The sequence below is a fragment of the Thalassophryne amazonica genome, chromosome 1 (genome assembly GCF_902500255.1).
Source record: "Thalassophryne amazonica chromosome 1, fThaAma1.1, whole genome shotgun sequence".
Lineage (NCBI taxonomy): Eukaryota > Metazoa > Chordata > Actinopteri > Batrachoidiformes > Batrachoididae > Thalassophryne > Thalassophryne amazonica.
Genome location: NC_047103.1, coordinates 126,211,604 through 126,283,692, shown reverse-complemented (window position 1 = coordinate 126,283,692; position 72,089 = coordinate 126,211,604). Strand labels below are relative to the sequence as shown.

At 42.3% G+C, this 72,089-nt stretch overlaps 1 protein-coding gene and 1 long non-coding RNA gene across 2 annotated transcripts; one reads left to right on the top strand and one right to left on the bottom strand.

The window, feature by feature from the left end:
- Positions 1–15,709: 15,709 nt before the first annotated feature.
- On the bottom strand, positions 15,710–20,394 carry LOC117520355. The gene is made up of 3 exons (XR_004563624.1): positions 20,383–20,394; positions 19,949–19,951; positions 15,710–15,786 (listed from the first exon to the last, which is right to left on the bottom strand). It is a non-coding gene; the product is annotated as an uncharacterized LOC117520355 (long non-coding RNA).
- Positions 20,395–26,233: 5,839 nt separating this feature from the next.
- Positions 26,234–38,993, top strand: LOC117513876 (RNA polymerase II elongation factor ELL2-like). Its single transcript, XM_034174149.1, has 11 exons — positions 26,234–26,371; positions 27,362–27,409; positions 28,429–28,555; positions 29,073–29,228; positions 30,979–31,229; positions 32,366–32,490; positions 35,089–35,240; positions 36,739–36,802; positions 37,734–37,905; positions 38,742–38,786; positions 38,880–38,993. Exons 1-11 carry the CDS (start codon positions 26,234–26,236, stop codon positions 38,991–38,993), a joined length of 1,392 nt encoding a protein of 463 aa, XP_034030040.1.
- Positions 38,994–72,089: the final 33,096 nt, after the last annotated feature.

The window sequence follows — 72,089 nt, the reverse complement described above, 5'->3', positions numbered from 1 at the left end:
AGCATGAGAACTGATCAGGGAAAAGACTAAATAATAAACTGAAAGCAAAATCCGATATTAAAGTACAAATAACAGAAATGAGAACAGCAAAAATAAACAGATGACCACTAAATGAATAACAATGAAAACACAGCCTGGCAGAACTAGAATGGAACTGAACTATGGCAGAAGTATCAAAGAAACAAAGTGACAATAAAAAACAGAACAGAGAATAAACATGATGAAAATAAACAACTAATAACTCAGAGCTGGGGCAGATGGTGTGTAAAAGAAAGGGGAAAAATTTAAACTATAACCCCGATCAGGGCAGAGCATGACACAGATGAGGTCAGCTGTGTGCGCACTGACGCAGTGACTCGCACCCAAGACAAGTGTTTATGCAGAATACCAGCATGCAAAAGAGCAAGTTTGCAGACAATAGTGGATGAACACAAAGTTAAAAGTTGGATCACCGGTGTCAAAATGAAGATGAGCATTTATGCAGAACGCAAGCATGCAAAACAGCGATTTTGCAAACAATAACGGACGAATACAAAGTTAAAAGTTGTATCACGGTGTCAAAATGACTGTAAAGCCACGGAAGAAATAAGGCCAGTGAGAAGAAGCGCAGTGGCTTATTGTGGCGTCTTTTTTGGGGGGGGGTCACAGAGAGCTGGGTGTACATGCAGAACTGCTGCATTTAACGACTCTGGAACATAGCTGAACAACAGCCTTGTGCAGGTATGCGCACAGTTGCCAGACTGTACAGGAGTGGGGGTTTTCTTGGACTGCATTTAAAAAAATGTGACAACATCTTGAATGGCTGCTGTGAATTGAAAACCCACACTTTTCAAGGGACCAAAAGTGGGAGGGCTGGAGGTTTGGACCAAACCCATACCTAAACGTGCACCAATGTCACGTTACATGGCGCTACATGGATCATATGTGGCAGCATGAGCCATTTGAGACCGGACGGGGCTCAACCTGGCACATGCGAGGTACTTAGAGGCACATCGAGGCTTCTTCATAGCGGATATGTGATAGATTTATATGTGGATTATTATTTGAATAATCACTTAAATTTCTGGCAAATCCATACGTGGCTCATTATTTGGTGGGACCAAGGCTTAATGCACTCAGAATGCAGTCAGAGGTTTTGGAATGCACCTCGACTGTGTCGGAATGTAGGGGGAATTTTCACTCTGACGGCATTCCGCCTCTAGAGTAACTGGGTTCAAAGAACTGTTCCATGTTCTGAATATCTGAATGGTGTTCTCATTATGATTTTCTGTTTCACAAATGGGTGAATTTTCAAACATGTAAAGCCCCTCACACACACACACACACACACACACACACACAAAAAAAAAACAACAACAACAAAAACAAAAAGACAGGAGGCAGAGCTGGAGGTGGCAGAGCTGAAGATGTTAAGATTCTCTTTGGGAGTGACAAGAATGGACAAGATTAGGAATGAACATATCAGAGGGACAGCTCAGGTGGGACGGTTTGGAGACAAAGTCAGAGAGGCGAGATTGAGATGGTTTGGACATGTGCAGAGGAGGGACCCAGGGTATATAGGGAGAAGGATGCTGAGGATGGAGCCACCAGGCAGGAGGAGAAGAGGGAGACCAAAGAGGAGGTTCATGGATGTGCTGAGAGAGGACATGCAGGTGGTTGGTGTGACAGAGGAAGATACAGAAGACAGGGTGAGATGGAAACGATTGATCTGCTGTGGCGACCCCTAATGGGAACAGCCGAAAGACAAAGAAGACTAACTCTAAAACTGAAAGTTCAACCTGATGGTGGCGCTGCAGGAAAGGTCATATCATCACCAAAACCAATAGAGTTCAAACTTTTGTGGTCATTAATATTGTCAGTAAATTTGAGAAGATTTGGATTAGTGCAGCCGATAACTGAAACAATCATGCAAATGGTGATAAAAGCATCAAATTCAGCAGAAATACTTAGACACTCCTCTTTTTTAAAAAAAGAAAATGATTGGCCACTTGACTTTTCAATCGGTGGTCAGGTAGGGGTCAATTGGAGAATTACACAGAGGTCAAAATTAAAAGATGCTCCAATCATATTGAAAAATATTCCACATTATTTACCTGATCACAACGATTCCAAAAAGGTATAGTTTGGACTATCTGTGACTGAATTCTATGGAGTTACGGGATAAAAACAGCAAGAATGGTGACAAAGGTCAGTTTCATTTTGTACAGGGGTCAAAAGTTAAAGTTGCTCCAATTTTGAGAAAAAGTGATGCAAATTATTGGTTGCGCTAATAGGATTAATAAATGGAATAGTTTTTAACAGTGTTGAATGCTTGGTCTCCAACATAAAGGTCAAACAAGGTCTACGTCTATTGGATTCTATAAAATGTGACACGTGTTACCCCGTAACATGATAAGTAAGGATGATACATGGTCCAAACTATTCCTTTTAAAACCGTGTTAACTCAACTAGTAATTTGCATCACTTTTTACCAAAACTGGCGCAACTTTAACTTTTGACCCCTGTACAAACCAACACTGACCTTTGTCACCATTCTTGCTGTTTTTATCCCATAACTCCATAGAATTCAGTCACAGACCATCCAAACCATACCTTTTTTGGAATCTTTATGATCAGGCAAATAATGTGGCATAGGTTTCAATATGATTGGAGCAACTGAACATTCAAGTGGCCAATCGTTTTTTTCAAAAGAGGATAGTCTGAGGACTATTTCTGCTGAATTTTATGCTTTTATCACCATTTGCAGGATTCCGCTCTAAGTATTCTCTTATCTGCTGCACTAGATGAAAACCTTTCAAGATAAATGAATTCTAATTTAAAGATTTGGCCTGATGATGGTGCTATAGAGGACAGGTCAAGATGTCATTATCTAGGGGTTATTTAGGTATTCAACAAATAAACAAAGTCCCTGACTCAAAAACCATGGTCAACAATTTTCTGTAAATCATTTTCTGGAGACAAATATCCCTGAGGTCAGATTGACCCCAAGGGTAAAATGTGTTAGCAACATTTGAGGACAATAGTGTCATGGTCCGGCCCTTTTGGGCCAGCTGTTATGATGCTAGACTTTTCTCCACTTCCCTTCTCTAAGTCTTTTGTGTTTGTAGCCATGTCATGTATCATAATCATGCTTAGGTTATGTTTGGTCTTGTTTCATGTTCATGTCAGGTTACCATACTCATGCTCAGTTAATTACTGGTTTTGCTTCTTTTATCTTCTGTGTATCATTTGCTGGCCATATATATAGTTTTGCTGTATTATTTATTGTTTGCTTTCACTATTGGTGCCTTATGTTGCTTTAGTTGTTATGTGTCAGACGCAGGATGGAGAACCGACCAGCGTTTGAAGGACCCAGTATAAAATAAGCAGAGCATGGTACAAAGGATAACTGAATTTAATTACATAACAGTGATGTGATAAAAGATATAACAAATAAGTGCGCGGTCTGGCGTGGTGGAAAAGCGGTGCGCTCCCAGCAGCATTAACGGTCCAGAGCCAGAACCAGTTTGGACCCAAGGACCCCGCCGACACCCCCCAGGTGGCCGCGACAAACCAAGTCTGTGAAAGAAGAAATCATCATGTGAGTCCACACTCCACACACAGAGAGACCGCTCAAAGGTGTACAAACAGCAAACACTTCCTGGCTTAATTACTAATCAGCTTCCCACCCTGCAGGCATGAAACACCCTGTTCACAAACTCAACTGCAGTGGAAGCTGATTAAACGACTAACATAACAGCTCAATATAATAAGGTGTGAGGGACACCACATTTACTGACTGTATAAATGTTAGACACAAAACCTAACGTACCTCAGGAAGTGTGCTGACGAGCGTGAGACCTCACCCCCTCCTCTTTCACAGACCATGCATCAAACCTGGACGTTCTCTGCATCCACTGATGATGAGATGGTTCTCGAGACGACGATCTCACCCGTCTGGTCACAAGGTCGAGTCTCTGGCAAATACACACTGTGTACTCCAGACTTAAATGCCACCATGCTCCAATCCGTGTAGATGCACCACAGCTGTGAGTCCTGACGAGCTGCACTTGATCAGCCTCAGGTGATCAGGGTGAGGTCCTGAAAACTCAGCCACACAGCCACTCAGTCCTAAACGCGTACCACCTGGAAGGAAAAACAAAAGACAGCACAGAAGACAGAAACAAAAGGCAGCCAGGCCCCCCCAGCCATACAACATTAGTCTTAGTTTAATTCTATTTATCACATTTATTATATTATGCTTTAGTCACAGGGTTTAGTTATTATTTATCTTCAGTGTTGCTTATCTAATTATGTTCCATTTGTTATTTATTGCATTTTCTGTTTATCAGTTATCTTGTTTTATTTATTGCATTATTCTGTAGTCACCGGCTTTGTTATTCTTTGTTATACCAGTAGTTTGTTTGTCATCATTTATTGTATTCACGTTTATGTCTCAGTCAATATCAGTTCTGTCCTAGTTTATTTTACTACTAAGTTTCTTGTTTTTTCCCCTTTCTTGACAAGTCATGTTATTTCTTAGTTTTGCCCCTTTTGTTTTGCTCACGTTAACTGTTTGTCTTGAGCACGTCACGTTTTTCAGTTAGTTTTTCTGTCACTTACTTCTCTTGCTTTGCACCACTTTGTTTTGCCCTCTCACACTCTCTTGCCTTTCTTCCCTCTTCTTTGATTCACAAAACCACACCCCTTTCCAGAACCTTCCACACACCTGCTTCACATCACCTTGATTAGTCTCCTCCATATTTAAACCCTCACAGTCTCACTGCTTACTGCCAGATTGTTGATTTCGTGTCACTTTCCAGCCTAGTTCCTTGTTCCATTTTTGCCTAGCTGTATTTTGACTCTGCCTCCTTTTTGACCTTGTTTATGCCTTGCCTCTGCTAGCCCTAACACTGTGTTTTTGACTTGTGCATGTTTATTGAACCACATCTCAGCCTCTCATTTTTTTTGCTACCTTTGCCTCGCTGCTGGACCACCCGTGTACCAAACCCCTGCCTGTTGCATTCATTAAACCTTTTGAACTCTATCAGTCATGTGAGCTTGCATTTGTGTCCACCCGGTTTGTGCCACGCCTGATAAATAGGAAGGTTAATCTTACACAATAGCCTGTTGTGTGTTCTATCAAATACACCTGCTGCCTAGTTTGCATCACAATATGCTTGTTGGCCCAGTCTCTTATGGTCACATTTCCTATAACACAACTCTTTGTCAGTTGTCTCTTTTCGATATCTCAGTACATGTTTTACAGTAGACCACTGATCTTTATTTGACTCAGCTGAAAGACAAGCAGCAACAAGATGATAGCTTTGGAGTTATTTTCTACACAAGGTGGCTTGGATCACTCATCTATATTCTGCTTGAGCCCTACACTGTTCCCAAGATCGGGGCACTGTTCCTCTTGTTTTGTCACACCACAGCTCATCAATGAAAAAATATGGCAATCAAAATTATTTTATTATTCAAATAGTACATAAAAGGGCGCCACACAGTAAGATGAAGGAGATGATGATCGACTTCAGGAGGAAACCACCACCTCACCCACCGGTGAACATCCAGGGGGAGGACATAAAGACTGTGGACAGTTTCAAATACCTGGGTGTTCACCTCAACAGCAAACTGGACTGGACTCACAACACCGACACCCTGTACAAAAAAGGCCAGAGTTGCCTCCACCTCCTGAGGAGACGGAGATCCTTTGGAGTGAGCAGGCCTCTGCTTAAGACCTTCTACGAATCTGTTGTAGCCTCAGCTCTCCTCTATGCTGTCGTCTGTTGGGCCCTGGGCAGCACAGAGCGGGGGAGAGAAAGAGACTGAACAAGCTGGTCAGGAAGTCCAGCTCTGTCCTGGGCTGTCCTCTGGAGTCTCTGGAGGAGGTGGTTGAGAGGAAGGTGTTAACCAAGTTCAAATCCATCATGAACAACTCCTCTCACCCTCTGCAACGGACTGTAGTGGAGCTGAATAGCTCGTTCAGTGACAGACTGAGGCACCCTCAGTGCAAGAAGGAACGATACCGCAGGTCGTTCCTCCCTGCTGCTGTCCACAATCACGTGCAATATTAATATGTCCACAAATCATGTGCAATAACAATTTGTTTACAAATCCCAGCACTAATGTCACCTTACCACACCTAAACTCCATCTCACATATTGTAAATAAGATCTATCCTATCTACTTTTCAATCCCAATCATGTTTATATATGCATATGTACTTACATATGTACGTACATATATACATATGCATATGTATATGTGTATGTATATATATATATATATATATATATATATATATATATATATATATATATATATATATATATATATATATATGTGTGTGTGTGTGTATATATATATATATATATACATACATTTTCTATTTCTACCTCATTTTCTTATGCCCTCTACTGTTACAAGTATTATTACTATTGGTTATCCTTGCACATGCTGTTTGCTGAACATTTTCCTCCACTGTCACCCATCTTGTGTGTTTTTTTAAGAGCTGACGTAACATGTGAATTTCTCCTCTGTGAGATCAATAAAGTTTATCTTATCTTATCTTACCTTATCTTAGTGGTTAGCACTGTTGCCTCACCGCAAGAAGATGCTGGGATCAGTTCTGCCTGGTCCTTTCTGTGTGGAATTTGCATTTTCTCCTTGTGTTCATGTGGGTTCCCTCCAGGTGCTCCAGTTTCCTTGCACCTTCAAAGACATGCAGGTTAGGTGAACTGGAACCTTTAACTTGGTCATATGTATGTGTTATTGTGTTTGTCTGTCTATATATGGCCCTGTGATAGACTGGTGTCCTGTCCAGGGTATACCCCACCTCTCGCCCTGTGACTGCTTTTATAGGCTCCAGTCCCCCGTGGCCCTTAATAGAAGTAATTGTGTATGGAAAATGTATGAATAGCACATAAAATCCTGTTTCACCAATGAAACGAACGCAAATAGATAATGGTTCTGAATCTACTCATACCACTATGGTGTGTGTGTGTGTGTGTGTGTGTGTGTGTGTGTGTGTGTGTGTGTGTGTGTGTGTGTGTGTGTGTGTGTGTGTGTGTGTGTGTGTGTGTGTGTGTGTGTGTGTGTGTGTGTTTGGTTTTTCATTTATCTTTGATGCCTTTTTAGTAGAATGCAATGGGCCCCAAACCTGGGGTCTAAAGTTGCACCCTAGACTCTATAGTTATCCTAACCAGATCTGGCATTGTATCCGAGGGCTCTCTTCAAGATGGTGATCGTTCCCTTAATTGCAGACAACTGCACCTCATGTGCACTTGGGTGACCGGGGATTGCCTCAAGGTATTTCTTCAGGTTCTTCTTCATCAGGCCTGTTGCCCCCGCCACAACTGGGATGATATCGATGTCTTTCAATGACCATGTTGTTCGTAGGTCATTTTTCAGGTCTTGGTATTTCGAGATCTTTCCCCTTTCTGCTCGATTCGGGCCGTAGTCATTGGGGACTGTCACATCGATGATTTCGGCTGTTTTCTCTTGCTTGTTTCAGATGACAATATCAGGTTTGATTCCGCCTCCTTCGATGTGTCTTCCTGCTGGGATCTCTTTGTCGTAGAAGACAGTTGCTTTTCCGTTGGATGACACTGGTGCTGGCTCGTGCTCCTAGACATGTTCTTTGACTTCCATCTCCAGTTCCTTGCAGACCTTCCAGTGGAGATATTGACAGATCTTGTTGTGTCTGGATGTATAATGACCATCTGCCATGAGGATCTGGCATGCTGAAGTTAGATGGTTTACACTCTCAACAGCTGTATGACAGAATCGGCATTTATCATTCTGTGAGATCCCTGCCATTTTTTTGAAGCCATTTGTTAGAAGTCCCTGATCTTGTGCTCCAATCAGAATTCTTTCTCCATCAAAACCAAGTTTTCCATTTTTTAGCCACTGCATTGATCTAACTTTGTCGATGTATTCCTTTTCGAGTTCTTCTTGGAAACGTCCGGTTCTTTTGTGCTGTTTCCATCTTTCCACTCGATGTTTTCCTTCTCTTTTGATGTATTGGTCTCTGGTCTGTCTTGCAAGTTTTGTTGCAGGCATGAGACTGTTGCTTTTTCTCTCTTGTAGAAGTTCTCCGCCAAAGTTTTTTGCTAGTTTAGTGATTGAGGTCCGTTCGGTTAAGGCCTCGTGGTGTTGTGCGACCTTTTTTACGATTTCTTCTTCAGAGCTCTTTAAGTACTGTCCAATACTTATTATCGATGCTCTGTAGGCCTGGTTGATTTCAGTGAGACCCATACCGCCTTCTCTGCGAGGGAGATATATTCTGTCCATGCACTGATTTCTGTATGTGACTTTGTGGAGGGTGAGCATCTTCCTGGTTTTTGTGTCCAACTTATTAAGCTCACGCTGTGGCCAGTCTACTATGCCAAACCCATAGGTCACCACTGGTATTGCAAATTGGTTTATGGCTGTGATCTTGTTCTTTGGTGTCAACTGTGTTTTGCAGATCTTTTTTAAGCGGTTTAGGCATTCTTGTGTTGTTTTTGTTCTCATTTTCTTGTGCTCAATTGTATTATGTTGTTCGATTCCTAGGTATTTGTATGTGGAGTCTACGGCCAGATCTTCAATGTATCTCCCTTCATCCAATTGTATGTTTTTGGTTTTTGTCTTTTTACCTTTTGTCATTGTGCATTTTGAGCATTTATCCAGTCCAAATTCCATGCCAATGTCTTTTGAGAACTTATGGACAGTTTTTACGAGCTGACTGAGTCCCTTTTTTGTGTTGGCATAGAGTTTCAAATCGTCCATGAACAGCAGATGGTTCACAAGATTTTTTTTTTTTTTTTTTCCTGCTTCTGCTTAAGTTATATCCGGGGTCATGCTCCTTCAGGGTTTTGCTGAGCGGGTCCATGATTAAGCAGAATAAGAGAGGCGAAAGGCTGTCTCCCTGAAATATCCCTCTCTGAACTCATATTTCTGGGATTGTTATTTGTCCCTCTGTGTGACTGAGGGTGATGGTGGTGTTCCACTTGTTCATTTGTGCTCTCAGGAAAGATCTTATTTCCTCATTGATGTTGTAGAGTTCTAAGCACCTCATGATCCAGGAGTGTGGTACACTGTCAAATGCCTTTTTGTAGTCAATCCAAGCCATGCTGAGGTTCCTCTTCCTTTTTTTGCAATCCTCCAGGATAACTTTGTCTGTCAGTAACTGGTCTTTAGCTCCTAATCTTCTTCTGGAACATCAATCAATCAATCAATCAAGTTTTATTTCTATAGCACTTTACAACAGTTTTCACTGAACCAAAGTGCTTTCCAATAGCACCAGCTAGAGATAAAATAAAAAGAAAAGTACGAAAAACACAATAAAACACAATAAGAGCATCCAAAATAGAATAAAAATAGACAAAAAAGTGTCAAGGCAATTATGTGCAAAAAGCTGCCCTGAACAAGTATGTTTTTAACTTAGCTTTAAACAGAGGCAAGCTATTAATGGACCTCAGTTCAGGAGGTAATGCATTCCACAACTTAGGACCTGCTACTGCAAAAGAACGGTCACCCCATTGTTTGGACCTGGACCTGGGAACCTCAAGAAAGTTTTGGTCAGCAGACCGAAGTGCTCTGACAGGGTTGTGTGTTTTTAACAGGTCACATAAATAAGAAGGTGCAATGCCATTTACAGCTTTAAAAACAAACATTAACAGTTTAAAATCAACTCTAAAACGGACTGGAAGCCAGTGCAGGGAGTAAAGTACAGGAGTGATGTGGCTGTGCTTCCTGGTATTGGTCAACAGGCGAGCAGCAGCATTCTGGACCAGTTGGAGTCGGTTTAGAGAGCCTTGAGTGATACCAACATAAAGTGCATTGCAATAGTCAATCCGGGAGCTGATAAAAGCATGCATAACCTTTTCAAGGTCCTTTTGGCTTAGAAAGGGTTTGACTTTTGCCTATCCTTTCTGTTCATTTTCCAGGTAGCCACCAGTGTCAAGATGTTCATAAATGGCATCAGCTATGATTCCTGTCAGCCATTTGTACGTTGTTGTTAGGCAGCAGATGGGTCTGTACTTGTTGGGAAGCTGTGTTTCCTTGGTCTTTGGAATTAGGCTTGTGTTCCCTGTCGTTAGCCAGTCTGGTGTGTCCTCTTCTCCGTTTAATATTTTTGTGAAAGTCACAGCATAATGTTGGTGTAATGCTGTCAGTCTTTTCAGCCAAAAATTTGGGATTTTGTCGATGCCAGGTGCCTTGAAGTTACTGTATTCACTCATTTTCTTTCTGATGTCCTCTTCAGTGATTACAATTGCTGGCATTTGTTGTTTGTCTTTGTTTTTCTGTTTTATTTTTTCAATCCACTCAGTCTCTTGGTGTTGTTTTGGGTCTTCAAAGAGTGGTCTCCAGAATTTTTCAATTTCCTCTCTCTCAGGTGGCTGTTGTACTTCTATTGTGTCGTTTGCCAGCTTTCTGTACACTAGTCTGGGTTTTTTTGCAAATAGTTTATCTGTTTTGCTTGTATTTTCTTGTCTTTGTTCCTAATTTGTGCTGCGAAAGCTTTTACTAAGGCTTGATGTTCAGCCAGCCTTCCACCTAGCTGTTTGTCTTCAACATTGTATTTTCTTTTAATGCGATTTATTTTTTAAGAAGATTCTTTTTGTGGTTTTTGTTTCCCAAAAATGTGTCCATTTGGGAGATCTCTGCTCTTAGGCGGCTGATTTTTTGTTGTCATTTCTTTTTCCATCGTGGCATGGTATTCTTTTTCTTATTTGTGGTTCCGTTTCTCTCCAAATCTTGTGGGGCTAATTTACTTTGTATGTACCATGCCGCTCCATAATTTACAGAGTTTAACTCTGTCAGTGTGGTTCCTTTTGGGACCAGTTTGGTTAGTCCTATGTTAACTTTTTGCAGGATATTTTTGAATTTTATATTCTCCTTTAGTTTAGTCAGCTTTGGGCGCTCTTTCATGTCCATTTTTCTTGTTTCTTCAATCTTATTTGCCAATTCCTCTTCTAGTTCCTGCTGTTCTGGGTCTGTGTGCACCTGTATATTGTTTTGTAGATGAGCTGGTGAACTGCTCATTTTTTTCGGGGAGCAGTGAGTTGCTCGTTTTTTCGGGTGGCAGTGAGTTGCTCATTTTTTCGGGGGGCGGTGAGTTGCTCGTTTTTTCGGGGGGCAGTGAATGGTTAGTTTTTTCGGGGGGCAGTGAATGGTTAGTTTTTTCGGGGGGCAGTGGATGGTTTGTTTTTTTGGGGATGTACTTTTTTTGAGGGCAATAATTTTTTGGTGGTGCAATGGGTTGCGTCAGAGGGCAGATGCCATCTCTGATCATTTGCCCAACCTCCTGTTGCATCGCTTTTATTTCATCCTCCAAGAAATGTTTTTGTGTGATAAAGTTGGATTTTTGGGTGGCGAGAGTCTTACTTGGGATGTCTTTCTGGAGTTGTTTCTCTTTATCCATCAACTGATAATCTTTTATCGCTTCCTTTTGGGATTCTTCCTTTATTTTTTTATTTCCTCTGCTGTCAGATATTTTGCGATTTGTGAGGCGATTGATTGCAGTTTTGCAGTTGTGGTGGCTTCTTTCTTTTGTGGTGGTAAATCTGCTTCTTTTAGGCTAAGAATAGGCCTTCACTGTCTTTTGATACTCTGACACGAGAAGCTTTACCATATAGTGCTGTATTATGCAGTTATCTTCCCGTCAATATTAGAACTGCAAAGACTCAAAGATTTTACAACAAAATCCTATCAGTTTTATATGTCTACCTGAAGTTTTACTATGTCAGTTTTACAATAAAATGTTTAATCTTATATACTGCAACTACCATGCTTTTATACATTATATTAATACTGTAGGTATAATGTGCATATCTTATTGTGAATTGTATGTTTAATTTTAATATGTAATCATCCATTTCATTTACCCTCCTTCATAACAAAATGAGGGCCAGGTTTAAGATTAGTATTAATTAAACTGGTTGTTGTCAGTCTGCATTCTACTCTTAACTGTAAACCCTCAATAAAATAAAGATCATTATTATTATTACCATTATTTTATTATTTTTTTTTTTTACATGCAAGCATACGCCACTGACAGTAGATACACAACCACCAGTAAGTTGCTGATTTTAAAGATTCAACAGTTTAATTCTAGGTTTCAGGGGGTGCTCTTTCTTTTTATGTTCTAGTTTTTATTGTATGGCTGGGGGGGCCTGGCTGCCTTTTTGTTTGTCTTTTGTCCTGTCTTTTGTTTTTCTTCCAGGTGGCTTGCATTTGGGACTGAGTGGCTGTGTAGCTGAGTTTATCAGGACCTCACCCTGATCACCTGAGGCTGATCACCTGCGGCTCATCAGGACTCACAGCTGTGGTGCATCTACATGGATTGGAACATGGTGGCATTTAAGACTGGAGTACACAGTGTGTATTTGCCAGAGACTCGACCTTGTGACCAGACGGGTGAGATCATCGTCTCGGGAGCCATCTCATCATCAGTGGATGCAGAGAACGTCCAGGTTTGATGCATGGTCTGTGAAAGAGGAGGGGGTGAGGTCTCACGCTCGTCAGCACACTTCCTGAGGTACGTTAGATTTTGTGACTAACATTTATACAGTCAGTAAATGTGGTGTCCCTCACACCTTATTATATTGAGCTGTATGTTGGTCGTGTAATCAGCTTCCACTGCAGTGGAGTTTTGTGAACTGGATGTTCCATGCCTGCAGGGTGGGAAGCTGATTAGTAATTAAGCCAGGAAGTGTTTGCTGTTTGTGCACCTTTGAGCGTTCTCTCTGTGTGTTGAGTGTGGACTCACATAATGATTCCTTCTTTCACAGACTCAGTTTGTCGCGGCCACCTGGGGGGTGTCGGCGGGGTCCTTGGGTCCGAATTGGTTCTGGATCCGGACCGTTGGCGCTGCTGGGAGCGCACTGCAAAACCACCACGCCAGACCGCGCACTTTTATATTTTTTCACAGCACTGTTATGTTCATTAAACTCTGTTATCCTTTGTACCATGCTCTTCTTATTTTATACTGGGTCCTTCAAACGCTGGTCGGTTCTCCGGGCTGCGTCCGACACATAACAGTTTTTTTTGGTTTGAAACTTCCTTAATATAAAATGATGCGACAACATTTCAGTTCCCGACTTCACCACCAGGGTCTTGCTGGGCGAATAGTGGAATGAGAGTTATTCGCACGGTGGCTCAGCACCTTCACAGTTCCCGACTTCGCCACCAGGGTCTTGCCGTGCGAATAGCCAAATGAGAGTTATGGACACGGCAGCCATGCGACTAGCCATGGCCTTAAAAAAATGCACAAATTTCAGACATTTAACTTTTCCTGAAAGTACCAGGCCATTTTATTTTTAGTCATGTTGTAAACGAGCAACATATATGCAAATGCAGTTCGGAATCTACATTGACTGGAGCCTGGGAACTTTCAAAACTTATTTTTTTGAACAGTTGTTGAAGTAATGAAGCCCATTAATCACAGCACACGGCACTTTCTTTTTGCTACACACTCAGGAGCAATGCCATCACAAATTCGTAGTCCTGATGAAAAGCTTTGGCATCATCGATCAAGTAGACTTTCAATACATTTATGGTTCTCTTATATATTTCGTCCTGTATTTGCCCATGTACAACCCCTGACAAAAATTATAGAATCACCGGCCTCGGAGGATGTTCATTCAGTTGTTTAATTTTGTAGAAAAAAAGCAGATCACAGACATGACACAAAACTAAAGTCATTTCAAATGGCAACTTTCTGGCTTTAAGAAACACTATAAGAAATCAGGAAAAAAAATTGTGGCAGTCAGTAACGGCTACTTTTTTAGACCAAGCAGAGGGAAAAAAAATATGGACTCACTCAATTCTGAGGAAAAAATTATGGAATCATGAAAAACAAAAGAATGCTCCAACACATCACTAGTATTTTGTTGCACCACCTCTGGCTTTTATAACAGCTTGCAGTCTCTGAGGCATGGACGTAATGAGTGACAAACAGTACTCTTTATCAATCTGGCTCCAACTTTCTCTGATTGCTGTTGCCAGATCAGCTTTGCAGGTTGGAGCTTTGTCATGGACCATTTTCTTCAACGTCCACCAAAGATTTTCAATTGGATTAAGATCCGGACTATTTGCAGGCCATGACATTGACCCTATGTGTCTTTTTGCAAGGAACGTTTTCACAGTTTTTGCTCTATGGCAAGCTGCATTATCATCTTGAAAAATGATTTCATCATCCCCAAACATCCTTTCAATTGATGGGATAAGAAAAGTGTCCAAAATGTCACCGTAAACTTGTGCATTTATTGATGATGTAATGACAGCCATCTCCCCAGTGCCTTTACCTGACATGCAGCCCCATATCATCAATGACTGTGGAAATTTACATGTTCTCTTCAGGCAGTCATCTTTATAAATCTCATTAGAACAGCACCAAACAAAAGTTCCAGCATCATCACCTTGCCCAATGCAGATTCAAGATTCATCACTGAATATGACTTTCATCCAGTCATCCACAGTCCACGATTGCTTTTCCTTAGCCCATTGTAACCTTGTTTTTTTCTGTTTAGATGTTAATGATGGGTTTCGTTTAGCTTTTCTGTATGTAAATCCCATTTCCTTTAGGCGGTTTCTTACAGTTCGGTCACAGACGTTGACTCCAGTTTCCTCCCATTCGTTCCTCATTTGTTTTGTTGTGCATTTTCGATTTTTGAGACATATTGCTTTAAGTTTTCTGTCTTGATGCTTTGATGTCTTCCTTGGTCTACCAGTATGTTTGCCTTTAACAACCTTCCCATGTTGTTTGTATTTGGTCCAGAGTTTAGACACAGCTGACTGTGAACAACCAACATCTTTTGCAACATTGCGTGATGATTTACCCTCTTTTAAGAGTTTGATAATCCTCTCCTTTGTTTCAACTGACATCTTTTGTGTTGGAGCCATGATTCATGTCAGTCCACTTGGTGCAACAGCTCTCCAAGGTGTGATCACTCCTTTTTAGATGCAGACTAATGAGCAGATCTGATTTGATGCAGGTGTTAGTTTTGGGGATGAAAATTTACAGGGTGATTCCATAAGTTATTCCTCAGAATTGAGTGAGTCCATATTTTTTTCCCTCTGCTTGGTCTAAAAAAGTAACCATTACTGACTGCCACAATTTTTTTTCCTAATTTCTTGTAGTGTTTCTTAAAGCCAGAAAGTTGCCATTTGAAATGACTTTAGTTTTGTGTCATGTCTGTGATCTGCTTTTTTTCTACAAAATTAAACAACTGAATGAAGATCCTCTGAGGCCGGTGATTCCATAATTATTGCCAGGGGTTGTAGTTGGCATCATGTTTCTCACCACAGTTGCCACCTTAAACCCTCAAGTGACCAAGCTATTTTAGTGATTTTATGACCCCATTGACTTCATATTGGAGTACTTCTATATAAATTATTGTTTCAGGGTTCTTCATATTTATTTCACTCTTATTTGTCCGTCATCCTTTTCATCCTCACTCTGGGCATCAAGAATCAGTCTCAACACTTGCAGCTGTAGCTGTAAATCTTGCTATTCTACGTCTGTTGGTCATGCTTCCTTGCATAACAGTACAATATAATGATTAGAGTTGACAAATTACAATACCATCTGAAACTATTATGTTGAAAAAAGTAGAAAGTAATCTAAGTAAAAAGTAATCTAACCAAAGTTTGGATACTTGCCACACAGATCGGCCGATCCTTGCAAAATTCTATGAGCAATTGTAGGAAAACATTCATTTTAGGAAACTTTTTTCTAATTAAAATTAGAAAAATGGTGCACAAGAATATATGCCCGGGGTCATAAATTACTGCACTCAGTCGCTTGAGGGTTAACTTGTAAACTGAAGCTGACATGAAGGTTGTGAGTCTGTCCTAGCACACGCAGGGTGAGAGACAGAGTCCACCCTGGACAGGACGCCAGTCTATCACAGGGTGTAAAGTAAAGTAAAATTAAGTAAAGTCAGCTTTACTGTCATGGTGCTCCATACAGGCATGTAGATGAACAAAATGTCATTTCATACATAACCCGAGTGCAAAACACACAGCAGGTAAAACACAAATCAGATATATATATATATATATATATATATATATATATATATATATATATATATATATATATATATATATATATATATATATATATATATATATATATATATATATATATATATAAAATAACAGTATCTAATAGTGCAAAAGACAAGACAAATACTGCAAGACTCACATAACAGAATCCAACAGGTGCAAGACAGGTAGACAGTGTAAAACACAGGATCACCTGTGCAGAAACTATGGAGGAGTACAGCACCTGAATGAAGTACTCAAGTAAATAGTAATAATTAATAGTAATTCTCCTGTTAGAAAGAAAGGACTCAAAAAGTAATTTGCAGGGGGTTGGAGAACTGAAATGGGAGGTTATTGTAGATTTTCTGGAGACCATGGCATATTGATGCTGGATTGTAAGTGTTGTTTAATAACCTCAAGAAAGCATTATATATATATAGAGAGAGAGAGAGAGAGATAATGGACACCACTGAAGAGAGAGTTTTGGATGACGGAAAGACTGTTCATGACTACAATGAACTGATGGAGGCCATTAAACAGTACTTGAAGGACTGCACTTAACCCGCTAGTTTTACCAAAATGACGACCGTAATAGATCCTTATGATTCATTAATATTATGACACAGTCAGATTGCTAAATTAATACATTAAAAAATGACGAGTGTAGTCGATCCTTGTTAATATTTTGACATGATCAGATTGCCACATTAATATATTAAAAAATGAAGAGTGTAATAGATCCTTTTAATTTATTAATATCATGAAAAAACAGATTGCCACATTAATATATTAAAAATGAAGAGTAATAGATCCTTTGAATTTATTAATATCATGAAAAAAACAGATTGCCACATTAATATATAAAAAAATGAAGAGTAATCTAGATCCTTTTAATTTATTAATATCATGACAAAAACAGATTGCCAAATTAATATATTAAAAATGAAGTAATAGATCCTTTTAATTTATTAATATCATGACAAAAAGAGATTGCCACATTAATATATAAAAAAAATGAAGAGTAATAGATCCTTTTAATTTATTAATATCATGACAAAAACAGATTGCCACATTAATATATTAAAAATGAAGAGTAATAGATCCTTTGAATTTATTCATATCATGACAAAAACAGATTGCCACATTAATATATAAAAAAATGAAGAGTAATAGATCCTTTTAATTTATTAATATCATGAAAAAAACAGATTGCCACATTAATATATAAAAAAATGAAGAGTAATCTAGATCCTTTTAATTTATTAATATCATGACAAAAACAGATTGCCAAATTAATATATTAAAAATGAAGTAATAGATCCTTTTAATTTATTAATATCATGACAAAAAGAGATTGCCAAATTAATATATTAAAAATGAAGAGTAATAGATCCTTTTAATTTATTAATATCATGACAAAAAGAGATTGCCAAATTAATATATTAAAAAATAATGAGCATAGTCGATCCTTTTAATTTATTAATATTTTGGTATGATCAGATTGCCCCATTAATATATTGAAAAATGAAGAATGTAATAGATCCTTTTAATTTATTAATATCATAACAAAAACAGATTGCCACATTAATATATTCAAAAAATGATGAAGGGTGTAGTTTACAGTCTGCCAAAGTAAATGGAAAGTAAGTTATTACTCTGTACACATTAACCTTTACATTTACAAGAATTAAGAATTCACAACCGGGCGGGGGACCAATTGTGTAGACTTTAGGGGAAGTGATGGTTTAGTGCTTCAAGCGCTGGACTTGAGACCAGACAAGAGGATCCTTGGTTCAAATCCCAGCCTGACCGGAAATTCACTAAGGTTCCGAGGGCAAGGTCCTCCGTCCTCTGTATAGTGAGTAACTTGTATGGTAGCACCCTCACATTGGGGTGAATGTGAGACTTTATTTGTTATGCGCTTTGAGCGTCTGATGCAGATGGAAACGCGCTATATAAATCCAAAATGACGCATGTGCAGTGAAGGCAGGGGGACTGATCAAAAGGGGTTGGTGTTGACTAATCATTCCCCTCAGAAATGACCCAGTGGATACTTCATTGGCCAGTATTTCCGAAGCAAATCGGCAGCGATATTACCACTTGCCTGTGCCGTTCCTGAATGGTCTTTTTTTTTAACCAGGTGCATGCCACTTTATTCTTTGTGATTCTGCCAAAAAACACCTTCATGTGCAGCTATAAACTGCACAAACCTCCAGTTCAAAGGCTGTGGACGATCATTTCACCTGTGAATATGATTGAAATCGAAAGTAATGACCAATAATTTGAAGAGTTCTGTCCCTTATTACAGCATACAGGCATAGATGATAATAATAATAATAATAATAATATGAGCGAAATGGCACGCAGCGGCGCGAAGGTCACTCATGGTACAGGGCGTCCTAAACAGGAAGTGCCACAATTTTGAAATCCACAGTAATGTTGGGAAAGTGTAGTGACACGGACCCACAACAGGGGGCGCAAATGAACGGACAATAGAGGGAGTTAAATTTGAACACTTTACTGTTGTGAATGTCACAACCACACACAGCAGATTATAGAATAAATACAAGTCAATGGATAAAGGTGTCGTGTGGGCAGGCTCGATGATAGGAGACGTCCGTCTGGAGATGAACCGGAACCACACAATTTCCACCGCCACCGAACCCGAAGAATACTGGAGCCGCCAGGTCCTGAATTCCCCAGGTGGCCACCGTCTCAGCGTGTCGGATCTGGTACTGCTGGCGAAGAGCAAAGACAGTCAAGTGTGGGTGTGTGTACACCCCGTAACAACAACGGTGGGAATTCCACCTCCACCTCTAACACACACTCGTGCAGCGTCTGAGTACCACTTATCTGGTGGGACGTAGAACGAAACAGTCGCGGCCCACGCCGGTCCTCTGGGTAGACAGCTGCAACAAAGTAGCTCTTGAAATCAATTAGTACAATACGCAGGCAGAGAAAGTTACCTCCAAGAAGTACGATATCTCGGCGACGTGGTGGAGGTGTCATCCTGCTTTTATCCGGGGTGAAGTGCAGATGATCGGTGACAGCTGTCATAGTTGATGAGTGACAGCTGTCACCTCGGCTGTTCCTGTAAGGCGGCAGCGCCCCCTCGTGCCTGAAGCCCGCACTTCAGGCAGGGCGCCCTCTGGTGGTGGGCCAGCAGTACCTCCTCTTCTGGCGGCCCACACAACAAGTAAAACAGGAAATGTTCAAATGTCAAACACTTCCTGGATTGACAGATGAGATCCCATGGAATCTCACGGGAACTCAGTGGCAAGCTCACACTCAAACAGGAAATGCCAATTTATCAGTCACAGTGAAACAGGAAATGTTCAAATGTGTTTGTGCCTGATATTAACTGGACTACTGTATGGACTTTATCTCATAAATACTTGATTACAAACAAAGTTCGAGATGTGTGCTTCAAACTTCTCCACAGATGCTACCCTGCAAAAAAGTCTCTTCACAAGGACATGGACTGCAGCTGCTCTTTTTGTTCTCAGGCCAATGATGTACTCTGATGTGCTCTTTGGTTTCTATAATGTATGTAACTCTAAAAAGAAAGAATTTTATCTCATAAATTTCTTAATTATATTTGCTAAATTTCATATTCGTAAATGTAAATTTTCAGGAAAAAAGCGCATGTTCAAAATGTACTTGCTTGAATTACAACATTACAAAGTCTCAATTCAGTCTTCTTCAAATCCCAAAGCTGTGAAGACTCTTGATACTCTAAAATATTTTAAGTGCTGACAGGTTATCTTTGTTATATTTATTTATTTTATGTTTTTCTTTATTCGTTAACCCCTGGCATACCTTTGTACTTTGTGTGTTTATCGTTAATCTTTAAAAAAATGCACTGTGTTGCACAACTTCTCAATCATAAAAAAAAATTACAAATGTAAAGAAAGTGTGAAGTGAAAACGAACTATTTTGTTGAACACAGAAAAAATGTTGACACCTCCATAAGGAACTTGAACTTTTTTTATTTTTCTTGTATATCTCTTTGCCCTTGTGTTTTGTTTGTTTGTTATTGCATTTGTTGAAATAAAGTTTTGTTAAAAAAATGTTCAAATGTCAATTACTTCCTGGCATGGGTGGAGCTAGAGCGGAGGCCGGGGTTTCACTGGACTCTCCTGAAATCTGATTGGACACAAATGATTGACATGTCACAGCACCACACATCTGGTTGAAAGAGCTGCATTTTCAAATCAGTGTCACATTGACTGCTAGGTTCCTCCTGTCCAGTAGTTTGCGCTGTGTACCACAAAAAGTTCTAATCCACCTTAGTAGAAGAAGAATAATGTTTGCTCCAGATTTGAACTGAGCATGTTGTTTGAACTATGGACTTCTAATCACATCAAACTTATACTGGTGAGTAAACGACCGTATTTTATGTCAGAAATGAGGTCCAGGTTGTTAAAAGCAGCATTTGTCCTTTAATTCGGGTTGGCTTATGTACACATCTTTAAACTAACAAACCTTCAAATGGTCATACAAGCATCAAATTCTGCACAAATACAGCTGGAGCTAAATTAATGGAGCAACTTTAACTTTTGACCCCTGTAAAAACTGAAACTGACCTTTGTCACCATTCTTCCTGCTTTTACCTCATAACTCCATAACATTCAGTCACAGATTGTTCAAACTATACCTTTTTTGGAATCTTTATGATCAGACAAATAATGTGTAGTTTTCTATGTGATTGGAGCATCTTTTTTATTTAGACCAGGGGTGAGCAACTTGTTCCAGAAAGGGCCAAGCGGGTGCAGGTTTTCTTTGCAGCCACTGATTCCACCAGGTGATTTCACTGATTAACTGATTCTTTCTTTCTTTCTTTCTTCAATATTTATTTCATTAATTTAAAAGAAAAAGAAAACAGAAAAGCAGAAATAAAGCATCTCAATTACCAGAATGAAAAGGAGCAGAGAGAAGAACAAGTCTTATATTTTCTGTCCCTTTTTACAATACAATCTTTCAATATCCAGCGTCATTATTCAACATTATTTAACAGATTGTATTTCTTTAACTTGTCACATACCACTGACTTATTTCATAATTATGACCATTATTTAATAGATTACATCTCTGACAGGTTACATTTTTAAACTTAAAACATTTTAAACATTATTAACAAATTACCTTTTTGACTTCCTTACAGCCCACTGACGTTTCATACTTACTTAATACATCTAGTTTAATACGTTTTTTAAATAATTTAAGCGACCTTAATTCTTTAATTTCTTTGTTGAGATTGTTCTATAATTTTACACCATTTACTGCAATACTCCGTTCCTTTACTTTGGTTCTAAATCTTGGATTTTCTAAAGACTTCTATTCCTTTCAATTTATAACTACTTACTCTTTTCTCAAACATATTTTGAATGTTTGTTGGTAAAGCATTTTTATTAGCTTGGTACATTGTTTGTAATATTTTCAAATCGACCAAATCACGAAATTTAAGTACCCTATACTTAATGAACAATGGATTAGATGGATCTCTAAAACCACTGTTGCTAATCACCCTTAAAGCCCTTTTCTGCAGAATAAACAAAGGTTGTATATAAGTTGTATATGTTGATCCCCAGATTTCTACACAATAAGTTAAATATGGGACAATCAATGAATTGTACAATGTTAATAATCCATAACTATTTAATGAATATTTTGCTTTATGCAAAACAGCAATGGCTTTCGCTATTTTTCCTTTTATGTAATTTATGTGTGACTTCCACATTCCATCTGCTCAAAGTGATAATCAGTGAAATCACCTGGTGGAATCAGTGGCTGCAAAGAAAACCTGCACCCTCTTGGCCCTTTCTGGAACAAGTTGCCCACCCCTGATTTTGACCCCTACCTGGCTGCCTAATGAAAATTCAAGTGGCCAATCAGTTTTTTTTAAAGAGTTCATGTCTATGGATTATTTGTGCCAGATTTGATGCTTGTATCACCATTTGCAGGATTCCACTCTAAATATTCTGTTATCTGCTGCACTGTACATGAGATGTAAGATGCTGCTCCTCAGTGTTTCTCAATTGCCCTCAAAAGTATTGGAACACTTGGTGTTTGACACATTTTAATTTGTTTAGTCCATTTCAAATAATTTCTTCCTTAACTCAAACTGAAAGCAAATCTCTACAACTTTATATAAATTAATTAAAAATATAAAATCCAGCTTCCTGATGAAGTGGTGTAGAGGAGGATTTTCTTAAAAAGAAGACCTGAAAGTTCAGCTACAATTTGACAGAAAGTACATTTGAGATGAAAGCCTAGATTTGATATTTTGGTGAAAGAAATTTTTGTATTTCTTCATAATTGATGTAAATAAAGTCCAAGACATATTGTTCATGTTTCTATCCCCTGACTTGTCTAAAGAAAACTGGCAATAAAACCGATTATTATTTACAGGTTTTATCAAGTTTTAAAGATTTGCTTTCAGTTTGAGTTTGAGGAAGATAAATTTAGAAATTTTTATTCTTTATATTTTTTGTATTTCTTGCATTTGAAATGGCTTAAACAAATTAAATGTTTGAAATAGCAAGTGTTCCAATACTTTTGGAGGACACAGTATCCTAACCTTATGATGAGTGCAAAATGAGTGTGGTATTATTACTGTTTTGTTTAAGAATGTTTAATTTTCATTGTTGCTGCACTTTGTGTCAAATCATAGTCATATCATGTATTATATTGATATGAAAATTCAGTAAGATATATCTTCTGTTATACATTCCAAATCTAAGGTGGAACTCTACTAGTGTTTACTAAGGTACACCGAAATATCTTTAAAGGAAAAAAAAGAGCTAGTCGAGCCACTTAGGTGCCTGGTCTTGAGAACCAGGCGTGGTAGGTTGAAAAGCTTTTTTATCCCATGGGAACTCTCCCTAGCTACCTAAGCGGCTCAAGAATATGGACAGCATGTATATAAATGACATTTACATGACAATTTATATGACAATATTGAGATATGATAATTTGGCCATAATGTACAGCCCTTCTGTCAACTAGCTGAAAACTATTTTAAACTAGAAGCACTCAGAGTGTGCAAACCTCCGCCAAGGCCATGGGGTCACTGACGCCATAACATCTACATGCTGTGGAATCATTGAACCTAAAAAAGTCTAACAATGATGTTTGCTCACTAGTAAAAAAAGTTTCATCTGCTGTGACTGGATAGCATGTATCCTTAGCGCTTGGCATCACAGTTTATTGCAACTTGCACCTTTCCCAGAAACTACTGACATCTGAGCACTGATATTGATATTGCATGTGCTTATAGACAAAAACAAATAAGAGACAAAATTACTCAACAAAAATATAAACGCAACACTTTTGGTTTTGCTCCCATTTTGTATGAGATGAACTCAAAGATCTAAAACTTTTTCCACATACACAATATCACCATTTCCCTCAAATATTGTTCACAAACCAGTCTAAATCTGTGATAGTGAGCACTTCTCCTTTGCTGAGATAATCCATCCCACCTCACAGGTGTGCCATACCAAGATGCTGATTAGACACCATGATTAGTGCACAGGTGTGCCTTAGACTGCCCACAATAAAAGGCCACTCTGAAAGGTGCAGTTTTGTTTCATGGGGGGGATACCAGTCAGTATCTGGTGTGACCACCATTTGCCTTATGCAGTGCAACACATCTCCTTTGCATCATCCGTGAAGAGAACACCTCTCCAACGTGCCAAACACCAGCGAATGTGAGCATTTGCCCACTCAAGTCGGTTACGACGACGAACTGGAGTCAGGTCGAGACCCCGATGAGGACGACGAGCATGCAGATGAGCTTCCCTGAGACGGTTTCTGACAGTTTGTGCAGAAATTCTTTGGTTATGCAAACCGATTGTTTCAGCAGCTGTCCGAGTGGCTGGTCTCAGACGATCTTGGAGGTGAACATGCTGGATGTGGAGGTCCTGGGCTGGTGTGGTTACACGTGTTCTGCGGTTGTGAGGCTGGTTGGATGTATGGCCAAATTCTCTGAAACGCCTTTGGAGACGGCTTATGGTAGAGAAATGAACATTCAATACACGAGCAACAGCTCTGGTTGACATTCCTGCTGTCAGCATGCCAATTGCACGCTCCCTCTAATCTTGCGACATCTGTGGCATTGTGCTGTGTGATAAAACTGCACCTTTCAGAGTGGCCTTTTATTGTGGGCAGTCTAAGGCACACGTGTGCACTAATCATGGTGTCTAATCAGCATCTTGATATGGCACACCTGTGAGGTGGGATGGATTATCTCAGCAAAGGACAAGTGCTCACTATCACAGATTTAGACTGGTTTGTGAACAATATTTGAGGGAAATGGTGATATTGTGTATGTGGAAAAAGTTTTAGATCTTTGAGTTCATCTCATACAAAATGGGAGCAAAACCAAAAGTGTTGCGTTTATATTTTTGTTGAGTATATTATTCAACTAAACTGCAAATATATGAATTTTTTATCCTTTATGAAACACTTCTCTAAACAAGGCCATAGGGTCACTGACCCTAAATAGTTTCCCTCCTTGGCACAGTGATCTATTTCTTTTTGTCTCATTCTCTAAAATTGTATATAATAATCATTAGATTATTAATATATAAACAAAAATAAATTTAAGAAATATTACAATTTGAAAACAAATGCACCCGAACGTGATGACAGCTGCAACTGCTTAATGCTAACTTTTAACATTGAAAATGCCATAGACATGCTAACGCGTTAGCATCGGGATCCGGATTACCACTAAAATGTAATCACTTGTTTCTCTTGTCATTTCCAACCACTCCACAAAATTTCATCAAAATCCGTTCAAAACTTTTTGAGTTATCCTGCTGACAAACAGACAAACAAACAAACACAACCGAAAACATAACCTCCTTGGCGGAGGTAAATATTAATTTACATCTACATTTAAAAAATGCTTAAAGTCGCAGGGGGTTAAGGCTATAATTGGGGGTGAACTGAAAAGCAAGAAACAAAAATGCTTAAAAAGGTGGGTACTATGGAATCTGAAAGGTTTTAGTCATGCTAATGCTCCCAAGAACCATTTTACTGAAATAAAGTCTGAAGGACCTAAAGGACGTGGTTAGATGGTGAGGAGCTTTTCCAGGCATGTGAGAGGCAAATAAAGAAAAATGCTTAAAAAGGCAAGGGGTCGGGGGGGGGGGGGGGGGCAGCCATCCCAGAAGCTGAAAGGTTTTTGCCATGCTAATGCTCCCCTGAAGCATTTACTCAAAATAAGGTCTGAAGGACTTAAATGACATGGTGAGATGCTGATGAGCTTCGCTCACTCATGTCCACGACATATGCATATTAATAATAATAATAATGATGATAATGATGGTGATGATAAGTAGGATGACTTGGTGTGTCGCCACATGTTGAGTTTTGTGTTGGACAAACTATTTTAAGACATTCATTAGGTCTACTTGTGCATACTTTTGGAGCTTTACGTGTTTGTTGCTTCGAGCTTTGCTAATATTAGGCTGAAGCTCATAGAATATGTGTAATAAATATTGTCATTGCAAGAGGAAACCAACTCTCCTGTTGCTAGTTAAGTGATGTTTTATTCTTTCACTCCAACTATTAAAAATTCCACTATTGCTATATGATCCATCATGACTATTGTTAACCATCCACTTTTGTTCATGATAATGGTGAACAAAATTATGGTAAAGGTTTGCTGATGATTACACAAAACTTGTATAAACTCTGATTAAAGACTCATAACTTTTCGAACTGAGCATTTGTTCCAGTGAGATCTGAGTAACTGAGAATAGAAGAGGAAAGAATGAGTCAAACTACTAAAAGAAACAATGGAAATAAATCAAATAGCTAATCATGGCACACATAGATTAGGAGGGATGAAGGTTACATTAACTGGAGAACAAAAAGAAGGAAATGAGACAATCAGATCGGTTATTACTCTAAATTGTTGATGTTCTAATAAGTCGTCTGTGTTCAGTCCACACAACTTGATTATGTGGACTGATTACAGACTGGAAAATGCCACAAAAACAGTCAGGTAGTGCGCAATCTGCTGAAGATAAATCAGGTTCTTTCTTTCTTTGGCCACTAGGCTGCGTATGTGCGCTGTTTTAGCTCCACCCACACGCACCCCCGCCCCCCTCTGCGCGTGACGTATGAGTACGTAACTGAACAAAGTAATAAAAACAGACGTTAGTGCTCAGAAGCAGAGGCCAGAAGAAACAGTTGGAAAATGGCAGCATTGAGGCAGGAGCACATTTATGGTCTCTCTGGTGCCCAAACCAGCAAAAACACCACCAACCAAACTATGTACCACGTTACACTGACTGACAGCGCGATCCAGACACTAGAAACTTATCAGAACCTGAAGGTAAAAACCACTGTAGCTTTAACTTTCCATTTTATTTCCAACTCCCAACAACTCTGAAGAAAATATCTCTACCTGTTTGTTGTTTTGATGTGAAAATAAAGGGATTTTACTTGCCAGTTACGAGTAAACGGTTTTTAAAAAGGCAAACTTTTTTTTTTTTTTTTATTAATGAATGAAAATGCCCAAAGCTGTAAAAGTCTGTGATTTTGGATTACAGTCATTGAATTGATTTTTTAAAAGCTCATTTTTGTGGAATTTCACCGCTAAAATTGAGTGAAGAAGCTGTCATCTGGAGGAGACGCGTCCTGGACCTGGATTTGATTGATTTATTAATTTAATTTGAACAGTAACTACATAACATACAACTGCTGATGATGAGACTGTCATGTCTGGAAAAGACCACTAGGGGGCAGGCGCTCCCTAGTCAATAAAAGGGCTGGTCTGCCTGCAGCAGGTGCAGACGGTGTGAGAGCCTGGATGGACCTGGACACAACAGAGACGATCTGATTTCTGTTGTGCACCAGTTGGTTCCACAGTTTTCCACCGTGGGATAGTGCTCATGAATATTTTGATTAATATTTAAGTATCACAGACGGGGTTTTGGGTCACACTACGTATGAGTTATTTGTATGGATCCCAAAATACTCTTAAGAATAAATTTTCATAAGTTTGTGGTTTATGGTACAACCCCAAATCAGAAAAGGTTGGGACGTATGGAAAATGTGCAAAATACAAAGTAATGGAACACATAAGTAATGGAACTCTTTGGTATAACACCTGTCAGTGATAAAGCCTGCTGGGACGAGCATTAAGAGCACCGTTTGACAGTTCATGAGAAACTTTACCAACCATGCATCATTTGTTACTGAGAAATCTCCTGAATAAGGCTTAATATTTCCACTCTATGAGCTGCTCAAGTTAAATATGAGCACTGTTTTACTGTGATGTTTGACTTCATAATAACTTTGTTCTTCCTCTCTGTCTTCTTAGACATCACTATCAAATCAGCCGACGATTTGCTTCAAGGAGAACCAGGTGGTAAGTTGTTTATGCATTCTCCCCATAAAAAACATAGAAACTGAACACTGTGATGAGTTCTGATTTGTGGTGGAGCACACTTGTGACAGTTTCTCTACGTTTTTTATTATTAAGCATCCATTGAGCATGTGCACACATTCACTTTTAATTAACAAGTATTAAAACTTCAAGATATAGCAGAGGATATGGCTTCTATGAATGTTATTTTCTATACATTCTTATTCTTCAGTAATGCATTCCTTTTGTTTTTTTTAAAGTGCCAATTTTGTGTACTACCGTGGTTCAACCTGTGCATCACGAAGGTCATTGTCATGCAGGGAAAGGATGAGTGATAGTCACTTCTTTTTTGGTTTTCTGAATCTAGGACACACTATCAACAAATGTACTGAACAGTCCCTTTTCCAGCTCAGTCTCAGCTCTAGACAGGATGAAAGAGACTTTCTGTCCACTTTGTGTTAAAGGACATGTTACCTGTTGATGAATGACTTTCTATGGTGAATCATCTTTGAGGTTTTTGGGTCATTTTTATGAACCTGGTTTCTGACAGAGATACCGGGGAGCTACATACAGTCCCTGACAGAAGAGACTATTGCTCAAGTACAAGCTGTCTGTGACACTATAGTCAGGATTTGCCTTTCAGAAAGGCCCCTCCCATAAATGTCTTCAGGTCATCAACTTTGACCTGGGAGGTTCTGCGGAGCTTCAGTGATTGGTCCAAGGTAGAGATTATTTAGGTCAAGTTCAGTGTGTAGATGAAAAAACAAAGCAACAATTGAGGATTACACACATCTGTTTCAGTAAGTACGTTGCTGAGGTGATTAAATTGGTGAACAGTTTTTAAGCTCTTAAATGACAGACTACATCACATCAGACTACATCTTTGAGAAATTCAGGTCGATGATGATAATGATTTCAGACGGCCTTTTTTCCAGACATATCAGTGTCTTTATCTTTTTTCTTAGGCTCTTGTCATACATACTTCACTTTCCTAAGTGTTTTTCATTCTTTCTCTTGTGTAGTACATGAAGATTCCAGCACCGACCCCGGACAACCCTGATGCCACAAGAATCATCAAGTTCAACTTGTCCAGTGATGGCAGCGAGAACTCACAGTCCAGCTTTGAGTGCATTCAGCAGTACGTCTCAGGATAAGCAGCACTCACAACTGCTTTCACACTCATCTGCAAATGGAATTCTAAGACTGACACCACAAAGCTGTACCAGTCACTCACCCCTCTTTTAGGGCAATAACACACATTAGGTTCTATTCAGACATGACTCCAATAACGCCCAGAGGCTTTGGCCACAAACGTGTGACCAGTAATAACTGAGAACACCGAGGCAGCGTTTGTGGCCATGTGGGGTCAAATGGTCAATGAAAAAGTAACATTAGTGCTGCTGTATTTGGGCCGTAGCTCAGAAGTGTTTTAACCTCCTTAACTGGACACATAGTTATTTGAAGAGATGATTTATAAACACGGGTTGGGAATTTGCATAACCAGCATCTGTGTGTGCATTTGTGCATGTGTCATATGATGCCACGTTTTATCGCAGCACTGCCAGAATCTCGACTACATTTGGCGAATTGACTGAAATGAACCAGAGAATTTGTAAATTTAAACTTTAAAAGTTTTTTTCCCCCCCTTTTCTTGCTTTTCCCCAAAGGGACGACAGGGGCCACCTGGAGAGCAAGGGCCATATTCAGGGCAAGATGACAGCTTGTGCCACACAGCAGTCCTACCAGGAAATGCGGGAACGCTGGTCCCAGATGAAGAAAGCCAGCCAGAAATGCTCAGCGATTCAGATCAAGTGGATGCCAAGTAAGATGTTTATGAATGTGTTTCTCTCCAAGCTGTTATGTGTTCTAATCTCAGTTTACGTGGTCGTTTCCAAGGATGAAGGGATCAAGGACAAATAACAGGGAGTTTTCATGTTGCCAGAAAGTTTCCAAACTATTGTATCCTGCTGATATCCTGCTGGTATAATTGTCATATGGTGTGGAAGTTATCCCATAATTGATCAAAGTGCTGAATTGCAGCTATTCATGCTTTCGGTGTGTCATTTTGATCACATTATTTTGGACAGCGTGTCAGCCTGCCTCTTAGTACCATTTGTGACTTTGGTTTTGTCAGAATCATACACTAACAAGTCTCATGCTGATGAAGTTTTACGTAAAGATGTAATTATAGTGTTTTTTTCCAGGCAGTTTCATTTATTTGCTTATTTATTTTACTGCCTGTCCTTCTTTGAGTCATGACATCAGTGCCACTATCTATTAAATTGACAGCGCTGCACTTAATAAGTGATCTAGCCACGATGAATTTAAATATGTAAATTAGATTTACTGAATGGAAACGTGATGCAGATCATCACTACAGTATAATGCTCAGAGTTCAGCTGCAGATATCGATTGTATGAGCACAACTATTTCCTGCCTGCTTCCAGTTGAATTAAGAGTCTGAAACAGACTTTTAGTTTCTGTGCCCCTCTGTCTGCTGTCAAGCTGTCACTGGTTTCCACTCTCAGTAATGCAGCTTTTAACACCAACACAGCAGCTTGTCACTGTAAATGAGTCTTTGCATGGCAACAGTAGAGAGATTGGCATGACACGAGACACCTTTCCATTCTGGCCGTGTTTACCCATGATTCCCAGCGTGTCTCCATGTCGTAAGGCAGAGAACGTAAACATCGAGTGCCGGTGAGCTGTAAAGTGCCAGTTAGAGCTAAAGTGGGACAATGGTGAATTCATGGGTGGTGTTTGGGTGTAAAAGCAGCATCAATGTAGACAACACGTCACTAATATTTGTTGACATCCTGAGAGGCATTTACACATCCAGGAGAAAGGAGGGAGGAGCTTTCTAGCGTGTCACACAGGCTGTGGTTCGCTCAGGTCAACTCTGACCCGGGCAATCAGCATTACAAAGGGCACTAAACATTCAATCTCTGGTCAGTATTTTTTGTAGATAATTATAAAATGAGTAATATAGGATTCAATAATATACAAACTATTGCAAGGTGTAAAAACAGTGAAATTTGGTTTTGTGTGTTTGAATATCTTTATAGTGTGAAATTTTTCTCAATTGTTGATCTGGTGTTTTGGTTTTGCTGTTTCTGTGACCAACAAGACCAGCTTCTACCTCGTAAGGATCGATGCCATCAGTCCCATTCAGCTTCACATTGTAGTGAGCAAATGTAACTTCATCCAAAGAATCCTCATAGTGAAGGCGATTACATCGTTTTTAAAAGACATTTTGAACAGTCCCGCTTCAGCTTTACAGGTGCCCGACCAACAAAACTGCATTGTGTGATGCATCAAGAGGAGGAGGAAAAAAAAGGAATGGAAAAGGGTCTATTCAGATGTGTGTCGATGTGTCTGTCTTTGCTCTTCAACGTTAGGGTGTGATTTCTAAAACTGGATTTAGGCTTGGATTAGGAGGGACATGTTGGCCAGGCTGTAGATTACATACTTCTTTAACGTTTTGCTCATCTGTGTTCAAAGAATCCTGCCCTTATCTTTCACAAATTTCATGTTGAAATTCACAGTCTGGCCCCCTTTTGTTTTGATTTCAGGTAGATTTGGAAAGGTCCAGAGGAAGAGGAGTCTAATGCCAGGCTCATGCAGCAGCGGCAGCAGCAGCATCAAACCCTCCCGATGCAAGAGGAGCCAGGTTCTCAGCCCTGTTGCACGCTGCCCTTTGAAAGATCGGATTATCCATCGGCTTGCTTTAAGGCCACACAAGAAGCCTGATCTGGTGCTGTGGTTGGAGAGAGAGCGAGCCGATTCAGAGGACATGGCTGAGCTGAGCTCAGTGTTGGAGGAGGTGAGACATCTGGCACATTGCTGTGTAAATACACTGCTGACAAGACACTAAATACTTTCAAATGCAAGCATTAAAGAAAACGCCAAGATACCTTCCACAGGCAGAAACATTAATATGACTGCATACCTCCTCAAACACCAAAACACATCATCCAACACATTATTCCAAGATGTTAACTAGTAGCACTTTGTTATGTTGCCCAAGCATGTGGAAGGTGGCCTTTGGTATCAAGAATGAGCTGAAATGATGACGTACTGCTCCTTTGTTGGTTCTTTGTTAGTTCTTCCAATTTTTCCAAAGGTTTTGTAAAAATTGGTTCCATTATTATGTCAGTCTTGTCATTAAAATAAATTAATATCCAGTTTGTGATGATGTTGATGCACTCTAGAGTCTGATGTCAACCCTGTCACCAGGCTTTGTGAACATCGGGTGACAGGGTTCTGAGCAGTGCAGTTAACAAACAGACAACACAACAGATACCTTTGTTGCCTTCTCAGAAAACAGAATGTCTCAAAACACCAAAGGAGGGAAGAGAAAATGTAAAAAGGAACATTTATCCCACTGGTTAAATAAAAGAACTTCATGTAAAATTCAGCTGTGTTTTGGCTCCGGTGATGTTTGGTCAAGAATTTATAACTACAGTGCTGCTCATCACCACTGCTGTTGCAAATAATACTGGTCTAACTAGCAGATTATCATTGTTGTGCAGCTGAAAGCTCTAATCTCAAAAGTTTATGTCAATTTAGTTTTATTTTTGCTGTATTTTCTGTGATCTTGTTCGCAATGTTTTGGCGTCCCAAAACAGTCTTCAGGTGGAGACTGTGCCGCGGCTGTTAGCTGTAATTAAGGCTGTACGTTAACTACAGGAGAGCAGTGGGGTGTCTCCAGCTGGGATCTGATGTCTGAAAATTTAAAATGGATGGTTTGTATCATTCTGAAGGAAAATAAATTTTGTTAAACAATATAGATCCAGTTCAGTAGAGACACTGAGGGCAGAACGGTTTGTTTTTTAACTTTAATGTGGGTTAATGACTGTATGACGCTTCCAGAACCTCAACCAGACTCTCTCTGAGACGATGCTGTGTTCTCTCTACTGCTGTTGGAATAACTTTGTTTCTTTTTTCTTTGACCTTTAGGTCAGCATTTGGAACCCAGTTGCTGACTACTACTCTCTGAAGCCTGAGCTCTTCACACACGTCCAGACAGACTGGCCTGGATACAAGAGGGAGGAAAAGCAGCTCATTGACAGGCTGCTGAGTAGGTGAGTGTCAAAAAAAAAAAACGTTTCCCATACAAATGCTCTCTGATGCTTAGTTAGTTTTATTGAAATACTCTGCTTTCAGCTTTACAGCAGAACATTTTGGAGTTTTGAATTGTAATTTTTGTGAGAGACTAAGGGATTGATGTGTTTTGACGGTGCTGGCGTTGGCACAGAAAGGCCACCGAGTTAATGTAGAAGTCTGCTGTGATCACGTTGAAAGTGGAGCTTCTACATGACTCCGTCTCTGCACTGATGAATCTGTTACTGGACACTTCAAAGCATCGGAAACTGTTTGCCTCGGCGGCATTAGCACGGACGGTTCAGAGTAGCAGGGCCAAGGTTGGGTGGGATTACTTTGAAATGTAATCCAAAAGTAATCAGATTACAAGTAATCCAAATGTATGTACATACATACATGTATTCTTTCAAAGTAATCCTACCCAACCTTGAGCAGGGCCGAGCTCTTCAGGTTGAGCCTTGCCACCTCATTCGCAGGCTTGGGGAGTTTTTTTTCTTTGAAACGAAAACGTCCCTTCATGGACAGCGACATGAACTCTCCTAACCAGGCAAAATATTGATGAAGTACCCGGATGTTAATGCATTTTCAATGGAGATTCGCGACTGAACACACTCAGAAAAATGCTCACAAAATATGTGTTAAAATGCCATTTTGACCTGGATATCGAGCCACTAAAATTAAATTACATTAAATTATGTCAGGAACGTATTAAACTTACTCTGACACACACACATTCCCAAATATTAGTGTTGAAAGTTACACGGATCTGCGCTGTTCAAGCTGCTGAGCTGAGGCGTCCTGCTGCAGCAGCTGCTGTTCAACGCAGCGCGGCTCCTAAAACCATTGCAACACATTTATTTATATATATTTACACAATTATCCTTTATTGACCGAGTTTCATTCATGAAGTCAGTGGTGTGTGTACACGTCTCTATGTGTGGGTGTGACTGTGAGTGGCACAGCGTGGGTCATAATCTCATTATTTTAAGGCACAAATTAAAAAAAAAATCCCCTGTCTTGTCGAACAATTTTAATCACTAACAACAAGTATTTTAACTAGACATTGGTCTAGCAGTGGAAAATATCAACTAGACATAAGTGACGAGTTAATGGTCCGTGTCATCGGGCGACACAGGTACGGCAGGAGACAAAGGTCACCCAGGAGGAGGAGGAGGCTTTTTATCATCCAAATATCACGGACAAAGTGACAAGAAGAACCAAAACCACTTACTTATGGAAGGAAACATTGTCTCCCTTGTTCCTCCATTTGTGGCTTTGCCAACATGTGCAGCTTTCCGACATATTCCACCTGTTTCTTGAACTTCTGTGCACGCAAATCACTAACTTGCCCGGAAATAAAATGGTGACCACGCCTCCTTACTGACAGTATTTACTTAATGGTTTTCATTATGCTGTTGTTCTTATTTTGAAAGTTCAATAAGTGGACTGATATGTTAAACATGGTGCGAATGCTGTGTGAAAGAAAGTAAGATAATTTTATGTTTACAGAACAAGTAGCAGACTTTTTTTTCTTTTGTATATTGTTCTGCAAGCCACTTTTAATTACAAATTCATCCGCACACCACCTGAGTTTTCATTATCCTTCATTTGTTTGGCAATTTTTGTTGAAAATTTAGCAGGTGAACACTGGGTGTGTTTAAAACAATATTGTGGCGCTCTTAATGTGAAGTAAAACAGAGCATGCCATGTAAAAGAAACAGTTTTATTTTTGCTTAATAAACTGTACTATGTGGTCAAGACTATTTATATTTAGTTTCTTTTGTCTGTATTAGCATATTTGATATTGGAGTAATCCAGAAGTAATTGAAAGTAATCAAATTACATTAATATGGTACTTGGATTACATTACTGAGTACATTTTTCAACAGGTAACTAGTAACTGTATCGGAATACATTTTTAAAGTAACCCTCCCAACCCTGCTCATTTGTACCTTTTCTCTGTTTGAGAGATCACCAAAATGCTTCATGAGCATTTTGGGGACAAAGTGGCAGCAGCGTTTGCTAAACACACAACCCCTCTCTGTTAACAATCACTGCTAAGTGTAAAACACTTACAGCTGTACTCAGAAAACAGTACCGAGTGTGATATCATACTACTGAGATACATGTTGTAAACTGCATTTGATTTCTCAGGACACCCTACGTCTTATTTCAGAGATTTGAGATGGGGGGTCGGGGGGTGCTTGTGGCTTCTTCTGTGGTGTTTTTTGATGAAGGAGCTGCAGAAAGCAGCTTGACAGAAGGTTTGGTCCAACACAGGTGAAATCTGCTGCGATTGTTCTGTTCTATTGTTCCCTGACTGGACTGTTCAGTCTTCATGGCTGACTTTTGCAGATCATTTCTCCAAAGCCATAAAACAGAACATACAAAAATCCATATTTTTTTGTTTTGTTTTTTCTTCAGTGTGTTTTCGTATTCGGATATTTTCTCCTGGAAGCAACATCAAAATGAATAATTCTTCCTGATCCACTTGCTTTGTGTCTCATATATATTTCGTCATTTGTCTTTTTCTTGACACCTCATTTTAAAATGACTGACTGACTTCATTTTTTTTCCAGGAAACGCCCATCGGAGTCAGACCTGTCCAACGATCTGAACCTGAAAAAACAGAGGACATCACTTGAGCCTGTGCCTCCACAGATGCCCTCCCATGGATCTCAGTGCACCAACCCCCACAGCTCAGCCCTGTATCCTGGAAACGTCCACAAAGGTCTGTTTCTGGTTTGACCAAACCCTTCACAGAGTGTAGTTTAAATAAAACAAAACAAAAAAGTCAACAAACACATTCACACCCACTCGCACACCTATGGACAATTTAAAGATTCCAATCCACCTAACCCTCTTGTCTTTGGATGTGGGAGGAAACCCATGCAAACACGGGGAGAACATGGAAACTCCACACAGAAAGACCACAGGCAGGAATTGAACCCATGACCTTCTTGCTATGAGGCAACAGTGCTAACCACTAATCCACCATGCTGCCCGCAGATCATTCAGTTCTTGTTTTATGCGTGCACAGCTGTTATAAATGTAGAAATGAGGCCCCATTTGGCCAAACTGTGTCACCTGTTGGGAAGGTGTCGTAGCACGGACCCACAACAGGGGGCGCAAATGAACGGACAATGAGTAAGCCAAAAGGTAACAATTTAATGTTGTGATAATACACAACGAAATGTGTCGTAATTTTCACAGTCAATAAACACCAGGTGACGTGTGGGCAGGCTCGAAGATAGAAGACGCCTGACGAGAGAGAAGCCGCGTCCCACACGGCTTCCACCACCAACGGTCTGAAGAACACCGGAGCTGCCAAGTCCCGAGTCCCCAGGTGGCCTCTGTCTTCGGCTGTCGACCCTGGTACTGCTGGCAGAAAGCAGAAATATGATGTGTGAGTGTGAGTCCGCACACTCAGTAATTCACAGTCCAGACACCGTTAGGAGGGAGCACCTCCACCTCCAAATCACACACACTCGTGCAGCTCCTGGTCAACCACTTATCTGGGATGGGGTGTGAGGTGAAGACAAGGCAACACTTCAGGAAAACGGCTGCAACAGAAGTTCAGATTGTTACACAATGTGTCAGTCAGCAGAGAAATTACCTTGGTACTGGTAGTCGATTTCTCGGCGGGGAGGTGGAGTTGCAGTCCGGCTTATATAGTGGTGTAGATGAGTGACAGCTGGAGTGATGAGTGACAGCTGTCACTTCCTCTGGGTCTGGCGCCCTCTCGTGCTTGGAGCCCGCACTCCAAGCAGGGCGCCCTCTGGTGGTAGTGGGCCAGCAGTACCTCCTCTTCAGCGGCCCACACAACATCACCAAGTTTGTTGAAAATTAGTGGCTTCGTTTGTGAGTCATCTCGTTGAAAAACAGACAAACACATAGTTGAAAAGGGACAGTGAACTGAATGAATTGTACACGTTGATGACAACATCGTAAAGAAGAGTTCATCATTTCATCCTGTTTCATTCAAGAGTGTAAGGAGTGAGGAGTGTAACGCTGCCTCCACATCTGGGTGACCTTTGACCCTGAGACCCAGCAGGCAGCGTTGCCTCCTGCCTCACAGGTTGCTGACGTCACCGCCTGCCCTGGATCAGACCTCTAATCACAGATAGTGATCAATAATTCCATTAGACTTGATGCAGCTGGTGTTTCTTCCTTCTTATTGGCGGACTGACTGAACCATTTGTGTCTGTGTTTTTTCTTTCTCTCCTCAGGACACACGGGAGAAAAAGCGACGGTTACTTCAACCTCAGCGACTCCACTCCCCGACTATGTCAAGTAAGTTTAATTAACATTGTGTTTTAGCCTCGTACACACTCTACATTCCCCATTTCAGGAGGCATTTGAACTTAGAAATCAGCTGCAGAAATGGAGTTTGAGTGACAGAATCAACAAGTTGTTTTTGATCTTTTCTGGATGTGCTGAAAAATCTCACCTACTTTTCCTCAACTGACCACACCGAGTGACTTATTAAAAAATAAAAAACAGAAACATGTCTTACATGTGTGCATCTGGTCAACACACATCATGCTGTTTCATGGCAACTCATAAAAACCATTCTGCAGTGACATCGACTGGAAATATTAGGAATATAAACCTCATCAATCATTAATTTTGATATGAAAAAAAGAAAAACTGCTGTTTATAAATAAAAACACATCTCAAAACAGTTCTGCTGTGTCATTATAGGAATGCAACCCAAATCAAGGAATAGCTATATATCAATTAATAAAAAGCTTCTACGTTATAAACAGACTTAGAACTATTCTGCAGTGCCACCTAGTGGAGATATTAGCAACACAACCAGAATAACTGATCATTTTTATCCATCTACAAAATAATAAAAAGATGCTATGATCTCATTTATCAATATGAACATGACTGGAGCACTTTAAAAATTACTTTTAGGTGTACCTGTACAGTATAGTATCTTTATATTCATAAGAAACATTGGCTTTTTTCATCTGAATCTAAAAATCATTTTATTCATGAATGGGAATCAAGAAGTGACTTTGTTATATATCAGGCAGTATAACTATAAAGAAATTAAGTCTTTTTTGATTTTTTTTTTTAATTAATTAATTTATTTATTTAAGTTGATAATTTGATTACACTTTAGTTGAAATAGTGTTGATTTTCTGTTGACAGATTAAGTTAAAAAATGACAGCAGGATAATATCTTTCAATAAGCTCTATTTTGTTTTTTCAGCAAATACACCACCATCAAAACACTGGAGCAGCGGCAGAAATATGAAAAGGAGTTTGACGCCGAGTATCAGGAATACCAAGTTATTCATGACCGGATCGCCGCTGCCTCAGAGAGGTTTGTTCAGATGACCTCTGAATTGGACACGCTGCCTCCTGGGACGGAAGCTTATCAGGTACTGTCTGGACCAGCAGTCAACTCTCATGTCCATAAGAAATTTGACAGGGACAGTTTTTCTAATTGCATCTCTGTAGACCGCTATAATGTAGGTAAAATAAAACAATCAAGATGTGCTTGTAGACTTTTAGCTTTAATTCAAGGGTTTTTATGAAAATATCACATTGAACATTCAGGAATTGCAGCAGATTTTACATCCAGTCCCTCCATTTACCGAGCCCATAAATAATTGGACAGTAAGGATTATTCTGAATACAGATAATCACTTTGACAGGCAGTTTTCTTAAGAGAAGTCAGTGGATGGATACATGAACATTTCCAAATCAATGAATAGGTCTTGGACTTAATTTACTTCTCTCATGAACAAAAACGTGCACAGAAAAGGATCATCATCAAAAGATGTGAACTTTCAGCTTCAGTTTGCCACAAAGCATGAAAGACATCTGCTGAGACTTGATCCATTTTCTTGTATGAAGGTCCTTCAGTCACTGGTGAGGTCAACAGACAAAAGTTCCACTGTCCCCAGTTTTTTCAATCACATTCGCAGAAGCCTATAACATCTTCAGAGTTGCCCTTGGTGGCTTCCCTCACTTGTCTCCTTCTCGCATGGTCACATAGTTTGAGAACTGCCTGCTCCAGACAGATTGACCACACAGCACCATGTTGTTTGTATTTCTTTGGGATTGAGATAAATTATGCCCAAAACATATTTCGTGATTTACAAAATGTTTATGTATCCATCCCCTGACTTGGACTTGACTATGTGCTCTCCAGGATGAGACAGAGAACAGATTACATTTATGTGTCTAACACTTTTTTCTGTTGTTTCCATAGCAAATGCAGGACAACGTACTGGAAAAGTACAGGATCTATCAGAAAGTAGGTTTTTTCTGTTTTATTGCAGTATTGTTGACACCAGATATAATTACACAGTTTGATGTCTCACTGTTTTTGTTTTTTTTGTTTATGAAGTGGTTTCCCAGATATCAAGAAGATAAGAAGAAATGCATTTATCTTCACCATAAACTGGTGCACATGAAAGAGAGGATTGCAGCCTATGACCAAGCACAGGAGACCAGGATGTGATTGGACTGGAATGGAAGACTGAACAGCAGGGCCTGGAATATTTTTTTTATTTATTTATTTTGGCACATAAAGTTTATAAGAACATAATATTTATTTTGTGTATTTTTAGTGTATAAAAGCAAATTATTGGTGTCCCGTTTATTAAAGATTATATGTATACATAATATGTGGCATTAAATGGAATTGCAATCAAAATGTGAAACTCAAATTTGCTAATTACCATTATAGATGTGCTCAATTTAAGATTTCTGAAAAAAATTGGGTTTATTTTCCTAGTTCAAACTGAAAGGTTTGGACTACCATATTTACTTTATTAAAGGCCTCCTCCCTATTAACCACCCCACCCCCACCCAACCCAGTTTTTTTCAGCACATTGCAAGTCGTGAAATTGTGAATTCCTGAGAGAACAGTAAAATGAAATAGTCCTACGTCATTGCCACGACAAACCAAAGACAATCCATGAAGTTCACAATTCGTGGCTAGTGTCCAGGACTGTCATTGTCCTCCTCTGCCAAAGTCTTGGCGTCCTACTCAATTGAAGTGACCTTGCTATCCGTCAGTTCTTTTGGGTGCTGAGCAACATGAGTGCACCATCAGCTTGATGTCATTCCACAAATTGTCAAACACCAGTCATTTGAGGCTCTGAAGTTCTGTTTCCATGTTGTGCATGCAGCCACAGTGCCTCGTATTTCAGACTCTTCCCTGTGACATGGGTGCTTGCCGTTCTCCTTTCCTGGAACCATTTTATCAGCTGCTCTTCAATGTCCTGATAATGCACTTTTCTCCCCACACTAGGCAGCCGTTTCCCTGTTTTAGCCAGGGTTGCAAGCTTATCCTTGTTCCTACACCACTCCTGGATGTGTTTGCTACCGACTCGGACAATCCGCGTAGCATGGTGCTTCCCTTCTCTTCTGATTCTTTTACTACCTTTAACGTGAACACTGCAGAGTAGCAATGTTTGTGCTAAGTCATTTTATGTAATTGTGTAGCAGCTACTGCATGCATAAAAACATTTGTTTTGAGTCTGTGCTGCTTCTCTTGCATGCAGTACACGTCTGTATGTAAAGTAAGGCTGTACTGTGTGCAGCATGCATGCAAGCACACACACACACACTCAAATGGTAGTCGATAAACACCCCCCTTTTCGAAAATCCCAGGTCCCCAGGATGTTTAATAGAGTAAATACGGTATTTGAATTTGAAATGCACAAAAAAATGAAGTTATTGTAAAGATACACCTCTGGGGTAATACTAAGCAACAACACGCCACCAGCAAAACTGCCTCTGACCAATATTTTTTATTTATTTTCATTTCTTTATTAAACCCCCCAATATTGGGGAAAATACCATCATACAAAGAAGAGTAAAATGCATCAGTAAAAAATGTATAGTAAAAACTATAAAACAGTTAAAATGATAGAGTAAGTAAGTTGGCAAGAGTGAACTCAGCAGACCATGGTTTTACAAAATTATCATGGAATAAAAGATATCTTAGGTGCCATTATATTGAAATATAATGGACAATTTCCTAAAATGATAAAAACAATGCAATGACTTATGGCCCTGCAATATAAATTCATCAAGTAGTGTGTTGATGAGCTCACCATTTTGAATATAATATGAAAGAAATCGAGACTGGATTTGTTGAACTGGAGACAAAGCGCGATGATAAATGTATGTATAGTATTCTTACTTATAAGATCAACCACCATAGTGATTTTTAGTGTGTTTTTAGGAAGATTTGCATATGAATTGCGCACAAAATTGGTTTATATTCGCTACACATCTGCAATATCCGTGAAACATGCTGGTATGAGTCGGCCGGCATCCACACACATCCACAATTATCCACAGAGGCACGTTTTTCCATTGCCAGGATTTTTGAGCTGCACAAAATTTTGGTTGCGGATGACAGACGCCGTACATACGCAATACTTACTCAATACATACTCAATCTATGCGCTGTATATCCGCCGTTATCCACTGATATCCGCAACTGGCGGGGTATTGCGGCTTGGCAGCGGACTGGGACAGTGTGTAAAATGGATATATAGCGTGTCTATCACATCCACATCACAAACTAAGGGCCCTGTCCCGCTGGCGTTTAGGAGGATTTGCGTATGGATTGTGCACAGAATTGGCTCATATTCGCTTAACATCAGCAATATGCGTGAAACATGCTTGTATGAGTCGGCCGACACCCGCACCTGTCCGCAATTATACGCAGAGGCATGTTTTTCCGTTGCCAGGATTTTTGAGCTGCACAAAATTTTGGCTGCGGATGACATCCGCCTTACATACTCCATACATACACAATACATTCTCAATCTATGCGCTGTATATTTGCCATCATCTGCTGATATCCGCAACTGACAGGGATTTGCGGCTTGGCAGCGGACTGGGACAGTGTGTAAAACGAATATTTTGCGTGCCCATCATGTCCACATCACGAACTAAAATAAGTTGTAGCGACTGCATACAGATTGGCCAAGAATAACGCGTTTTTATTACGTCTGCTTTGCATCTGATTTGCAGTGGATGCAAATCAGATGCGCTGTGTTCACAGCTGGATGCCATTCTTTGTTCTACTGGCTGCCACGCGCTCTGCGCTGGATGCTGTGTATATAAAATAATTATTTTGTGGTGGATTAATCATTTTATTCTGCAAATTGCCTGTTGAAAACGGCTGTAATCACCTCCTGAATCAGAGGAAGCACGTGCGGCTCCGGCTGCAGGAAGCATTTTGAGCCTCCTAAAAAGGTAATTATTTGACTTGTTTACATTGTCAAGGCTTGATAAAACAGTTGCGTGTTTTTCCTTCTTATCTGCAGCTGTTACAGTATTTATTCCTATGTTTATAACAGATTTAACTTCTTGTTATAATCGTTCAGACGAGCTGCGCTCTGATGCGATCCGCTGACGTCACCACTCGCCCTGTTCACTGCTTCTTTACTCCAATCAACTTGTCCAAGTCCAGCAAATGCTCCAGAGGCTGTATTGTTGGTGTGAATAGTGATGCCGACGGCCCGAGTTTGCTTCTTTTATGACCGCAATGCAGATGCCGTGCACGCGCAAACACGTGCGCAATGCATCATAATACACCCGTAATACTGCCGTGATAAACGCAATGCGTCGGATCCGTTTCCTCACTACATGCATTATACATCCGTGATTGTTCATCATATATTCGCTGTATATTATTAATATATCTGTAATTCATATTGGGACATTTGTCATTTTTGGCCATTTTTGTTGCGGACGATAACGAATGCCCATAATTTGTGTACTCAATTCATGCGAAATTAATCCCCTCCCCAGTGGGACAGGGCCCTAAAATAAACTGTCGTGAATGCATACAGATTGGCCATGAATAAAGCGTTTGTATTACGTCTGCTTTGCGTCTGATTTGCGAACAATTTGTGAATGCATAACAAACAGAAATCGACAAACTTGCCAGTCAGTGCCAGTCCAGCTGTGGAGACGTACAGATGTAGTTATGGATCCCCAAAGACGTAGTGTGATAGTTGCTGCCATCCAACAACATACCAATCAACTTATCCAAGTCCAGCAATTCCTCCAGAAGCTGTGGTGTTGGTGTGAATAGTGATGCCGAAAGGCCCAAGTGCGCTTTTTTTTTTACCGCAATACAGATGCCGCGCATGCGCAGTACAACCGCTGATTCTGTAACACATGTGCAATGCATTCTCAATGCATCCGTAATACTTCCGTGATAATCGCAAAACGTCCAATCCATTTCCTCAATACATGCATTATACATCCATGATTGTTCATCATATATTCTCTATACATTCTTAATATATCTGTAATTCATACTGAGAAATTTGTCATTTTTGGCCAATTTTGTTGCAGATGACAACAAACGCCCGAAATTTGTATACTCAATTCATGTGCAAGTAATCGTCTCCCCAGTGGGACCGGGCCTTCATAATATCCCATTGGCCTGCCTGCCACCTGCTGAACAGTGCCAGTGTTGGATGATTAGTGGATGCTGGAAGACTTCTAAAGCTTGTTTCTTTGTTTTCGTGTTTGATTATTCTTGGCTTGTACTTGACAAAACATTTGTACATTTTATCAGTATTACCTCAACAAAACTGGCAGGGGGTGGAGCTTGTACAGCAGACATCACTTACCCTCAATCTCAGTTCTTTTTTGTACACCTTCCCCTTCCCCTTGGCCCTACCATAACATTAATTAATTACTAATTAATTATTAATACTATTAATAATCAATTAATAATAGTAATAATTAATATTGTTTGATTAATCATTAACTGACTGATTAGTAATTAATTAATTAGTAATTAAAATAAATAAACACTTGATATATATCAGTCTGTATGCAATGAATGTATACAAGTTTCATTTTTTGAATGGAATTACTGAAATAAATCAACTTTTTCATGATATTCTAATTATGTGATCAGCACCTGTACCTCATATATATGTTATGGGCTGCATCTAGTTCTGTTAACCTTATATTTCTTTTTCAAATTCTCTACTCTGTGGGCAAGGTAGACCCCCCCCCCCCCCCCACACACACACACTCTCCGCCATTGGATTCAACTACTTCTTTGGACCTTCTAGAACACCAAAATCAGGTGCCGCCATCGTCAAACTCATTTGGTCCTTCCCGTGGCAGCCATTTTCAAAATGGCCGCTACAAACTTGACTAAAGCCCAATAACCTATTTCTGGACCTCTTTTTTTTTTTTTACTGTTAATGACTTTTAAATCCATACTGGAATGTAAGAGGGGTATTTTGGGGTTTGCTGGAAAAATGTGGTGTTTGGCGGCCGTATTGGATTTCAAAATGGCTGCCCAAAAATTTAAAAATGCTCTATTTTGAGTATTAAGGCACATAGAGACATGATCTTGGTGTCTAAACATAGGTTTTCAGACCCAAGGAATCCATTGGTACCAACTAAAATGGTCTGCTGTCAGTGGCCATCTTGTATTTTCAAGATGGCTGCCTGTTAATTACATTTCATGGGCTACGTATTGTTATTTTAAACCATATAATCTATATATGACAATGTTTCTGCATAGTTTATTAACATATCACACTCTTATTACATCAGATGGTACCGGTATATGACTAAAGAGGAATAAAATACAATACATACTAACAAATACAAATTTAGACAGTTTAAACATATTTACCATTGTTACTTAATGTTGTATGTAATACATAACTCTAATATGTAACACATAACTCTAATATGTAACACAACTCTAATATTACAATTCCATGTCATTCACAGTTTAGTTTTCATCCTTACTATCACTCTCTTCTGGGATAACATAACTGTCACTCTTACATGAAATTACATCACTCGATATATACATTGCTATTCAAAGCGTGTTATATGTGACACATCAACTCTAATATTCGAATACCATTTCTTTCACAGTTTAGTTGTCATCATCACTGTCACTGTCTTCTGTAGTCATACACCATCATCCTCTTGTGCCACATCATGGGGGATAAGAGGTCCTTCAAACCATAATGGTTGTAGTTTGCCATCCAAATATGTCCAGCCATGACCCTCTGTAGGCTTGGGGACTGAGGGTTGAGCAATGTGGGCTCGCTTCCAGATGGCTACCTGATAGTTTGCTCTTCTTATGTGTTGTATGAGAGCTTTCCTGCATGGAGGTAGTTGGCACAGGTCAATATGTCTGTCAACATTTATTGTTCCATCTGGGGCCCCACACTTTTCTTTCAAGCGGTCATGACGCAGCTCATCAACTGAGGTTGAATGTGGTTTGCCATACATGATACAGGTGAACTTCTCTATGTCTGCATATAGACTGTCTTTAACTTCCCAGTTGTCTCCAGGTTCATCAATACCATGGAACTCATGAGACCTCAACACTTGCTTGAGAGGCCTCACTTTGCCAATACCTTTGAAGGCACTTGTTGAGTCACAATGAGTGAAGGCATGGAGTCCCAACAGAGCTGTGCAAAGTGGTTGCCCATATGTGCCTGCAAGCTCGGTTACATCAATCAGTCTTTTATTGTCACCTGTACCTGTATCAAACAGCACGGTAATGGTCATCTTTGAAGCATGGTGAAGAAGAATGAAGAAGATGTCACTGTCAGGAGACCATACACGTACTGTTTTGTACCCTTGATCTTGAGCATAGAGGCAGTAGAGTACAACCCTGGTGTCCATTTCCTCTTGTGTGGAGTACAAGGAATTGATCTCTGTTCTGACTACTGAGCTGCCATCCTGGCTTTCTAAATGGAAGCAGTGGCCCTGTATGATTACTATGATACTCCTGTCAATCAGTTTTGGCCCAAAAGAATCATTTGACCATATTCCTGCCATTGTTTCAACAAGTTGCGTTTTATTGTCATCATTTTGCAGGAAGTTCTTCCAGTTTGCTGGACATTTTGTCTTTGGGCCAGATATTATCAGTTTCTCACTTGAGCCTCTCTGGTCCCTTTCCTGGGTTTTCACAGAATCTTCAGCATACATGTCAGTGCTGAACAGAAAGTCAGTCACAGGCAAAGTGTCAAACACTTTATTGGCAATCAGGCTGAAGTTTTCTGGGATATTTGTCATTGAGTGGAATGTAGCATTGCCATCTTGAATAAGCAATGTGTTGTCAGATGGAAATGGGGCATCATCTACCCTTTTCACTAGGTGGGAAAACCCCTTGGCTTTGTTTGTCTTTGCCATATACCATATATATGCCATATTTGCCATATATATAGATTATATGGTTTAAAATAACAATACGTAGCCCATGAAATGTAATTAACAGGCAGCCATCTTGAAAATACAAGATGGCCACTGACAGTAGACCATTTTAGTTGATACCAATGGATTCCTTGGGTCTGAAAACCTATGTTTAGACACCAAGATCATGTCTCTATGTGCCTTAATACTCAAAATAGAGCATTTTAAAATTTTTGGGCAGCCATTTTGAAATCCAATACGGCCGCCAAACACCACATTTTTCCAGCAAACCCAAAAATACCCCTCTTACATTCCAATATGGATTTAAAAGATACATTATATCTTAACCAAACTTGCCCCAATCACTCTCATATTTGAAAGTGAGCTGCAGACTGGCACTGACTATTGCTGTTGGGAAAGTGTAGTGACACAGACCCACAACAGGGGGCGTAAATGAACGGACAATGGAAGGAGTCAAATTATAACACTTTACTGTTGTGAATGACACAACCAAACACAGCAGATTACAGAATGTGCACAAGTCAATCAATACAGGTGTCGTGTGGGCAGGCTCGACGATAGGAGACGCCCGTCTGGAAACGAACCGGAACCACACAATTTCCACTGCCACCGAACCCGAGGAATACTGGAGCCGCCAAATCCTGAAATCCCCAGGTGGCCACCATCACAGCGTGTCGGATCTGGTACTGCTGGCAGAAAGCAAAGACAGTCAAGGGTGGGTGTGTGAACACCCAGTAACAATCCTGGTGGGAATTCCACCTCCACCTCTCACTCAAACACTGCTGAGTACTGTAGATTCCTCAGGGGAAAAGACTGCCTTCAGCGCTCTCACAGCTTTCACCGACGAAGGAACTGGTACTCCTGCAAACACTCACAATATACAAATATTGCAATTACAGAACGGCTGAGGATATTACCTCTTGTAGAAGATGATATCTCTTGCAATGTGGTGGAGGTGTCTTCCTGCTTTTATTCCAGATGTGGATGAGATGATCAGTGACAGCTGTCATGGATGATGGGTGACAGCTGTCACCACGGCTTGTTCCTGAGGCGGCAGCGCCCTCTCGTGCCTGAAGCCCGCACTTCAGGCAGGGCGCCCTCTGGTGGTGGGCCAGCAGTACCTCCTCTTCTGGCGGCCCACACAACAGGACCCCCCCTCAACGGGCGCCTCCTGGCGCCCGACCAGGCTTGTTCGGGTGGCGACGATAGAAATCGGCCAGGAGGGCCGGGTCCAGGATGAAGCTCCTCTTCACCAAGGAGCGTTCTTCGGGTCCATACCCCTCCCAGTCCACCAAATACTGAAAGCCCCGGCCCATTTGACGGACGTCCAAGAGCCGGCGTACTGTCCAAGCCGGCTCCCCGTCGATAATACGGGCAGGAGGCGGCGCCGGGCCGGGTGCACAGAGGAGTGAGGTGTGATGCGGTTTGATTCTGGAGACATGGAAGACCGGATGGATCCGCAGTGAGGCCGGGAGTTGGAGCCTCACTGCGGTAGGACTGAGGACCTTGAGGATGGTGAAGGGTCCAATGAAGTGGTCTTTCAGTTTGGGAGACTCGACCTGTAGTGGAATGTCCTTGGTGGAAAGCCATACCTCCTGCCCGGGCTGGTATGCGGGGGCCGGGGACCGTCGACGGTCTGCATGGGCTTTAGCCCTCGTCCGGGCCCTCAACAAGGCCGAACGGGCGGTGCGCCACACCCGACGGCATCTCCGCAGGTGGGCCTGGACCGAGGGCACACCGACCTCTCCCTCCACCAAAGGAAACAAAGGGGGTTGGTACCCCAGACACACCTCGAACGGGGAGAGGCCGGTGGCAGAGAACACTTGGCTGTTATGAGCGTACTCGATCCAGGCCAGATGTTCACTCCAAGCCGTCGGGTGTGCGGAGGTCGTGCACCTAAGGGCCTGCTCCAACTCTTGGTTGGCCAGTTTGGCCTGTCCGTTAGTCTGTGGGTGATACCCAGACGAGAGGCTTACGGTAGCCCCCAGTTCCCGGCAGAAACTTATCCACACCTGCGAGGAGAACTGGGGACCACGATCCGAAACGATGTCTGTAGGTATCCCATGCAGCCGGATGACATGGTGGACCAGGAGATCCGCCGTCTCCTGGGCCGACGGGAGCTTCGGGAGGGCCATGAAGTGGGCCGCCTTGGAGAATCGGTCCACTATCGTGAGAATGGTGGTGTGTCCCCGGGATGGCGAGAGGCCCGTGACAAAATCCAGACCGATGTGGGACCAGGGGCGGTGAGGCACAGGAAGTGGCTGTAGAAGTCCCTGTGCCTTCTGGTGGTCCGCCTTGCCCCTGGCGCAGGTGGTGTAGGCCTGGACATAAGCCCGGACATCAGTCTCCAGGGACGCCCACCAGAAGCGCTGCCGGACCACTGCCGCGGTCCTACGCACCCCTGGGTGGCAGGAGAGCTTGGACCCGTGACAGAAGTCCAGAACGGCAGCTCTGGCCTCTGGTGGGACGTACAATCTGTTCTTCGGTCCTGTTCCGGGATCCGGGCTCTGTGCCAGGGCCTCCCGGACGGTCTTCTCCACGTCCCAGGTTAGGGTAGCCACGATAGTGGACTCCGGTAGGATGGGTTCTGGTGGATCCGACAGCTCGGTCTTGACTTCCCGTTCGTGCACCCGGAACAGGGCATCCGATTTTTGGTTCTTGGTCCCGGGGTGGTAGGTGATCCGGAAGTCAAAACGGCCGAAAAACAGTGACCAGCGGGCTTGCCTGGGGTTCAGTCGCTTGGCGGTCCTGATATACTCCAGGTTCCGGTGGTCAGTAAAAACCGTGAAAGGCACTGACGCTCCCTCCAGCAGGTGTCTCCACTCCTCAAGAGCCTCTTTCACTGCAAGGAGCTCTCGATTGCCCACGTCATAGTTCCGCTCTGCTGGGGTCAACCTGCAGGAAAAATAGGCACACGGGTGAAGAACCTTATCGGTTTCTCCACTCTGGGATAGCACGGCTCCTATCCCTGAGTCAGAGGCGTCCACTTCAACCACAAACTGGCGACTAGGATCAGGCTGCACCAAGACAGGTGCAGTCGAGAAGTGCTGTTTCAACTCCCTGAACGCGGCATCGCACCGATCTGACCAGGTGAAGGGAACTTTTGGTGAGGTCAGGGCTGTCAGGGGGCTAACTACCTGACTATACCCCTTAATGAACCTTCTGTAAAAATTTGCAAAGCCGAGGAACTGTTGCAGCTTCCTACGGCTAGTAGGTTGGGGCCAGTCTCTCACCGCTGCGACCTTGGCCGGATCCGGGGCGACGGAGTTGGAGGAGATGATAAACCCCAGGAAGGACAAAGAAGTGCGGTGAAACTCACACTTCTCGCCCTTCACAAACAGCCGGTTCTCCAACAACCGCTGCAGGACCTGACATACATGCCGTACATGGGTCTCAGGGTCCGGAGAAAAGATGAGTATATCATCCAGGTATACGAAGATGAATCGGTGCAGGAAGTCCCGCAAGACATCATTAACCAAAGCTTGGAACGTCGCGGGGGCGTTAGTGAGGCCGAACGGCATGACCAGGTACTCAAAATGATCTAACGGGGTGTTGAATGCCGTCTTCCATTCGTCTCCCTTCCGGATCCGAACTAGGTGGTATGCGTTCCTAAGATCCAACTTTGTGAAGATTTTGGCTCCATGCAGGGGGGTGAACACCGAATCCAACAAAGGCAACGGGTATCGGTTGCGAACCGTGATCTCGTTCAGCCCCTGGTAATCAATGCATGGACGAAGACCGCCATCTTTTTTGCCCACAAAAAAGAAACCTGCTCCCATCGGAGAGGTGGAGTTACGGATCAGCCCGGCAGCTAAGGAGTCCCGGATGTAGGTTTCCATTGATTCGCGCTCAGGTCGGGAGAGGTTGTACAGCCTGCTGGATGGGAACTCCACGCCTGGCAACAAATCGATGGCACAATCGTACGGACGATGCGGGGGAAGAGTGAGTGCCCGATCCTTGCTAAAAACATCAGCAAGATCGTGGTACTCAACCGGCACCGCCGACAGATTGGGGGGAACTTTGACCTGCTCCTTAGCCTGGGAACCGGGAGGAACCGAGGATCCCAAACACATCCGATGGCAGGTCTCGCTCCACTGTACCACAACCCCGGACGGCCAATCAATCCGGGGATTGTGTTTCAACATCCAGGGGAACCCCAGAATCACACGGGAGGTAGAAGGAGTCACAAAAAACTCAATCTCCTCCCTATGATTCCCTGACACTACCAGAGTTACTGGTGGTGTCTTGTGTGTGATTAAAGGGAGTAGGGTGCCATCTAGTGCTTGCACCTGCAATGGTGTAGGTAGCACCACCAGAGGGAGCCCTACCTCTCTGGCCCCTCTGCTGTCTAGCAGATTCCCTTCTGACCCTGTGTCTACCAGTGCTGGGGCCTGAAGGGTTAAATCCTCACTAAGGATTGTAACTGGGAGCCGTGTGGCAATATGTGTGTGTCCCACGTGAATTTCTTGGCCCACCCTAAGCCCAGTTTCTAGGGGCGGGCGTTGGTGTTTAACCGTTCGGGGCAATTGCTCAATTGATGCTCCATTGAGCCACAAACAAAACAAGCCCCGCGGGGAAGCCTCCTCTATCTATTAGGTGGTCTAAATGTGGCCCTGCTCGTGTCCATAGCTTCTTCAGCAGGGGGAGCTGTCGCCCCACGGGACGTAGAGGCCAGGGAGCGTGGGAAGGGCAGACCTTTCTCGGACCCGGAAGGAAGAGGGACAACGCGCGCCCGGCCACGTCCTTCGTCTCGTTCCCGACGGCGTTCCTCCAACCAATTGTCTAACCGTATAACGAGATCAATAAGCCCATCTAATTCCCCCGGTTCATCCTTGGCCACCAGGTGCTCCTTCAGAACTGACGACAGTCCGTTTACGAAGGCGGCGCGGAGCGCAGCGTTATTCCAGCCGGACCTCGCAGCCGTGATGCGGAAGTCGACTGCATAAGCGGCTGCGCTTCGGCGTCCCTGTCTCATTGACAGCAGCACAGTTGAAGCGGTCTCTCCCCTGTTAGGGTGATCAAACACAGTTCTGAACTCCCTCACAAACCCAGTGTACGTGTGAAGGAGCCGTGAATTTTGCTCCCAAAGCGCCGTAGCCCAAGCGCGTGCCTCTCCCCGAAGCAGAGTGATCACATAAGCTATTTTGCTTGCGTCTGACGCGTACATGACAGGACGTTGTGCGAAGACGAGCGAACACTGCATGAGAAAGTCTGCGCACGTCTACACAACCTCCGTACGGCTCAAGAGGGCTTATGTATGCTTCAGGGGATGGTGGGAGGGGTTGTTGAACCACCACTGGAACATTTATATCCTGCACAGGGTCGGCAGGAGGAGGAGCTGCAGCAGCGCCCTGAGCGCTCGCCGCCACTTGCGCGGAGAGAGCCTCCACCCTGCGGTTCAGGAGGATGTTTTGCTCGGCTATTTGATCCATCCGAGCCGTAAAGGCGGTGAGAATATGCTGTAGCTCACCAATCACGCCTCCTGCAGACGCCTGCGCTCCCTGCTCTCCCATTGTCGTTCAACAGCCTGGTGACGCCCCTCGGTGTCCATGACGCTGGCCGAGATATCCTGTTGGGAAAGTGTAGTGACACGGACCCACAACAGGGGGCGTAAATGAACGGACAATGGAAGGAGTCAAATTATAACACTTTACTGTTGTGAATGACACAACCAAACACAACAGATTACAGAATGTGCACAAGTCAATCAATACAGGTGTCGTGTGGGCAGGCTCGACGATAGGAGACGCCCGTCTGGAAACGAACCGGAACCACACGATTTCCACTGCCACCGAACCCGAGGAATACTGGAGCCGCCAAGTCCCGAAATCCCCAGGTGGCCACCGTCACGGCGTGTCGGATCTGGTACTGCTGGCAGAAAGCAAAGACAGTCAAGGGTGGGTGTGTGAACACCCAGTAACAATCCTGGTGGGAATTCCACCTCCACCTCTCACTCAAACACTGCTGAGTACTGTAGATTCCTCAGGGGAAAAGAGTGCCTTCATCTGGTGGTGGGCCAGCAGTACCTCCTCTTCTGGCGGCCCACACAACAATTGCTTGACAAAGTTTGATCTGGGTCTGATCCGGATTGTGTATTTTGTGGACATTTAAATTTAATATTGAAAAGACCCTTTGATGTACATTTTGCATTTTATCTCAATTAAAAGTGCCTCAATCACTCTCATTTTTCTGTTTCGGATTTACCTACACCACCAAAATTGGATGGAGGTTACAATTTTCTGCCTGTTTGTTTACCTTCCAGTTATTAGTCAGAAGCCAAGTGCCAAAAAGCAGCAATGACAAATTGTACACAGCAGAGGCAATCGATGTTCTGTGAAAATTATCTGAAAAGAATTCAGAAACCGAAAAAGTTTAAAAAAAAAACCCTGAAAACACCACAAAAACTTTAATTCAAGTGCATGAAGTTAACATTTTTGTGGAATTGGAAACTAGTGTTGGTGGACGTTTGTGCTCTATGAGCGCAGTGCTCTAGTTTCCTTTTGAATGTGTAACTATCTCAAAGGGTTTTGAAGATGTGCATGACCTTGGGTCACTTCGAACCAGATCACAACAACGAAATTAGAAAAAAATTAGAAATTAGTTGACGCATGTGCGGTCTTGGGCAGGAGTTCTGTTTGTTCCAAACTTTTGGACCCATGTGGAGTTCAGAGGTTTTCAGAGTCACACAGCTGATTAAAGGCATGTCTATGACTACTGATGGTAAACTGTGTATCCAAACTGTGTATTCAGATTTGCACAACAGATACATATTATGGCATGGACGACTCCACTGAATTTTGGAGGTGATCCAGATCCAGATTCTGAATCAAGATTCACTTTATATAGGCTTTGAAGGATTATGTCAAAATTACTTCACAGATTTTCACAAAATTTGCACAACAGATACATATATTAGGGCATGAAAGACTCCACTGAATTTTGGAGGTGATCCAGATCCAGATTCTGGATCAAGATTCACTTTATATAGGCTTTGAAGGATTATGTCAAAATTACTTCAGATTTTCACAAAATTTGCACAACAGATACATATATTAAGGCACGGAAGATTCCAATGAAGTTTGGAGGTAATCCAGATCTGAATCCGGATTCTGGAGCAAGATTTACTTTTTACAGGCTTTGAAGGATTACGTCAGAACTACTTCACAGATTCTCACCAAATTTTCAACACAGATACATATTACGGCAGGGAAGACTCCAATAAATTCTGGAGGTGTTCTGGATCCGAATCCAGCTTCTGGATCAAGATTTCACTTTATATGCCCTTTGAAGGATTACGTGAAAACTTCAGGGATTATCATCAAATTTGCACAACAGATAGATATTAGGGCATGGAAGACTCCACTGAATTTTGGAGGTAATCCAGATCCGAATCCGGATTCTGGAGCAAGAGTCACTTTTTATAGGCAATGAAGGATTACATCAAAATTATCAATCAATCAATCAATCAATTTTATTTATATTGCGCCAAATCACAACAAACAGTTGCCCCAAGGCGCTTTATATTGTAAGGCAAGGCCATACAATAATTACGTAAAACCCCAACGGTCAAAACGACCCCCTGTGAGCAAGCACTTGGCTACAGTGGGAAGGAAAAACTCCCTTTTAACAGGAAGAAACCTCCAGCAGAACCAGGCTCAGGGAGGGGCAGTCTTCTGCTGGGACTGATTGGGGCTGAGGGAGAGAACCAGGAAAAAGACATGCTGTGGAGGGGAGCAGAGATCAATCACTAATGATTAAATGCAGAGTGGTGCATACAGAGCAAAAAGAGAAAAAAACACTCAGTGCATCATGGGAACCCCCCAGCAGTCTAGGTCTATAGCAGCATAACTAAGGGATGGTTCAGGGTCACCTGAACCAGCCCTAACTATAAGCTTTAGCAAAAAGGAAAGTTTTAAGCCTAATCTTAAAAGTAGAGAGGGTGTCTGTCTCCCTGATCCGAATTGGGGGCTGGTTCTACAGGAGAGGAGCCTGAAAGCAGAAGGCTCTGCCTCCCATTCTACTCTAACAAACCCTAGGAACTACAAGTAAGCCTGCAGTCTGAGAGCGAAGCGCTCTATTGGGGTGATATGGTACTACGAGGTCCCTAAGATAAGATGGGACCTGATTATTCAAAACCTTATAAGTAAGAAGAAGAATTTTAAATTCTATTCTAGAATTAACAGGAAGCCAATGAAGAGAGGCCAATATGGGTGAGATATGCTCTCTCCTTCTAGTCCCTGTTAGTACTCTAGCTGCAGCATTTTGAATTAACTGATAATAATGAATTACAATAGTCCAGCCTAGAGGAAATAAATGCATGAATTAGTTTTTCAGCATCACTCTGAGACAAGACCTTTCTAATTTTAGAGATATTGCGTAAAAGCAAAAAAAGCAAAAGCAGTCCTACATAATTGTTTAATATGCGCTTTGAATGACATATCCTGATCAAAAATGACTCCAAGATTTCTCACAGTATTACTAGAGGTCAGGGTAATGCCATCCAGAGTAAGGATCTGGTCAGACACCATGTTTCTAAGATTTGTGGGGCCAAGTACAATAACTTCAGTTTTATCTGAGTTTAAAAGCAGGAAATTAGAGGTCATCCATGTCTTTATGTCTGTAAGACAATCCTGCAGTTTAGCTAATTGATGTGTGTCCTCTGGCTTCATGGATAGATAAAGCTGGGTATCATCTGCGTAACAATGAAAATTTAAGCAATGCCGTCTAATAATACTGCCTAAGGGAAGCATGTATAAAGTGAATAAAATTGGTCCTAGCACAGAACCTTGTGGAACTCCATAATTAACCTTAGTCTGTGAAGAAGACTCCCCATTTACATGAACAAATTGTAATCTATTAGATAAATATGATTCAAACCAACGCAGCGCAGTGCCTTTAATACCTATGGCATGCTCTAATCTCTGTAATAAAATTTTATGGTCAACAGTATCAAAAGCAGCACTGAGGTCTAACAGAACAAGCACAGAGATGAGTCCACTGTCTGAGGCCATAAGAAGATCATTTGTAACCTTCACTAATGCTGTTTCTGTACTATGATGAATTCTAAAACCTGACTGAAACTCTTCAAATAGACCATTCCTCTGCAGATGATCAGTTAGCTGTTTTACAACTACCCTTTCAAGAATTTTTGAGAGAAAAGGAAGGTTGGAGATTGGCCTATAATTAGCTAAGATAGCTGGGTCAAGGAATGGCTTTTTAAGTAATGGTTTAATTACTGCCACCTTAAAAGCCTGTGGTACATAGCCAACTAATAAAGATAGATTGATCATATTTAAGATCAAAGCATTAAATAATGGTAGGGCTTCCTTGAGCAGCCTGGTAGGAATGGGGTCTAATAAACATGTTGATGGTTTGGATGAAGTAACCAATGAAAATAACTCAGACAGAACAATCGGAGAGAAAGAGTCTAACCAAATACCGGCATCACTGAAAGCAGCCAAAGATAACGATACGTCTTTGGGATGGTTATGAGTAATTTTTTCTCTAATAGTTAAAATTTTATTAGCAAAGAAAGTCATGAAGTCATTACTAGTTAAAGTTAAAGGAATACTCGGCTCAATAGAGCTCTGACTCTTTGTCAGCCTGGCTACAGTGCTGAAAAGAAACCTGGGGTTGTTCTTATTTTCTTCAATTAGTGATGAGTAGTAAGATGTCCTAGCTTTAGGGAGGGCTTTTTTATAGAGCAACAGACTCTTTTTCCAGGCTAAATGAAGATCTTCTAAATTAGTGAGATGCCATTTCCTCTCCAATTTACGGGTTATCTGCTTTAAGCTGCGAGTTTGTGAGTTATACCACGGAGTCAGGCACTTCTGATTTAAAGCTCTCTTTTTCAGAGGAGCTACAGCATCCAAAGTTGTCTTCAATGAGGATGTAAAACTATTGACGAGATACTCTATCTCACTTACAGAGTTTAGATAGCTACTCTGCACTGTGTTGGTATATGGCATTAGAGAACGTAAAGAAGGAATCATATCCTTAAACCCAGTTACAGCGCTTTCTGAAAGACTTCTAGTGTAATGAAACTTATTTCCCGCTGCTGGGTAGTCCAACAAAGTAAATGTAAATGTTATTAAGAAATGATCAGACAGAAGGGAGTTTTCAGGGAATACTGTTAAGTCTTCAATTTCCATACCATAAGTCAGAACAAGATCTAGGATATGATTAAAGTGGTGGGTGGACTCATTTGCATTTTGAGCAAAGCCAATAGAGTCTAATAATAGATTAAATGCAGTGTTGAGGCTGTCATTCTCAGCATCTGTGTGGATGTTAAAATCGCCCACTATAATTATCTTATCTGAGCTAAGCACTAAGTCAGACAAAAGTTCTGAAAATTCACAGAGAAACTCACAGTAACAACCAGGTGGACGATAGATAATAACAAATAAAACTGTTTTTTGAGACTTCCAATTTGGACGGACAAGACTAAGAGTCAAGCTTTCAAATGAATTAAAGCTCTGTCTGGGTTTTTGATTAATTAATAAGCTGGAGTGGAAGATTGCTGCTAATCATCCGCCTCGGCCCGTGCTACGAGCATTCTGGCAGTTAGTGTGACTCGGGGGTGTTGACTCATTTAAACTAACATATTCATCCTGCTGTAACCAGGTTTCTGTAAGGCAGAATAAATCAATATGTTGATCAATTATTATATCATTTACTAACAGGGACTTAGAAGAGAGAGACCTAATGTTTAATAGACCACATTTAACTGTTTTAGTCTGTGGTGCAGTTGAAGGTGCTATATTATTTTTTCTTTTTGAATTTTTATGCTTAAATAGATTTTTACTGGTTATTGGTGGTCTGGGAGCAGGCACCGTCTCTACGGGGATGGGGTAATGAGGGGATGGCAGGGGGAGAGAAGCTGCAGAGAGGTGTGTAAGACTACAACTCTTACTTCACAGATTCTCACCAAATTTGCCAAACAGATACATATTACACCAGGGAAGACTCCATAAATTTTGGAGGTGATCCAGATCCAAATCCAGATTCTGAATCAAGAATTCACTTTATATACCCTTTGAAGGATTACATGAAATCTTCATGGATTCTCACCAAATTTGTACAACAGATAGATATTAGGGCATGTGTTGGGGAAAGTGTAGTGACACGGACCCACAACAGGGGGCGCAAATGAACTGAAGTGTAGATGGGTGACAGCTGTCATGAGATAATGAGTGACAGCTGTCACCCCCGGCTGTGTTCGTGGCGGCAGCGCCCTCTCGTGCCTGAAGCCCGCACTTCAGGCAGGACGCCCTCTGGTGGTGGGCCAGCAGTACCTCCTCTTCTGGCGGCCCACACAACAGGACCCCCCCTCAACGGGCGCCTCCTGGCGCCCGACCAGGTTTATCCGGGTGTCGGCGGTAGAAATTGGCCAGGAGGGCCGGGTCCAGGATGAAGCTCCTCTTCACCCAGGAGCGTTCTTCGGGTCCATACCCCTCCCAGTCCACCAAATACTGGAACCCCCGGCCCATTCGACGGACGTCCAGGAGCCGGCGCACTGTCCAAGCCGGCTCCCCGTCAATGATCCGGGCAGGAGGCGGCGCCGGACCGGGAGCACAGAGGGGTGAGGTGAGGTGTGGTTTAATCCGGGAGACATGAAAAACAGGGTGGATCTGCAGTGAAGCCGGGAGCTGGAGCTTCACTGCAGCAGGCCTGAGGATTTTGACGATCTTGAATGGTCCAATGAACCTGTCCATCAGTTTGGGGGAGTCCACCTGCAGGGGAATGTCCTTGGTTGATAACCACACCTCCTGCCCGTGCTGGTATGCAGTGGCCGGGGACCGCCGGCGGTCTGCATGGGCCTTAGCCCTCGTCCGGGCCTTTAGCAAGGCAGAAGGGGTGGTGCGCCACACCCGACGGCACCTCCGCAGGTGGGCCTGGACCGAGGGCACACCGACCTCTCCCTCCACCATGGGAAACAATGGGGACTGGTACCGCAGACACACCTCAAATGGGGAGAGGCCGGTGGCAGAAGACACCTGGCTGCTATGTGCATACTCGATCCAGGCCAGATGGTTACTCCAGGCCGTCGGGTGCACGGATGTCACACAGCGGAGGGTCTCTTCCAACTCTTGGTTGGCCCATTCTGCCTGTCCGTTCGTCTGTGGGTGGTACCCGGATGAGAGGCTCACAGTGGCCCCCAGTTCTCTGCAGAAACTCCTCCAGACTCGAGAGGAAAACTGGGGACCATGATCCGAGACTACGTCAGTTGGTATCCCATGCAGATGGACGACGTGGTGGACCAGGAGGTCTGCTGTCTCCTGGGCTGTTGGGAGCTTTGGGAGGGCCACGAAGTGGGCCGCCTTGGAGAATCGGTCCACTATCGTGAGGATGGTGGTGTTGCCCTGGGACGGCGGGAGGCCCGTGACGAAATCCAGGCCGATATGGGACCAGGGGCGATGAGGCACAGGAAGCGGCTGGAGAAGTCCTTGGGACTTTTTGTGGTCTGCCTTGCCCCTGGCACAGGTGGTGCAAGCCTGGATATACTCCCGGACGTCGGCCTCCATAGACGCCCACCAGAAGCGCTGCCGGACAATTGCCACGGTCCTTCGCACCCCTGGATGACAGGAGAGCTTGGAACCGTGACAGAAATCCAAGACTGCAGCTCTGGCTTCTGGTGGGACATACATACGATTCTTCGGACCAGTTCCGGGGTCTGGGCTCCGTGCCAGGGCCTCCCGGATGGTCTTCTCCACGTCCCAGGTGAGGGTGGCCACGATAGTGGACTCCGGAATGATGGGCTCCTGTGGATCCAACAGCACAGTTTTGACTTCGTCTTCGTGTACCCGGGACAAGGCATCCGATCTCTAGTTCTTGGTCCCGGGGCGATAGGTGATCCGGAAGTCAAAACGTCCGAAGAACAGTGACCAGCGGGCTTGCCTGGGGTTCAGCCGCTTGGCGGTCCTGATATACTCCAGGTTCCGATGGTCAGTGAAAACCGTGAACGGCACACACGCTCCCTCCAACAGGTGTCTCCACTCCTCAAGAGCCTCTTTCACTGCAAGGAGTGCTCGATTGCCGACGTCATAGTTCCGTTCAGCGGGGGTCAACCTGCGAGAAAAGTAGGCACAAGGGTGAAGAACCTTATCGGTCTCCCCGCTCTGGGATAGCACGGCTCCTATTCCTGAGTCAGAGGCGTCCACTTCAACCACAAACTGGCGACTAGGGTCGGGCTGCACCAGAACTGGTGCAGATGAGAACCGGCGTTTCCACTCCTTGAACGCGGCTTCGCACCGATCCGACCAGGTGAAGGGGACTTTTGGAGAGGTCAGGGCTGTCAGGGGGCTAACTACCTGACTGTAGCCCTTAATGAACCTCCTGTAGAAATTAGCAAAGCCGAGGAACTGTTGCAGCTTCCTACGGCTTGTTGGTTGGGGCCAATCTCTCACCGCCGCAACCTTGGCTGGATCAGGGGCGACGGAGTTGGAGGAGATGATGAACCCCAGGAAGGACAAAGAGGTGCGATGAAACTCACACTTCTCGCCCTTCACAAACAGCCGGTTCTCCAACAACCGCTGCAGGACCTGACGTACATGCTGGACATGAGTCTCAGGGTCTGGGGAAAAGATGAGTATGTCATCCAGATATGCGAAGACGAATCGGTGCAGGAAGTCCCGCAAGACGTCATTTACCAAAGCTTGGAACGTCGCGGGGGCGTTGGTGAGGCCGAACGGCATGACCAGGTACTCAAAATGACCTAATGGGGTGTTGAATGCCGTCTTCCATTCATCTCCCTTCCGGATCCGAACCAGGTGATACGCATTCCTAAGGTCCAGTTTGGTGAAAATTTGGGCTCCATGCAGGGGCGTGAACACTGAATCCAACAGGGGTAAAGGGTATCGATTGCGACCCGTTATGTCATTCAGCCCCCTGTAATCAATGCATGGAAGGAGTCCGCCATCTTTCTTGCCCACAAAAAAGAAACCTGCACCCATCGGGGAGGTGGAATTCCGGATCAGCCCGGCAGCTAATGAGTCCCGGATGTAGGTCTCCATTGATTCGCGCTCAGGACGTGAGAGGTTGTACAGCCTGCTGGACAGGTACTCAGCGCCCGGGACCAAATCAATGGCACAATCGTACGGACGGTGCGGGGGAAGGGTGAGCGCCAGATCCTTGCTGAAGACGTCAGCAAGGTCGTGGTACTCAACCGGCACCGCCGTCAGATTGGGAGGGACTTTAACCTCCTCATTAGCATTTACATCGGGAGGAACCGAGGATCCTAAACAATTCCGGTGGCAGGTTTCGCTCCACTGAGTCACAACCCCAGACAGCCAATCAATCCGGGGATTGTGTTTAATCATCCATGGGAAGCCCAAAATCACGTGGGAGGTAGAAGGAGTTACAAAAAACTCAATCTCCTCCCGGTGATTCCCAGACACTACCAGGGTTACAGGTAGTGTCTTGTGTGTGATAAAAGGAAGAAGACTGCCATCTAGTGCTCGCACCTTCACTGAGGAAGAAAGCGCCACTAAAGGGAGCCCTACCTCCCTTGCCCATCTGCTATCCCGCAGATTCCCTTCTGACCCCGTGTCCACCAGTGCTGGGGCTTGAAGGGTTAAATCCCCACTCAGGATTGTAACTGGGAGTCGTGTTGAAAGATGAGTATGACCCACGTGAATGTTTTGACCCCCCTCAGCCCAGTCTCTAAGGGCGGGCGTTTGTGTTTTGGCCGTTTGGGGCAGTCTCTCTGCTGATGCTCACTCGAGCCGCAGAGAAAGCACTCCCCGCGGACCAGCCTCCTTTGTCTGAATGTGGCCCTGCTCGTGTCCCTAGCATCGTCAGCAGGGGGAGCTGTAGCCACACGGAGCGCTGTGGCTGTGGAGCGTGGGGAAGACGGCTCCCTTCCGGACCCGGGAGGAAGAGGGACGGCTTGTGCCTGACCGCGCCCTTCGCCTCGCTCCCGTCGGCGTTCTTCTAACCGATTGTCCAATCGTATAACCAAATTGATAAGCTCAGCCAAATCCCGCGGTTCCTCCTTAGCCACCATGAAGGTTTATGAAGGCGGCGCAGAGCACAGTCATATTCCAGCCGGATCTCGCAGCCGTGATGCGGAAGTCGACTGCATATTCGGCTGCGCTTCGGCGCCCCTGTCTCATTGACAGCAGCATGGTAGACGTGGTTTCGCCTCTGTTAGGGTGATCAAAAACAGCTCTGAGCTCCCTCACAAACCCAGTATAAGAGGCAAGGAGCCATGAACTTTGTTCCCAAAGCGCTGTAGCCCAAGCGCGTGCCTCACCTCGAAGCAAATTAATCACGTAAGCCACCTTGCTGGCATCAGACGCGTACATCACGGGATGCTGTGCAAAGACGAGTGAACACTGCATAAGAAAGTCCGCGCACGTCTCCACACAACCTCCATATGGCTCTGGGGGGCTTATGTATGCTTCAGGGGATGGTGGGGGGGGTCGTTGAATGACCAGTGGAAAGTCTGTATGCTGCACCGGGTCGGCAGGAGTAGCAGCTGCAGCAGCGCCCTGAGCGCGCTTCCACATGTGCGGTGAGAGCCTCCATCCTGCGATTAAGGATGATGTGTTGCTTGGTCATCAGGTCCATCCGAGCGGTAAATGCGGTGAGGATGTGGTGCAACCCACCAATCACGCCTCCAGCCGACGCCTGTGCACCCTGCTCTTCCATTGGCTGTCCAACAGATGGTTGACGCCCCTCGGGATCCATGACGTTGGTGGGAGATATCCTGTTGGGGAAAGTGTAGTGACACGAACCCACAACAGGGGGCGCAAATGAACGGTCAATAGATGAGCCAAAAGGTAACAATTTAATGTTGTGAATGTGCACAACGAATATACAGGCAATCTCAGAATCTGATAACAGTCAATCCACAAAGGTGACGTGTGGGCAGGCTCGAGGATAGAAGACGTCTGTCCTGAGAAGAGCCGGAACTACACGATTTCCACCGCCACAGAACCCGGTGAATACTGGAGCCGCCAAGTCCCGAATTCCCAGGTGATCACCGTCCCCGACTGTCGGATCTGGTACTGCTGGCGAGGAGCACAAACAGTGAGACGAGGGTGTGTGCACACACCCAGTAACAAAAACAGTCAGAAGGTGGAAAGTCACCTCCACCTCTAATCACACACTCATGCAGCTCCTGTTAAAGCACTTATCTGGAAGGAGTGAGAGGCGAAGACGTCGGCACTCTCACAAACCGCCAACCCAGCTGACAAGGCACCACAGGACAACGGCTGCTAACAGAGCACACGTAAGTTATAATTACTTAGTACGGCAGAGAATATTACTTCACAGGTAGATGATATCTCGGCAATGAGGTGGAGATGACGTCCGGGTTTCATGGAGTAGTATGATGAAGTGTAGATGGGTGACAGCTGTCATGAGATAATGAGTGACAGCTGTCACCCCTGGCTGTGTCCGTGGCGGCAGCGCCCTCTCGTGCCTGAAGCCCGCACTTCAGGCAGGACGCCCTCTGGTGGTGGGCCAGCAGTACCTCCTCTTTTGGCGGCCCACACAACAGCATGGAAGACTCCACTGAATTTTGGAGGTGACCCAGATCCAGATTCTGGATCAAGATTCACTTTATATAGACTTTGAAGGATTACGTCAAAATTATTTCACGGATTCTCACCAAATTTGCACAACAGATACATATTAGGGCATGGAAGACTCCACTGAGGTTTGGACGTAATCCAGATCCGAATCCGGATTCTGGAGCAAGATTCACTTTTTATAGGCTTTGAAGGATTACATCAAAACTACTTCACAGATTCTCACCAAATTTTCACAATGGATACATATTACGCCAGGGAAGACTCCAATAAATTCTGGAGGTGTTCTGGATCTGAATCCAGCTTTTGGATCAAGATTTCACTTTATATACCCTTTGAAGGATTACGTGAAAACTTCAGGGATTATCACCAAATTTGCACAACAGATAGATATTAGGGCATGGAAGACTCCACTGAATTTTGGAGATGATCCAGATTCTGGATCAAGATTCACTATATATAGGCTTTGAAGGATTACGTCAAAAATTATTTCACGGATTCTCACCAAATTTGCACAACAGATACATATTAGGGCATGGAAGACTCCACTGAAGTTTGGAGGTAATCCAGATCTGAATCCGGATTCTGGAGCAAGATTCACTTTTTATAGGCTTTGAAGGATTACATCAAAACTACTTCACAGATTCTCACCAAATTTGCACCACAGATAGATATTAGAGCATGGAAGACTCCAATGAATTTTTGAGGTGATCCAGATCTGGATTGGTGGACATCAGAAATCTCTGATCTGACCCCGAGCTGTTTCAGCTGTGTAAAACGTGTCTGTGTGTGACCCATGTATGAACTAATGTCCACACCTGCTGGTGCGAAGTTGATACTTTTGAGTTGATACATAACATGGGGGAGTGGAAACAATGTGTGACCAACTTCTCACACCTGCCGAGGTAGAACTGATATTTTCCACGCTGTGGAGGGTGGGGTATTCCTGCAAGGACACTGGTAGTTAATGCAAAATAGAGAAGGAGCAAACATATAAAAGCTTGCAGGGCAGCCCTCTATCCAAGTCATTCCTCATTCTTCTCTGTGTATACTGCAATCTGCACGCTCTCTCTCTCTCTTTCTCAGATGTCCTGTGGGAAAATGTTTAGTGTCAGTGATGTTATGAAACAGCTCTTTGACAGTGAAAATGACATAGAGTAGAATGTGTCTGAGACAGAGGATTATGTTGATTTTGAGGCATTTTTGAGGGTTGATCCTCCTGTTGTCACTCAACCACCAGCAGACACATTCCCTTCCAAAAATGGAAAGATAATATGGTCCCTTTCACCACTTCAACAGCATTATAGACTTAGCACTGCTAATATTATCAAAATGGGTTAAGGCCCCACCAGATATGCAGTCAGCCATGTTGAAGACATTAAGTCATGATTTGAGCTCTCCAGGAAATTAGCTCTGTAGAATGATGAACCAACAAGTTAGTTCTGGCAAATCACATCATGTGTAGGCTATTATTAAAGAGATTCATGGGGTTCTTTGTGTCATAGACAGTGTCATATATGTGTCTGAGAGTGCTGGCCTGCTGCCGGTCCTGTTAGATTAAAAAGGTGTTATTTAGGCTGAAAGTAGCATGTGGACACCGCATATTTGACACAATTTTCAAAATTCAAAATTTTCAAAATTAAAAGATGCTCCAATCATATTGAAAAATATTCCACATTATTTACCTGATCACAACGATTCCAAAAAGGTATAGTTTGGACTATCTGTGACTGAATTCTCTGGAGTTACGGGATAAAAACAGCAAGAATGGTGACAAAGGTCAGTTTCATTTTGTACAGGGGTCAAAAGTTAAAGTTGCTCCAATTTTGAGAAAAAGTGATGCAAATTATTGGTTGAGCTAATAGGATTAATAAATGGAATAGTTTTGACAGTGTTGAATGCTTGGTCTCCAACATAAAGGTCAAACAAGGTCTACGTCTATTGGATTCTATAAAATGTGACACGTGTTACCCCGTAACATGATAAGTAAGGATGATACATGGTCCAAACTATTCCTTTTTAAAACCGTGTTAACTAGTAATTTGCATCACTTTTTACCAAAACTGGCGCAACTTTAACTTTTGACCCCTGTACAAACCAACACTGACCTTTGTCACCATTCTTGCTGTTTTTATCCCATAACTCCATAGAATTCAGTCACAGACCATCCAAACCATACCTTTTTGGAATCTTTATGATCAGGCAAATAATGTGGCATAGGTTTCAATATGATTGGAGCAACTGAAAATTCAAGTGGCCAATCGTTTTTTTCAAAAGAGGATAGTCTGAGGACTATTTCTGCCGAATTGTATGCTTTTATCACCATTTGTAGGATTCCGCTCTAAATATTGTTTTATCTGCTGCACTAGACAAACAAACAGACACACCCACACGCACACCTAAGGACAATTTTTAAAGATTCCAATCCACCTAACCCGCATGTCTTTGGAAGTGGGAGGAAACCGGAGCACCCGGAGGAAACCCACGCAAACACGGGGAGAACATGCAAACTCCACACAGAAAGGCCACGGGAATTGAACCCATGACCTTCTCGCTGTGAGGCAACAGTGCTAACCACTAAGCCACCATGCTGCCTAGATGAAAACCTTTCAAGATAAATTAATTCTAATTTAAAGGTTTGGCCTGATGGTGGTGCTATAGAGGACAGGTCAAGATGTCATTATCTAGGGGTTATTTAGGTATTCAACAAATAAACAAAGTCCTTGACTCAAAAACCATGGTCAACAATTTTCTGTAAATCATTTTCTGGAGACAAATATCCCTGAGGTCAGATTGACCCCAAGGGTAAAATGTGTTAGCAACATTTGAGGACAATAGTGTCATGGTCCGGCCCTTTTGGGCCAGCTGTTATGATGCTAGACTTTTCTCCACTTCCCTTCTCTAAGTCTTTTGTGTTTGTAGCCATGTCATGTATCATAATCATGCTTAGGTTATGTTTGGTCTTGTTTCATGTTCATGTCAGGTTACCGTGCTCATGCTCAGTTAATTACTGGTTTTGCTTCTTTTATTTTCTGTGTATCATTTGCTGGCCATATATATAGTTTTGCTGTATTATTTATTGTTTGCTTTCACTATTGGTGCCTTATGTTGCTTTAGTCTTAGTTTAATTCTATTTATCACATTTATTATATTATGCTTTAGTCACAGGGTTTAGTTATTATTTATCTTCAGTGTTGCTTATCTGATTATGTTCCATTTGTTATTTATTGCATTTTCTGTTTATCAGTTATTTTGTTTTATTTATTGCATTATTCTGTAGTCACCGGGTTTGTTATTCTTTGTTATACCAGTAGTTTGTTTGTCATCATTTATCGTATTCACGTTTATGTCTGTCAGTATCAGTTCTGTCCTAGTTTGTTTTACTACTAGGTTTCTTGTTTTTCCCCTTTCTCGACAAGTCATGTTATTTCTTAGTTTTGCCCCTTTTGTTTTGCTCACGTTAACTGTTTGTCTTGAGCACGTCACGTTTTTCACAGTTATTCTGTCACTTACTTCTCTTGCTTTGCACCACTTTGTTTTGCCCTCTCACACTCTCTTGCCTGAGCATCCTGGTTTTTGTGTCCAACTTATTAAGCTCACGCTGTGGCCAGTCTACTATGCCAAACCCATAGGTCACCACTGGTATTGCAAACTGGTTTATGGCTGTGATCTTGTTCTTTGGTGTCAACTGTGTTTTGCAGATCTTTTTTAAGCGGTTTAGGTATTCTTGTGTTGTTTTTGTTCTCATTTTCTTGTGCTCAATTGTATTTTGTTGTTCGATTCCTAAGTATTTGTATGTGGAGTCTACGGCCAGATCTTCAATGTAGCTCCCTTCATCCAATTGTATGTTTTCGGTTTTTGTCTTTTTACCTTTTGTCATTGTGCATTTTGAGCATTTATCCAGTCCAAATTCCATGCCAATGTCTTTTGAGAACTTATGGACAGTTTTTAGGAGCTGACTGAGTCCCTTTTTTGTGTTGGCATAGAGTTTCAAATCGTCCATGAACAGCAGATGGTTCACAAGATTTTTTTTATTTTTTTTTCCTGCTTCTGCTTAAGTTATATCCCATGTCATGCTCCTTCAGGGTTTTGCTGAGCGGGTCCATGATTAAGCAGAATAAGAGAGGCGAAAGGCTGTCTCCCTGAAATATCCCTCTCTGAACTTATTTGTCCCTCTGTGTGACTGAGAGTGATGGTGGTGTTCCACTTGTTCATTTGTGCTCTCAGGAAAGATCTTATTTCCTCATTGATGTTGTAGAGTTCTAAGCACCTCATGATCCAGGAGTGTGGTACACTGTCAAATGCCTTTTTGTAGTCAATCCAAGCCATGCTGAGGTTCCTCTTCCTTTTTTTGCAATCCTCCAGGATAACTTTGTCTGTCAGTAACTGGTCTTTAGCTCCTAATCTTCTTCTGGAACATCCTTTCTGTTCATTTTCCAGGTAGCCACCAGTGTCAAGATGTTCATAAATGGCATCAGCTATGATTCCTGTCAGCCATTTGTACGTTGTTGTTAGGCAGCAGATGGGTCTGTACTTGTTGGGAAGCTGTGTTTCCTTGGTCTTTGGAATTAGGCTTGTGTTCCCTGTCGTTAGCCAGTCTGGTGTGTCCTCTTCTCCGTTTAATATTTTTGTGAAAGTCACAGCATAATGTTGGTGTAATGCTGTCAGTCTTTTCAGACAAAAATTTGGGATTTTGTCGATGCCAGGTGCCTTGAAGTTACTGTATTCACTCATTTTCTTTCTGATGTTCTCTTCAGTGATTACAATTGCTGGCATTTGTTGTTTGTCTTTGTTTTTCTGTTTTATTTTTTCAATCCACTCAGTCTCTTGGTGTTGTTTTGGGTCTTCAAAGAGTGGTCTCCAGAATTTTTCAATTTCCTCCCTCTCAGGTGGCTGTTGTACTTCTATTGTGTCGTTTGCCAGCTTTCTGTACACTAGTCTGGGGTTTTTTGCAAATAGTTTGTTTATCTGTTTTGCTTGTATTTTCTTGTCTTTGTTCCTAATTTGTGCTGCGAAAGCTTTTACTAAGGCTTGATGTTCAGCCAGCCTTCCACCTAGCTGTTTGTCTTCAACATTGTATTTTCTTTTAATGCGATTTACTTTTTTAAGAAGATTCTTTTTGTGTTTTTGTTTCCCAAAAATGTGGCCATTTGGGAGATCTCTGCTCTTAGGCGGCTGATTTTTTGTTGTCATTTCTTTTTCCATCGTGGCATCGTATTCCTTTTCTTATTTGTGGTTCCGTTTCTCTCCAAATCTTGTGGGGCTAATTTACTTTGTATGTGCCATGCCGCTCCATAATTTACAGAGTTTAACTCTGTCAGTGTGGTTCCTTTTGGGACCAGTTTGGTTAGTCCTATGTTAACTTTTTGCAGGATATTTTTGAATTTTATATTCTCCTTTAGTTTAGTCAGCTTTGGGCGCTCTTTCATGTCCATTTTCTTGTTTCTTCAATCTTTTTTGCCAATTCCTCTTCTAGTTCCTGCTGTTCTGGGTCTGTGTGCACCTGTATATTGTTTTGTAGATGAGCTGGTGAACTGCTCGTTTTTTCAGGGAGCAGTGAGTTGCTCATTTTTTCGGGGAGCAGTGAGTTGCTCATTTTTTCGGGGAGCAGTGAGTTGCTCATTTTTTCGGGGGGCGGTGAGTTGCTCATTTTTTCGGGGGGCGGTGAGTTGTTAGTTTTTTGGGGGGGCAGTGAATGGTTCATTTTTTCTGGGGGCAGTGGATGGTTTGTTTTTTTGGGGATGTACTTTTTTTGAGGGAAATCATTTTTTGGTGGTGCAATGGGTTGCGTCAGAGGGCAGATGCCGTCTCTGATCATTTGCCCAACCTCCTGTTGCATCGCTTTTATTTCATCCTCCAAGAAATGTTTTTGTGTGATAAAGTTGGATTTTTGGGTGGTGAGAGTCTTACTTGGGATGTCTTTCTTACTTGGGCAGTGGTGGTGGAATATTTTTTGCCATTCTCTAGATCTCTTTGTCTGGTTTTTGGTGTATTTTATTGTGGCATATTCCATTGCCCACAGCAGTATCCACTCTTCCGCCGTCTTCCACTGACTCCTTTCAAACTGGAGTTGTTTCTCTTTATCCATCAACTGATAATCTTTTATCGCTTCCTTTTGGGCTTCTTCATTTTTTTTATTTCCTCTGCTGTCAGATATTTTGCGATTTGTGAGGCGATTGATTGCAGTTTTGCAGTTGTGGTGGCTTCTTTCTTTTGTTGTGGTGAATCTGCTTCTTTTATGCGCTCCTCAAATACTGCCTTTTTCTTTCTGCCCCACTTCTCATGCCTTGAGTAAGTGAAGCAGTGAAAGATCTTTTTCTTATCTTCAATGGTCCAATTTACTGTGGCGTAGTTTCGTTTGTTTCTTCTGGCCCATTGATGCTGTTGGTGCTGGAGTCCAGGATCAGAACTATGCTGATCTGGTGGATTATCCAGCCGAGTGTCCTTCTGTTTCAGTATTTGTCGTCGATCAGAACAGCTAAATGGTTTTCTTCTTGTTTTCCGATCCTGTTGTTGCTCTGAGCTGTTCATGTGACCAGATGCTTTTCCATATTTAGAGCTTTTATCAGTCATCAGTCTCAGTTCCAGAACTGTCTGAACTCCTGCCACTGGTATCTGGTTGTAAATGACTGTTGGGACCTGAGTTGCTGGCTGGTTGTGGTCCTCCATCGTCCTCTCCATCAGCTTCTGCTGTCAGTGTTCTGTGTACAGATGAGCTGCTAGCTACAGGCTCAGCCTCTGTGCTCTCATCACTTGGGCTTTGATGAATCTGTGATGACTCTGGTTTTTCATCATCATTTTCACTCTTCACAGAGATGGCAGTGAAACCAAACTTGGTGAGATCTGCCTCCTCCAGCTGCTGAAGCTGCTCTCCCTGCTGACTTATCCACAGCTTCTCTTCTTCTTTAATGTCCTCCTCGTCAAAACTCAGATTCCTTTCCTGTGTGTGTGTGTGTGTGTGTGTGTGTGTGTGTGTGTGTGTGTGTGTGTGTGTGTGTGTGTGTGTGTGTGTGTGTGTGTGTGTGTGTGTGTGTGTGTGTGTGTGTGTGTGTGTGTGTGTGTGTGTGTGTGTGTGTGTCCAGGTCACAAGATCACTTAACCCACCACGGGAAGCTACACTGTTGCTGTCAGTATTTGTTTTCTCCATTATATTTTATGTATATGCTTTCAGGGTACAATGGTAATTTTGGAAGATCTCTTCTTGTGCGTTGACCGTCAGCATTGTTGTTGTGTTTGTTCTTGTGTTGAGTTTGTTCGTGTATTCTGGTCTGTGTCCAGCCTCCCAAATCTTGTCACTTAGTTAGAAGTGAATTTCTGATTTTGTCTCTGTGATGATCCTTTCTTGGATGTTGCTTATGGTCCTTTATGCATCAAACTGTTCTGAATTTGGAAAGGACCATAAGCAACATCCAAGAAAGGATCATTCATATTTTTCTTTAAACCCATTAGCTTGGCTTTCCATCATCTTTTGTTTTTTGTTCCATTATTCTTGGAATCAGATGATCTCCATTCTTTTCTTTTTTTAGTATCTTGCCCCCTATTGTTATCCTTTTTGTAGAGTCGAGACGACTGGAGATGGAGACGGATGCAGTGGATGACCAAGATGTCCTACGTGCCTCATCTTGCTCTGTACACTCCACAGTGCGTTGCTATAACCGCCTTCCTCATCGTTGAACCATAATGGTTTCTTCCACAGAGTTCACCAGTGTCTATTCTTCGCATGCATAGGTAGGCAAGCCCTATCTCACCGTGGGTCAAAGACCCATCGGCTACCCTCACATGGTTTTGCCCGCCAGCTGAAGCTGCTTCCGGGGTTTGGCTGCTGTCGCATGCAAACAGCTACTTGGAGCCACATGTGAGAGTTGAGGGCAGGTGGGGACCAAAGCGAGAGAACCACCCGAAGGTGTGACTGTTCACTCGTCAGAGGTGCTACCCCTCCCGTACACCCCATAAACCCCAACGATTTCATCATACATACAACGAAAAGAGCGTGGCAAAGCATCAAAGCGAAAATGTCTCACACTTCTAGATCTAGTCTACAGTCTGCATCACAAAATGATATTTAAAAGAGGACTTACTATATCCCTAAGGATTACACTGGTGTAAAATTATTTAAATATCATACATCCTGTAAGAAAAGGCTAAGAATAGGCCTTCACTGTCTTTTGATACTCTGACACGAGAAGCTTTACCCTATAGTGCTGTATTATGCAGTTATCTTCCTGTCAATATTAGAACTGCTAAGACTCAAAGATTTTACAACAAAAACCTATCAGTTTTATATGTCTACCTGAAGTTTTACTATGTCAGTTTTACAATAAAATGTTTAATCTTATATACTGCAACTACCATGCTTTTATACATTATATTAATACTGTAGGTATAATGTGCATATCTTATTGTGAATTGTATGTTTAATTTTAATATGTAATCATTCATTTCATTTACCCTCCTTCATAACAAAATGAGGGCCAGGTTTAAGATTAGTATTAATTAAACTGGTTGTTGTCAGTCTGCATTCTACTCTTAACTGTAAACCCTCAATAAAATAAAGATCATTATTATTATTACCATTATTTTATTTTTTTTATTTTTTTTACATGCAAACATACACCACTGACAGTAGATACACAACCACCAGTAAGTCGCTGATTTTAAAGATTCAACAGTTTAATTCTAGGTTTCAGGGGGTGCTCTTTCTTTTTATGTTCTAGTATTTTTGGTTTGAAACTTCCTTAATATAAAATGATGCGACAACATTTCAGTTCCCGACTTCACCACCAGGGTCTTGCCGGGCAAATAGTGGAATGAGAGTTATGGACACGGCAGCCATGCGACTAGCCATGGCCTTAAAAAAAAATGCACAAATTTCATTTAACTTTTCCTGAAAGTAACAGGTCATTTTATTTTTAGTCATGTTATAAACGAGCAACATATATGCAAATGCAGTTACAGAATCTACACTGACTGGAGCCTGGGAACTTTCAAAACTTATTTTTTTGAACAGTTGTTGAAGTAATGAAGCCCATTAATCACAGCACACGGCACTTTCTTTTTGCTACACACTCAGGAGCAATGTTCCAAAACAGGGGCGTTGCAAAAGTTGAAAAAAGTCCCGGAACAATGTTGTGAGTTTTCCATCACAAATTCGTAGTCCTGATGAAAAGGTTTGGCATCATCAATCAAGTAGACTTTCTATACATTTATGGTTCTCTTATATGTTTCGTCCTGTATTTGCCCATGTACAACCCCTGGCAAAAATTATGGAATCACTGTTCTTGGAGGATGTTCATTCAGTTGTTTAATTTTGTAGGAAAAAAGCAGATCACAGACATGACACAAAACTAAAGTCATTTCAAATAGCAACTTTCTGGCTTTAAGAAACACTATAAGAAATCAGGAAAAAAAATTGTGGCAGTCAGTAACGGCTACTTTTTAGACCAAGCAGAGAGAAAAAAATATGGACTCACTCAATTCTGAGGAAAAAATTATGGAATCATGAAAAACAAAAGAATGCTCCAACACATCACTAGTATTTTGTTGCACCACCTCTGGCTTTTATAACAGCTTGCAGTCTCTGAGGCATGGACTTAATGAGTGACAAACAGTACTCTTCATCAATCTGGCTCCAACTTTCTCTGATTGCTGTTGCCAGATCAGCTTTGCAGGTTGGAGCCTTGTCATGGACCATTTTCAATTGGATTAAGATCCGGACTATTTGCAGGCCATGACATTGACCCTATGTGTCTTTTTGCAAGGAACGTTTTCACAGTTTTTGCTCTATGGCAAGATGCATTATCATCTTGAAAAATGATTTCATCATCCCCAAACATCCTTTC

Excerpts from the sequence above, each read along its gene's own strand:
- LOC117513876 (XM_034174149.1), top strand. The coding sequence starts at position 26,234 with ATGGCAGCATTGAGGCAGGAGCACATTTATGGTCTCTCTGGTGCCCAA. Across the intron at positions 28,556-29,072 it reads CATTCAGCAGTACGTCTCAG|GGGACGACAGGGGCCACCTG; the intron begins GATAAGCAGCAC and ends CTTTTCCCCAAA. Across the intron at positions 38,787-38,879 it reads AGTACAGGATCTATCAGAAA|TGGTTTCCCAGATATCAAGA; the intron begins GTAGGTTTTTTC and ends TTGTTTATGAAG.